This window comes from Onychostoma macrolepis, chromosome 22 (assembly GCF_012432095.1).
Source record: "Onychostoma macrolepis isolate SWU-2019 chromosome 22, ASM1243209v1, whole genome shotgun sequence".
Lineage (NCBI taxonomy): Eukaryota > Metazoa > Chordata > Actinopteri > Cypriniformes > Cyprinidae > Onychostoma > Onychostoma macrolepis.
In genome coordinates, this window is record NC_081176.1 from 7,702,239 (window position 1) to 7,763,186 (window position 60,948).

Here is a 60,948-nt window from a genome sequence, read left to right on the forward strand (position 1 = left end):
AGACTATAATGCTGTAGGAGCTCGCTCAAGTACTGAGGAGCTGAACCAATCAGGGCTTTATTAATAATCAGCAAGATTGTCAAATGTATGTGATGTTTAATAGAGAGCCGATGTAGTGCTGACAGAAGCGGGCTAATATGGTCACACTTCCTGGTTCTAGCAACACAAGCAAAAATTATAAATGTGATTCACTGTTTTTTGAGTCAGAATGGATCCTGTGATGTTTTTTTTCTCTTTTGTTTTATCAGTACAAACATCAGTGTGTCTGGTTTGATCTGTCGGTGGATAAATAGCTTCTGCTGGATGTTTGTGTGTGAAGCGTTTCTTCATTTTCTCTCCTGCTAATATGAACCTAACAATCTTCAACTCAGAACATCTTTACAGTGAAATGAAGTGAATCCATCTTCAGTCAAATAAGAATCACAGGTCAGGGGTCAAATATGATTGACAGCTCACTAGACTAAATACAACATCAGCAGATACAGATATCTAATCTAATATTTCACTCTTCTGCTGTTAGTTTTCATACAGGCCCAGAATTCATTTGAAAATGTACGATCAGCAAAGATTTGTTGATTTTCGTGATGTTAAAGAAGACGGATGTGTGAACAGAAACTAACAGGTCTGGGGGGGTGGTGGGGATTCAACCAGATAAATATCACAGTTCAGTCGTGAGTGTTTTCAGACATTTTAAGCGTCAATATTGCACGCTTTTTAGTGAAATGATGAAAATGTTTCTCAAATAAATTTTTGTAACATCTGCTTATGATCATTGATGGTCGTTGGGACTTTATGTCTTAAGAGACCCTTTTAGCCTTTTGACATTTGCTTATAATTCACAGCCTGGCCCCACATTCTACCGTTATATGGGTGCTAATTGCCAAGGGTTGTCCCCCCCACTGTCAAAAAGATGCTAAACAGATCGACTATCTTGTCTCTCCATCGGACTTCAAACACATTCCAAGAGAACTAAATGACCCTCAGTACCAGGCCTGGCTGACCAGTGGACTACCCCCACGATTACAAGATACATAACACACACATAGAGGCATTTTCTTTGTTTAGACCATAATTAATCTGTTACAAATGATCTGGTATATGCATGTGTTGTTTGTATGTTTCCTTATTATATTAGCCCAATTACCACTCGTTATTCGTATTAGTAAGCTCTAAACACTCATATTCAGGTGTATGAATGTATCTCTGGTTTAATACCTTTTAGATGTCTCTTTCTTGATATCAAAATGACCTGCTCTTTATTCCTCACACAATGATGTACACTATGTGATCGTGAAATGCATCACACTATTTTTACTGTACTGTGGGGAAAATTACACCAGTCTCCAGATCAGTCGTAAAACATGCAAATGAGGTGTCAAGTGGGACAAAGAAACACTTTCCCGCTGAAACTATGAGCCTTGTTATTGGTCAAACTAACCAAAATGGGTGTTACAGGGAAAACAGATAAAACTTCTCACACACCAAAAGGTTCGTCTCTCTTTACTTTCGGTGCCCTGCAGACACACTTATCACCTTGGAAACCTCACGACTCCCCTTCCGGGGGGAGTCCGATCTTCTGGCAGTTTTAAGTTCAGTAACTTTGTCGATTCACTTCGGACTAATCAACTCATGGCTGGAATGACGAAGCTTTCACTCCTAAAGGAATTCACCAGGGATCTACGCATTATACATGCACCAGGATGCTTTACTCAGCACCCACAAAACCCATGCAAGTAACCGCTTGTTAACTATCTAGATGCGCTTCTAGGCTTCGACCCCTTTTAATTAAGGTGATGCGATTATCTGATGGTTCTTAACAGGTTGTAGTTAGCTGATATGTAAATCCTGCCATACTGTCTTGCACGCAAGCACGCTCTCTCTCTCTCTCTCTCTCTCTCTCCATGCCTTCCTTGCGTTGGCATCCATGTTTAATGTGTGTATGTCTGTGTCTAGTTCAATGTTGCATGTTCCCCTGTAGTGTAGTTTAATAAACATCCATATGTATTCACACTTGGTTGTCTGTGTCTGCTGCTCTCAGAACGAAGTCACTTTAACGTCCGGTCTTGTTACATGCTCGGGGAGCAATGTTTCAGTAAGGAAATTATTTGTCGTGGCCAGAGAAATAATTTTCCTTAGAGTCAATAGAAGGGTCCGTACTGTGGACGAACTAATCATTTTATTGTACTATTAATACTACAGCTAATTCCTGAAGATGGATATATAACTGATAACCCGTTATGATTAATTATGTTCATCTCATAAAGCAAATATGCTACATTTTGTTCTCTTTGTGGAGTCTGGTTGGTGAGTTTGAAATGTGTTTTTATGGTTTCAGTTGTTTCTGTTCTGGTTCCATGTAATAAATTACTGATTAAATTAGTTAGAGAGGATTCACATTCACTGTTATTCTCATATAGAAATAAATAAAATGTGGTTTTACTGTGAGATCAAGTTTGAATGTACATCCAAACTCACTCTTGAGTAAACTTCACTCTTTTCTTCTTTTATTTTCTTTTTATTAAGTTATTGGTCCATATAAAACTCTATTTCTCCTTTCATTCAAGGATTTTTGTGCTGTTGCAGAATATTTTTCACTTCACATTTAAATCATTAAAAGTATTTAGTGAAGCTTCATAAAACAAACATCAAGTGATTTTAAAGCTTTAATGTGTGACAAACTTCAGGAATTATGTACAGAAAAACTACGCAATAGCTATGCTTACAAAGTCTGTAACATTTTTTTCATAATTTGAATAAAGGTTGAAGATGTACATTTTTGAAGGCCTGATATCACTTTTGGCCACTACTATAAGTTATTGTATTGTAAATTAAATTATTTTTTCTTTTCATTCAACATCTTTTGTCGTTGTGCTTCTCCAGAATATTAACTTAACATTTAAATCATTAAAAGTATTTTAGTGAAGTTTCATCAAATCAACATCAAGTGATTTTAATGCTTTAATCTGTGAAAAACTCTTGTTCTGCAGGTTTGGGGGTCAGGTCCTTCAGGTTGTTTGATAAAATGAAGTTCATGAAAATAGGAAATTCAGTCACTCTAAACTCTGGTGTCACTGAAATGAAGGATGATGATCTGATTCAGTGGAGGTTTGGAGATGAAAACACTTTAATCGCTGAAATCAATAAACGGGGCGACAGCATGACTGTATATGATGATGTTCTTGATGGAGATTCAGAGACAGACTGAAGCTGGACGATAAAACTGGATCTCTGACCATCAGAAACATCACAACTGAACATACTGGACATTATTTACTAATGATAATTGAATCAAAGCAGTCATTAACAGCTTTCATTTTTTTTCTGTCTATGGAGAGTAGAGATAATTTATCCTGTGCTTCAGATGTTCTTGATATTAGTGTTTATTGACTGAGCGGATCTCAGTTTGATGTTTTTATTCCTCAGACTCTGTCCACTGTTGTGGTTCTACTGAAGCTGTGATCCGATTGGTCCTCTCTGCTCTGGTGGGCGTGGCTACTGTCATTCTTCTTGTTTATGACATCAGGTCCATGAAGAGCTGAACAAGATCAAGCACATATTCACACATCAGGTACATGATTGTAGTAATGTACATGATGTAATTTCTCACAAAATATTGCAAGTATAAATATTTGTCATTGAGATTTATTAATTTATGACTTTATGTTTTTTTTTTTTTTCCGGGAAGTATTGAAATCTAAAGCAGAACGCTGAACTTTAAAGTTTCTTCAGGTGTTTTTTGTTCTTCTAGTCTTTTTCTTATAGTAGATACTGATAATTATTTGAGCTTGCGCCCTTTCTTTTAGTGTCGGATTTAAAAAATAAATAAATAAATAATCCAATTTGATGGGCATTATGGGCACTTATGGCCCAAACGAGGTGGAAATAGCCCACCTTGTTGTCAGAGGCTATTTAGACTAACTCCCCCCCACCGATGTCTGGTTGACATGGACAACATTACTAAAGAAATGAGTTATGTAACTGACTCAGTGACATAGGCTGTATAAAGCGCATGGCAGTATGTTTTGACGCAATCGATCAACGAGTTTGAATCCGCATTTTGCTGAACTCATTCTCTTTTTTTTCCCATCACATATCAGATCGGAAAGACATTTATTTTCAATTAAAATGAAAGAAATATATTCTTTATATATATATATATATATATATATATATATATATTAAATGGAAATATTTCACTTAGAGGGCTTAGAAGACGCTGTGTACAGGGGCCTCTGAATGCTTAATCCGCACCTGGACACACATATGTCTCTGTTCATTTTTCATCTGTATTTGCTTATATTTGTAGAAGTTGTAACATTACCAGTAAATTACAGGGAATCTGCTCTGTGCAAATAAGCATGCACAAGTTTAGAATGCGCTGATGCATTCTAAACTTGTGGATTGGCCCAGATTACAAAATTCAACAAGTCTGGGCCAATCATAACATTCTGCCGCAAATGATGCACTTACATGAAAACAGGCAGGCCCCTGGCATGGCAAGGGGATGCAATGTCTTGTTCCTTCTTGGGGAACCATGGGTACATGCCTAACCTGAGAAGTTCCCCTTCAAGGGAACTCACGCCACATCCTCTAGTGGACACTATGGGGAACAAAATGCCCACTATGCCATGCCTCGGTGCTTTGTATGTCCACCTGGTGAAAGAGCATCTAAAATAGTGGCGAACATACACCGCTTAAAAGGGAGGGGTTGGGGGGGGGGGGGGGGGTTACACCAAAGATGCCAGGACAACTAAAATAACTTGGGGGAAATGGGGAACCCAACCATCACTAATATTTTAAGAAGGAACATCCCATTCAGCCAAGTTGGGAACACAACTGTCCTCAAACAGCTATGTTCCTAAAGGCAATGAGCCATCTACTTGAAACCCTGTAGTGGAGACAGCCCAAAGCATATGGGATTGCAGGGGATCACCTACTTGAAAATACCCTGAAATCAGGGGAGGCAGCCTAACATATCAAAAGGGAACCTCAGGCGGACTACCTACTTAAAGTCCTAGAAATGGGGAGGTAGTGCAACCCTGCTACCGGAAATATTAGGTAGGGAAAGAGCTCACACTCAAGGGGGAGATCTTATCTAAGGAAATCAGCCTCGACTAGTACAAAAATACTTCCTAAATAGAGAGTCTAAAAAGAGACGGCCTATAGTCTTGGATCTTCTACTTTAAAAACTTTAAATTACAAGGGAAACAGCCCAAGGCAAAAAGCAGCTCTTCAAAAGGAAACTATCCTCAGAGAGTTACCATCTCTGAAGAGGCTGCTATAGGACCGCCTAACTGACTATCCTCTAATACAGGGGAGGCAGCCTGACCTATGCGACTATACAAGAGCTCAATCCAAGGAACCAAAGAAGGAGGACCACCCACTTTAAGACCCTAGTTAAGGGGGAGGGGGGCAGCCCAACCATTCATGTAGAGCAAACAAAGGGAGCAAGGAACAATAACCACATACTTAGTGAGGGACATCTCACTCCACTCAGCCAGTAATCACCCTTAACGGGCCCTGAACTGGGCCAAAAGATGTTTTATTATTGGTACCAATTCTCAGCCTTAAGTAAACCAGAATCTCCAAATCTGAGCCACACCTGAGCCTTGTATAGCCCAGACCCAACACAGAATATTAATATTTGATATTATTGTATTGTGTATTACTACAATCGCCATTATTCATTTTGTGAAACGTTTTGGTAATGTACACATAAACAATTAAACTGAATAGAAAATCAGCCTTAAAATCCACAGGTCATGTAACTGTTGTAATAAAAACCTATTGCATTGAAAATGTTTGATTTCTATAAAGAACAAATCAACCAATAAAGAGTGAGTGTATAATGTATACAGTCTATAAGAGAAACGTAACAGACAGACACGTGTAATCAAGAATTTATTGCAGAAATATCAAAGAGTAGTACCACAGAAGTCCAAATGACGATACATTGCAGTCGCAGTCCTCTCTGGCAGGATATAATAGTTTAGTGCGAGGAGCAGGGCATAATTAAAGTTGTTAAACGCTGAAAACACTATCGATCCACTCCGTGAGGGCGCGCGTTTCTTATTCAAAACAAAACAGCATGTTGCAATCTATGACGAAACCGGCAAGAGCCAATGAGCGTTTGATATCGCTGCCGCAAAACTTGTTGTAAAACTTCCTAACGGCAAATTTTAAAATTGTTACTATAGCTGCAGAGGAAGGAGATACATATCGCTGATGAATGGTTTGAATTTGGATCTGTTCCTCACACAAAGCATCACATGGATACCGAGGATTTTAATAAAAATAAAATACTTTTATGATCATTTTATTTAATGTTTGTGCATGACAACATATTAATAAAATGATGTGCCCCATGGTAAACCAAATAAATATTACATGATAATGGATAAATGATCTCTCGCTCTCTCTCTCTCTCTCTTTCTCTCTATGTAAGGATTCTAAGATTATTACTGAGAATAATAATATAAAATATAATCAAATTATAATTAAGTGCAGTTTAATGCAGTTGACTGACTGATTTAGTGATTTGCTTAATTTTGAAATGATAATGTTGAAATGGATTGGAGTGTTTTCACACTTGCCTCAGATAACAGTCATGCTGATGGCATTCCCCATATAGGTGATCTCGAGCTGCTGGAATTTGATTATGAAACCTGCAGAGCAAAAACCCAGTAAAGCATTACAATAATCTAGTCTTGCGTTCATGAATGAGGGAATGAATTTTTCTGTATTTGACAAAGAGAGCATGTGTCATAATTTAGAGGTGTTTTTAAGATGGAAAAATGTGGTTTTACAAATTCACGAAATGTGGCTTTCTGAAGAAAGATTGCTATCGAAGAGCATCTCTGAATCTGATAGCACGTCTACACACAGAGCTGCCAACTTGCGTAAGTGACACTGTTCTTACATTCTCATGCCATACATCCATTTTCTCAGACAGTCAAAAACACCCTCAGTTAAAACTGTAATAATAGCATATTGGCGAAACATATTTGGTAAAGGCTCCAGTCCAGTTCATAGTTGTTTTTGCACTTTTGAAAGTTTCTATGTACAATGTGTTTTTATCGCATCGATCAGTGTAGCCAATCACAAACATATCTGTTGATTTCTTGAACACCTGTGATTGGCCAGTGCATTGAAGTTATTCAGAATTCACTCACCTTAAAACGCCAGATTGTTTTCCTCATTGTAACAAAGTTTAGATGTGTGTAAATAGGAGATTGATTGTGCAGTTTAGAGAGCTTCATTGGTTATAACGGAACACTGTGAGATCGCGATAAACTGAAGTGAGTTTGACAGATTTTTGTATGGAAGTGCGATTTGCTCTCTTTTTAGGCTACATATAATCCATTCCCGATCACATGCCCCCTCTCTGTCTCCCACTTCACTTCCTGTCTAAGTACTGTCCTATCATAATAAAGGCCAAAAAAACCACCAAAAATAACCTCAAAAAAAAAAAACTAAACCTAAAACTCAAATCTGTGGTTTATTTATAAAAGCAGCGACTATTTGAAAATGTGCTTGGACGATTTCTGAGACGTGAGCCTCACTTGATCAAGCATCCTCCCGTCCCCAGGTGTTCACACTCCCGAGTCAAACTTGTGAAGCCCGAACTACCGAGGACGCAAATCCGAAATTTGCGTACCTGGCACTGAAAAACGGCCCTGGAGTGGGAGGACCAGTCACGCCGTGCGCAGTCCTACGTCACCAGGCTATTTGCCTAATATTCACGGTATTATAAATAAGCATTAAAAATGTGGTTCACTGGTTTTTATGATGTTAAAGGAGATGGACGTGTGAGGGGAAACTGACTGAGGTTTGGGGAGGATTCAACCAGATAAATTTCAGAGTTCAGTCGTGAGTGTTTTCTGACATTTTAAGCATCAATGTCATTGTGTTTTCGGTGAACTGATGAAGAAAATGTTTCTTAAATGTGGAGTCATGCAGTCATCGGCGGTGATGTCTTCGACAATGACGTCCTCCTCTGAAGCGTCGAAAGAGACCACACCGCTCGCAGCAGAGGAGGGGCGCTGGTCTTCATGTGTGAAACACTAGCGAGACGAGAGGACTCGAGGAGGGCAGGGTACGCGTGCACTGAGCTGACGTGACACAGCTTTAACCCGCTAAAAAGGACCCGCTGCTCAACTGTTTCTTTTTTTTAGGGGTTAAAGGAAACAGGGACCTTCGCTGTAGAAGGCGACAGGAAAGGCTCATACTCTCACAGTGAGAGCATGATGCTTCAGCAAATGCAGCCTCTGCATGGGCGCCTATATGTCTCGTGCAAAGGCTCCTTGCACGAGCCATACTTGCAGCACGACATTTCTAACAACGCACACTAAATTTGCTCTAGGAAATTACTCAGAGATTTGCTCTTCTGACACGCCGGATGGCCACCCAGGGTCTTCTTCGACGGCAGCAAGCAGAGCAGGAGCTTCTTCCTTGGCTTCTTCTTCTGCTTCCAGAGTCAACGAAGAGATGATCCTCGTCGCTAAAGGAGAATGATCTGATGAATGGCGCTCTGAGACGAATTATATAGTGGTCGGCTCCACCCTTTCTGGTGGGCTAAAGCGCCATTTGTTTGTGCAGCTACACAAATGTGAACAAATCAGGCTTCAGTACAGAGTAAAGCCCCGTTTACACCAAGCACGGTAACTATAAAGATAACGATAAAGAAATGGTTCTAAATCATTCTCAATATTAAAGAATAGCTGAGTCCACACCACAACTATAACGATAAAGGCACAGAGAAACAATATCGTTTGAATCACTTTCAGAACGATTTTTTCCAGCTGATGAAGGATACAAACATTGACAGACAATCAGAGTGCATCGTGCTATAACGAGCTTGAGAATTTAAAGCGGCAGACGCAAGTGCGCTTAGAATAAACAGACAATATCGTTCGCTGGTGTGGACGCTAATATCGTTATCTTTATAGTTATTGTTCTTGGTGTGAACAGGGCTTAAAACAGGAGTTTTCGCATATGCGTTTCAACGCAACGGGAGAGACCATTCGATAGGGGACAAATTAATAAAGAGCCACACAGATCTCACTTTACTACTGCTGTCCAGCTGTTACGCTAATCAGTTCATATGTGTTGAGCCAGCGGTAACCCTGTTGAAAAAAACAGCATATGCTGGTTAGGTAAGTTTTGAAGCATGGATGCTGGTTTGAGCTGGTTTAAGCTGGTTCTTAGCTGGTCATGAGCTGGTTTAAGCTGGTCCTTAGTTGTTCAACTGGTCACCAGCTTAGGACCAGCTTAAACCAGCTCACGACCAGCATCCATGCTTCAAAACCAACCTGACTGCCAGTATTAAAATGGAAAGGCAAACGTGAAAACGTTTTTTTTTTTTTTTTTTCTACAAAGCCTTTTATTAATGGTTACGCAATAATAGTTGTAGCTAACAATGGTACTGTATGAGTTATGTATGACGTATTGGTGATCTCATGGGTTATGTTTTATTATTATTATTATTATTTATTTATTTATTTTTTTGTATTTTCATGACTTTATCATTCAAATGTGTATTTCTGTGTATGTGTGTCAATTTCATATTTTTGCTGGTGGGCTATCGTTGTAGTCAGAGTTTGTCTTAATTGAATGTGTGATTTCTGGTTTATTTAACCTGCAAGTATTAGCGCAAACTGAATGGTGAGATGTGAATTCTTCGAGAGCAGTGAATGGGAGAGTACCACAAGTATATTTTTTGCATTTTGCAGGTGTATTATCTAGATATATGGGACTAGATAGATTTGCAGCTGTATTATGCATTTTTTATGTGTGTATTACGCACATGAATGTGTGGCGTGAGAGCATGAGAAAATTGTCAGTTGTGTGAGTCTCACGCTGAATGCATATTTGCGTAAGAGTTGGCAGCCCGCTCCTTGACATCAAGTTCAGTGCAGTCTGGCTGTTTGCTGTGGATATGGAGAGTGATTATTCGACTGCTGGAATGAAAAGAGATTGCCGGGAGTTGCTTTTGGTGGCCAGGACAGGATGGCCTAATTGAGGAAAAGGCTAGGACATACACGTCAAGCCAGAGTATACGCAATGTACCACAACTGACACCATTGCACCAGTAGGAGTATCCTGAGAAACCATGGCAACGGATTGATGCTGATCTTGCAGGCCCAGTTGAGGACAGAATGATGTTGATTGTGATCGACACGCACAGCAAGTGTACCATTATGTACACTTTAAAAAATTTAAAAAAAAAAGTTGAGCAAGCTTAAAATTTTAAGGCAACCAGCTTCAGCAGAATTTTGAGTTTGCTCAAAAATCTGGTGAAGCTGGTTGCCTTAAAATTTTAAGTTGGCTCAACTTTTTTTACTTACAATGTAGAGCAGTTGTTGTGATTCCTCTGGACTGACCAAAACGTGGTGATTCCGTAGGAACTGCACGAAATGTTTCAATGCTAGAAACACTGTTAACAGTTCCAGGAAGTTTATATGTGCGTTCTGTAGCGAGACGGGCCATTTCCCTTTCGCTATTCTGCCCTCGCACACTGCACCCCAACCTGTGAGCGACGCATCCGTCGTTACCACCTTTCTCAGAGAAATAGCTCCCAGCGGAGTCCCTGATTCGAGGAAAGCTCGATCTCTCCAGCAGCGGAGAGCACGCAAGCAATGTGATGACACTATCACCTTGCGGTTGAGGTGGCGCTTCGGACATAAGCGCTGTGCCGCTACCCAGCACTGAAACTCTTTCATTCGCAACAGTCCCAACGGGATGACAGACACTGCCAAGACCTAGAAGACGTAGACATAGTCTGAATGGGACTTTTTTCCCCCTCTGGAAAAGAGAGAGACAACCGCGAACTGACCTGATGCGCTCCTCTAATAGAAACGCCTGATACCGGTCTGAGTTCAGCCTGAGACCCAGGTAAATGATTTCCTGCGTGGGCACTAAGCAGCTTTTTGTCTCGTTTATTTTGAAGCCTAAGCTTTTTAAATAAGACACAAGCAGATTCGTATCTATCTCCGCCTGCCGCCGTGACGGAGCAGAGAAGAGGAGATCGTCCAAATAAGCTGACACTCTGAGACCCGCTATTCTCAGCGGTGCTAGAGCTGCCTCGACGCATTTTGTAAAAATTCGTGGGGCCACTGCCAAACCGAACGGAACTGTCAAAAATTCATAGGCTGTGCCCTGATACGCAAATCTGAGGAATTTTCTGTGCGCCGGATAAATGCTTATGTGAAAGTAAGCGTCCTTCAGATCTACTGATGTAAACCAGTCTCTGGGACGAATAACATTGTATAATGTTTTTACTGTGAGCATTTTGAACTTGTACTTTCTGAGGTGTTTGTTGAGGTTCCACAAATCCATGATGGGACGGAGACCCCCGCCTCTTTTGGGGATGACAAAGTACCGGGAGTAAAAACCGTACTGGCTGTCCTCCGGTGGTACCACCCGAATTACTCTTTTGCTCAATAGAGAGGTTATTTCTTCCTCTAAAATCCGAGCTGACTCCCCTTCTGCTGTTGACATTAACACTCTGTTGAAAAGTGGAGGTTTTACAGCAAACTGCAGACGATAAACCCGTTCTATCGTGGATAATACCCAAGGGTGTACTGCGCATGCGAGCCACCTCTCTGTGTGAGCAGAGAGCGGACCGCTGTAGCTCCCGCTCACTGATGGCGCGGCGGCGCCATCCAGCGGCGGAGCTAGGGGTTGCAGCTCTGATTTGGATGTACAGTATTTGTGTGTATTTTTGTTTTTATTTTCACACAAATCTGTGCCCTTGGCCCACTGCCTGGATGCACAGGAACCATTTTTATTTCTTTCAAATGGGAACACTTGTGTAAACTTCTGTCCTCTCTCTTGCATAACCCCGTGAGTAGAGAGGGTAGAACCAACATGTGGGGCACTGGATGAACTGGTGCCAACACTCCAACAAGAGAACTTCCCTTTGAACATTTTTCTCGAAACACCCCCTGATGCTTCTTTGCTGGAGGGGGGGAACAAGACTCCTGCGCTGTGCAGAAGGGCGCTACAGAGACTCCAATGGGGCATCAAGAAACTCTGCCTTCTCCCTCTCTGATAAGGCCGTCAGACCCAACCACAGGGCTCTTTCACCCACCACGGCCAGGCCCATGCTGCAGCCACAGCTCTGGACTGCTCCCCTTGATGAGCGCAGATTGAGATCTGCAATGACGCAGATCTCTTCCCACAAAGCTGAATCAGGTGACCCAGCATCAATCTGCCTCCCCATCTCCTCCATGAGCTCAGCTTGGTATGCTGTGAGCAGTGAGGTGGCATTTAGGGCTCTGACAGCCAGGGCAGAGGAGCGGTAAATTTTTTGAAAAAGAGAAGCAGACAGCCTCTCTGTCCGTCCTGGCAGAGAAGGAGAGGAGGAGGATAGGGCTGCCCGTCGATTGGGGTGGAGGTGACTTGCCACCGACACTTCGACTGGAGGTGGGTTGGACATCCCCAACTCCTCCATATTATGAACGTCCAGCCTAGAAAAACCTTTAACAGGAACCCTATGTGAGAAGGGTTTGTCCCAGAAGCACCGCATCTCTGTGACACATGCTGGGACGGCTGGTACCAGCTGCTTGACTGGGGAAGTACGTGATGGCAGCCTCTTCCCATCATATAAATCCCTCTCTGCACCCTGGCCCTCTTGCTGAGATGGCCAGTTGATAGAGAGTTTAGAAGCTGCTCTTCTACACATTTCAATAAGGTCCAGTTCCCCTGGCATGGGGGAGGGGGACTCACCCATCGCACTGCCAGGCCTGGAAGAAAGATTAGGAGGGAGAATAGCATCCTCTTCATCATCCTCTAAATCCTCCTCTAAGAGACGAGCAATCGCCTCATCATCTTCATCCTCCTCGTCTTTGTCCCCTGCCAAAAGGTTTGATTCAAAGAGGGGAGGAAGTTCTGGAGAAAACTCGTCCATCAACTCTCCCCAGCTGCACTCCGCGGGAGGCGCGGAAAGACTCGGGTCCCCTTTATTTGCGGCCGCGACTCTTACTCTGCGCTCCAAAACCCTTAACGGGAACTGAGAGCAGTGCAGGCAGTACTCGGGATTAGCGAGCGCAGTCTGTGCAGAAAGAGCTATAACTGCTCGATAAAGAAAATGAGAACCCGCCCTGACGCGCTGGTCCCCACCACAAAAAGCAGCAGAAAGACAAATATTCACTTTAACAGAGAGTATTTCCCAACCAAAAAGCAGCCGCGTTCGGTGACGTACCTAAAAATCGGCTCGTCCGTGAACAGTTTAGCGGCCACTCAATGAGGATCTTCTGAGGATAGCTTCCAAAAGGATCTTCACGGGGAAGAGAACGAGAATGAGGTAGGGACCGTTATGCAGTGGTATATATTGGGGAGGCGGGACTCCCTCATCACTGTCGTGATTGGTCTGTCAACCGACAGACGTGGTGTAATTGGTGCTTCCAGGATTGGTCACGCCCGAGGCGATTCCCATAGTGAGATACCGAACGAATGTTTGAAAGAGAACCCATTTCATATCAAGCTTACTGAACACAGCCATTCATACATTGAAGGAGCTCGTCTAGAGCTGGAATTGGGTACCGGCCCTGAATTATTGCTTTATTTGCCCGACTCATATCCAAGCATTTGCTCAAAACGACATCTCATAGCTGATTATCTTTGTCAACTCTGAAGTCACAGTTTTTAGCAGCTTTTCTAAGCCGTGATACAAACTACTGCACAGTCTCAAGGTTTTTTTTTGTTTTTTTTAAATATGCAGTGTTCACTATGAACAAAGCATTTATAGTAGTCATTGAATATTAATCATATTTTAATATCAAAAAAGAATTTTCTACACACATTTCAAGCAGGTGATCTGTTCCTGCTCCATAAAGCCATCAGAGAAACTCTGAAATCAGTCTGAGAAGAGAAACAATTGAGACATTTGATAAGAAATGAAGAACAAACGAGCTGAAGTTCCAAGAGAGACCAGAGCTAAACACTCTCAGGATCTCATGAGCAGATCAAACACTGCTTTAAGACACTTTTACTTCTCTAGTCACTGATCATGTTATGGATTTGTTTATTTCTGTTGAAAACAACAATTTTTCAATGTTTGACAATGTTCAGAGTGTGAAGTAATCCGCAAGAAAAGAGCTGGAGGACATGGAATAACACTTAAAGATAGGCAGTTATTTTAGCTGACAGTAGAGGGTAGCACTTTATTTTACAGTACGTGTACTTCCCTGGTACATACATGCTAAATAATACACACAGGCAAAGTGAGAGAGTGTTATTTGATGGTTTACTAAAGTAAATGGTTCTAAGTTTAAATTTGAAATGAATGATATCATAAAAGAACAGAAATGGTGTTTGGATTAATAACTGTATGTTTGTGCTGATTCTGTAAGGATCAATCATTGACCCAAAAACAGAATCTAACAGTATTTAGTTTCTGCAATGTTCACTTAATTTGTGATAATTTAGTTTCAATTTCACTATAGCTCCATATTTAATCTGACGCCAATGTCAAATGGCTATAAAATGTAAAATAGACTGATACTTTTATTAATTTTAGGGTTGTTATTAATTAGGGTATTTGATAATTCTAGTATTTCCTTACTCTTTGGTTATTCGCTCATTGTATTATGTAATTGTAACTTTATTATTATAAAAACGTCATTGATTGTAATTTAATGTTTACACATCGGTGTTCAGATAATCTTTTCTCCTGAAAAAAAAAAATCTATGTAATGGCAATATTTCCATCTGCTGAATGTAAGCTTTTCCATATTCCAAGCTTGCCTGATGCACTGGTGACTTCATGTGCTTGTGAGAGTCGTGAAAATTATTTACAAAAATAAACAAACCTAGGATTTATTGAATTGTTGGATTTTAAATCAGCAGGGTTGAGGCATCAAAAGTAAGTAATGAGCTGTTGTATGGATGGCAACTGTAATATTATTACTGAAATCTTATTAGTAATCAGTTACACTACTAGTTACTGCAAAAAGTAATATTATTACAGTAGGCTAACTAAGTTACTAGTAACTAGTTACTGCCCAACACTGTTTATTAATAATGAAGAAAAAAACAATCCTTTCACGTCTTAAGAGAATTAAAACTTAATAAAGCAAAACATACTTTTTGCGTTACAGCAAGATTAAGATTCAAAACCCATATTAAAGAGAGCAGTGGTTTAAATCTTAATTTCTTTACCATCAACTATTGCCTTGATATCCAGGTCTTCGATTCAATATCGATTATTTTGGATATATATCAGTTACAGTACATGCCAAATGTTCTCAAGGAAAGAAAAATAATGCTGTAAAATATACACAAGAGTCAGTTGGTACTACTACATTACTGCAATATTTAAGGTTAAAATTGACTGATTTATATACAAACATCTAAATTTCTGGTAATTCCTGTCCTATTTAAAAACCAATGTGGCTAGTGGTTTTCCAAAATTAGACAGTGAGAAAACCGCAAACCACAGTATTTATTATCTGTAGTATCTGTAGATTCTTAGAATCTCAATAACAATCTCAATGTATGACTTATTTCATACATCAACATTTGCAAGATATACCCGAAGTTATTTTAAGTGCCAGAACATGTGCGTCTAATCAAGCCGCCATCTTGGTCGACCTTTATAACAGAAAGAAGCTATTGGGTGCTTTAAGGATAAACTTGCGCATACTTCATGTCATTACGTGATTACGTAAACAAACTGGTGAATCGGTTATTTGAACCAGAATCGAACTGTCCAAAAGAACCGCGGGAAAGAATCAGACTTTCCGGTTTGCCTGAGGCTCTGGATTACAGGTAATAAAGTTGTAAATAATGTTCAGTGTTTTGTCCAGACCAATCGTTTCACTTCATTAGACCCCAATATACTGTATCATCAGGAGTCACGTAATTCAGATCTATTGGGAATTTATTAAATTAATATAAATATGAATCTTAAATACTCAACCAACCCACTATCACGCCAAAGTGTGTAATAGACACGCTGGTCCACTCGAGGATGCGTGTGAGTGTCAAGCTTTGCCTCCTCTAGGCATGAAAAAGGGAAAGGGATCATTTAAAAAGTCCACACATTTACCATATTTTTTACAGTAACTCTGCCTCGGCCCGTCGACCCGTTGGCTCCACCATGGCTCCTAGCTCCCTCCTCTCCGCCGTGGCCCATCTGTCCACTGACTCCGCTGGGCTCCCTCGTCCTTCTGGCTTCGCCTTGGTCTGTCGTCAACCATCTTGCGCCTCGGGACTCCACTCCTCCGGCTGCACCTCGTCCCTCCGTCCCTCCGACGCCATCAGGCTCCTCCATCACTTCGGCTCCTCCTCAGTCCTCTGTTGCTCCGACTCCACCGCGGTCGGCGGCCCCATCTGCTCCGCCTTGGTCCCCCGGATAGTGAACGTCTTCCCTCAGGGTTTATTTTTCTTCTTTATTATGCAATTATGTACATATTAATACAAACATATACATCTCACAACAGTAATAGAAAAAAACTGAAAAAGGGTATACAGAGAAAAAAAAACAAGTGCATGTAAAAAACATATCTACGCCAGGGATATAAAAAAATAAAATAAAATAAAACATTTAATTAACCAAATTAAAGTGACAAAGTGCTTCATAGGTCTTTTTTAGCTTTTCTTCTAATAGTAGGCTATTGTGCAAAGTAGTATCATATTGTTTAATTTCTTTTATAAAATGTTCACAATTTGGCTTATTCTTAGCCCATTTCTTTACATGAATATGATATTTTCCAAGTAAAACAATTAGTTAAGAAAAGAAAAAACTGTGTTATAGCTTTCATATGAGATGCTTCTGTGATGCCTTAAATACGGGCATCCATATTTCAACCCCAGTGGCATGACAGTACCAGCCCTCGCAGCCAAAAAAACAGACCAGCCCACACCGTAACACCTGATAAGTTAAGAATCAAAACATTTTAGGAAACTTATTGCCTCAAAACATTTGAGTAAGCAAACTATTTTTTTAAGTTAGTAGAGCTTAAAGTTGTTATGACAAGTGGGGCGGGGCTAAGAGCAATGGGAGCCAAGCCAAGCCTCATTTCCATAATCCCACCCCACTCATCACAATGATAATTATATACAACTTGCTTCCATAAACAACACATTCATTCAGATCTTTATAGTTAAGTGCTAATTAGCAACAGCACACTGGCACATGCTAATGTAGTTATCTAAGACTCACAACAATTGCATGTTAAAAGTCAAACAACACACAGTATATATAATCTTTAAACTTTGCTGTCCATCCTCAACCTAACCACAGGCTCTACTCTTCAACTACAAAACCAACATAACAGAAACTATGTAAATCCTAATATAACACAACATTTAAGTAGCCTACTAACTTATGTCTCTCTATGTTAATCTTGTGCAAAAACTCACAAAATAACACTTGATTCCTACATTTATTTTCCTTGTTGTCTGATGCAAAGCATGCTGGGAACTAGAAAGCACAAGTTCGCCTTACAACAACAAATTTTCAGTCAACTTATTTTAATTAAGTGCAATGAACTTTCATTATTATTTGAGTGAAAGTAACTCATTTCATTTCATTTATTTCACTGTTTAGTTTTACAGTGCAATGGGAAAAAGTAAAAGTTACTGGTGCAACTATTTGTCATTTTGTTCACCATTAGTGCTGCAGAATTATTTACTTCACATTTAAATAATTAAAAGTATTTTAGTGAAGGTCTCATCAAACCAACATCAAGTGATTTTAAAGCTTTTATGTATAAGTGTATTTAAAGCTTTAATCTTGATTAACTCTGTTTGTCAGGTGTATTTGGTGGTACTGCAGTGGGGTCAGAGGCAGTGAAGAAGGGAGATTCATTCACTCTACACTCTGGTCTTTAAACTGATCATCACATTGTTCAGTGATGAATGTGGGTCATGTGACTCTCTCCTGGTACAAAGGAAACAGTTTATTGTCCAGCATCAGTGTGTCTGATCTCAGCATCAGTCTCTCTCTACCTCTGGAGGTGGAATATCAGGATAAAAACACCTACAGCTGTGTGCTCAACAATCCCATCAGCAACCAGACCACACATCTGGACATCAGCAAACTCTGTCACACATGTTCAGGTACAGCAGTGCTGATATTAGTTGATGTCGGCGCTGATATTAACACTTATGTAATAGGTCAGTTTACTTCTGTTGAAAACAACACAGCTGATCTACAGGAAGTTGAGGCTGACTGGAGCTTGAAGTGACAACGAGGGTGTGACTAAATTAGCAAGAAAAGAGCTGGATGTTCACACGCATTAACACTTAATATTTATTTAAGGTTATTTTAGCTGACAGTAGTGTTTCACATGACTTTACTACAGATCAGCTTCACATCAGCTCATCAGTCATTTCATTACTGAACCGGTTTTGAGGAGTTTGTGTTTTCATGTTTGTGGACTGAATCCGTTGAAGATGTTTGACAGATTTTGGTTCTGTTTGTGTTTGTGGCATCTGGTCGGTGAGTCTGAAATGTGTTTTATGATTTCAGTTCTTTCTTCAGATTCAGTGTTTGTTTTTCTAAATGTCCTTTACATTAAACACTGAAGCTCAAACAGCAGCAGCTTTAGTTTCAGCCGTGACGTGATTCTCATCTGAAGTAAAAGTGTTTTCTCTGTATGATGTTATGATGTGTTATTTAAAAATCTTTTTTTCTTTATGTACTTCAGGTGTGTTTGGTGTTGATGCGGTGAAGTCAGTGTCAGTGATGGAGGGAGATTCAGTCACTCTAAACTCTGATCTTACTGAAATACAGACAGATGATCTGATAACATGGATGTTTGGACGTCCAGAGACTCTTATAGCTCAAATCAATAAAGAGGAGGGAATCTTCTCTACATCTGATGGTCCTGATGAGAGATTCAGAGACAAACTGAAGCTGGATCATCAGACTGGATCTCTGACCATCACAAACACCAGAACCACAGACTCCGGACGTTATCAAATAATAATCAGCGGCTGGAAAAAGAAAACATACAGATTCAGAGTTACTGTCTATGGTGAGTCACAATTACAGTGTCATTTGTGCTTTCAGATTCATAAAAATAATTGTAACTATTGTTTTAATCAAAGTCAAAACTGCACAAAAGCTCACAATGTAATTTGTTTGAAAAATATCTTTAAAAACATTTATTAAGAAGCCATAAAAATGTCAAATGGGTCGGTGTCAGATTATTAACTCATTAACACAACAGTTAACACATTATTTTCCCAGTCTTAATAAAATCACTGAAGCTCAAACAGAATCAGCTTTAGTTTCAGTTGTGACATGATTCTCATCTGAAGTCAAAGTGTTTCCATTTCTATGAAATTATTTTCCTCTCCGCCAGTGTAATCTGTCTTGTCATAAAAATTACGAAAGTGGTCAGTGCAAAGACAAAAGTCTCTGATATCACGTCATTATCAGTGACAAATGTGAAAAATGTGAAACATTTTTTACACATCCTTCATGCTCGCTCTATATGTCACTTGTGAAGTCTCGGTGAACAATGTGCGAACAGCTTTAACACGTGACAGTGTGTTATAAAAAAAAAAAGGGGGAGCGTTAGTCGAGTTAAAGCTACAGTAACTTTTTCTGATAATAATAACGAAATAACAAATGGGAGAAATCAACCATGCTTCATTCAAACCAGCAAACCCCGAGAGTCACCAGATGTGAAAACAGAGAAAGCTAATTCTTTCTGCGTCCATCTGTTCTGATAAGATGTCCTGCATCTGTGCCGGCGCCTCGAATCACATTCATCTGCGCAGAGAAGCAGAGCCGAAGCGCAACCAAAACAGAGGGTCTGTCCAAATACCCACACTTACGGTCTTTGTACTTGAGCACTTATACTTTCATGATGTGTTTCCTGTGTTTGGCATAAGTGAGTGTGAAGATGACAAATGTGTGTAAAACTTTCCATTGCTTGATGGGAGACTTGTAAAAATGCAAGTCTTTACAGACCTTTATTTTGATTTTCAATACACTGCATTTTAAAATAAACTTCTAAATGTCTGTTCAATAGTCCTTATAACAGATTTTAACAATTTAGTAATTGTAGTGCTTTTAAAAAAAGTTCTTCTGCAAGACACATACAGGTTTATTTCTAACTGCTACAGGGCCAAAAGTTATACATAATTCAGCTTTATTAATCATTTTGAACATTTTCAGCAACGAATGTTAATAATTACAGAAATTAACACGTTATTTTCCCCAATCCTAATAACAAACACTGAAGCACAAACTGTTTTCATTTTTATGAAATTATTTCCCTCTTTGACATTGTAATCTTGTTAAATATGAATCTATTATAAATCTTACTGTTCATTTATTCTCTCATGTTTTCAGCTCGTCTGCCTGTTCCTGTCATCAGCAGTAACTCTTCACAATGTTCTTCACCATCATCATCATCATCATATTGTTCATTGTTGTGTTCAGTGGTGAATGTGAGTCATGTGACTCTCTCCTGGTACAAAGGAAACAGTTTATTGTCCAGCATCAGTGTGTCTGATCTCAGCATCAGTCTCTCTCTACCTCTGGAGGTGGAATATCAGGATAAAAACACCTACAGCTGTGTACTCAACAATCCCATCAGCAACCAGACGAGACATCTGGACATCAGTCAACTCTGTCACACATGTTCAGGTATGCCAACAGCAGAGGTGTAAAGTATTGGAGTAAATGTAACTAATTACTGTACTTTAAGTATATATACACTGAACAAAATTATAAACGCAACACTTTTGTTTTTGCCCCCATTTTTCATGAGCTCAACTCAAAGATTTTTTCTATGTACACAAAAGGCCTATTTCTCTCAAATATTGTTCACAAATCTGTCTAAATCTGTGTTAGTGAGCACTTCTCCTTTGCCGAGATACTCCATCCACCTCACAGGTGTGGCATATCAGGATGCTGATTAGACGGCATGATTATTGCACAGGTGTGCCTTAGGCTGGCCACAATAAAAGGCCACTCTAAAATGTGCAGTTTTATCACACGGCACAATGCCACAGATGTCGCAAGTTTTGAGGGAGTGTGCAATTGGCATGCTGACTGCAGGAATGTCCACCAGAGCTGTTGCCCGTGAATTGAATGTTCATTTCTATACCATAAGCCGTCTCCAAAGGAGTTTCAGAGAATTTGGCAGTACATCCAACCGGCCTCACAACCGCAGACCACGTGTAACCACACCAGCCCAGGACCTCCACATCCAGCATCTTCACCTCCAAGATCGTCAGCCACCCGGACAGCTGCTGAAACAATCGGTTTTCATAACCAAAGAATTTCTGCACAAACTGTCAGAAAGCATCTCAGGGAAGCTCATCAGCATGCTCGTCATCCTCATTGGGCTCATCAATCAAACTGGATCTCTGACCATCACAAACACCACAACTGAACATGCTAATCATTATAAACTAGAGATAATGGGTGCAAAACAGTCATTAAAGTCGGCATGAAACGGAAGTTGAGATTGTCCTTTTTTCCTTACGTTTCCAACGTTGTTGACTCCTTTATGGTACCCAACGATGTGTCGTTGATCTCATTTCTGCTATTTTCCATCCGTGGCCTTTTGATGGGTGTAGTCGTAATAAAAAGAGGATAAAAGTGGGTGCTAAGATCCTCAGTAGAGCAGGCCACAGAGGGGCACAAAGGTTTTACCTGGACCGCTGAAATTTCAACACAAAGAAAAAATAAATGAAATACACATGGACAACTACATAGCCTACTCCCCATATCAAAAATACACAAGTACAATATAACTTCTTTGCCTTTACTCCATCGTTTCAGCAGACAATGCTGGTCACAGTTTTGTCAGGACACTGGATTCCAACATCTTGTGTAAGTGGCTATTAGACGAATGAAACGCACAAACTGACATTTCAGAACATCCATCTAAAAACTATTTTTTTTCTAGTTAGCAAGTGAATTCATTTTACTAACCTTCACAATCATTGATTGTACACAGATGGGACAGCCGTTTCTGTCAAATGTAGGACTTGGACGAAACCCATTTCATACCGTCTCAAATTCTTGAAACATTTTTCTATAAAATGCTTCACACACAGATGCGAATTTGCTGTTATTCCTCCTTCTTCGAAATGCAAGAATTCGAGCCAGCGGGCACGCAGACTGGGTTGTATAGGGATAGGGAAGAGGACTTGAGGAGGAGCGCGCCTAACCACCATATTGCCAATTGCTAATTGCTAATTGCTGCAATCTTCTCAGTATGTTATGTTGAAAAGAGTATGCCAAAGTCCCCGGATGGTCTACTATTTCAGGTCGATTTTTGAAGTGTGGATCCGTGCACACTCTAATGGCTAAAATTGCCCACAATCCATTGCACTTTTTCGAAGGATTCGGTCCAGAACTACAAACACGTATAAAACGCGTTCGAAAAACTACAAATGTGGCGGATGCGCGCAATCACGGTCACACTAGACTTTGAGCATCTGAAATTCCCTCGGACGCTGCATCCAAAGCCACTAGAAGACAAACCTGCAACCATTAGCCGAAAAAGCGTAACGGCTAAAGCTAACGCTTCCAGTCTGGCAGTACGCGAGAAAGGAGACCAGAGGCTGTTTTTTTTAAATGGATGTCAATGGAGGAGAGGCTTCACTACGCAGAATAAACAGCTTTTTAGAGGAAACGGCTTATCATTTAATGAATCGACAGCCTATCTGCTAATCTTCAGCGTGTTTTACACTAAACAATACTTATGGATTGAACTATTTTTAGAGTTTACCACGAAAAAAAGGCCGTTTTATAAGAAAAGTCACTGACTTTTTGCAACAGGTTGGATTCAGCTTACGACACTTCCCATTCATTCCTATGGCATCTGTAAACGGCGATTGAGTGTCGCACAAGGCTGTAATGTGATTGGTTATTAAGGCGCACGTGATCCAAGATAGCATTATGCTTTCTCCAGTAGTAAGTAATACAGACCCTCTTATCTCCCTATAGGAAGAAAGTACTATGCAGTTTTAATTTTATGTTCTTTTAATTCAGCTAAGAGGTCATGCTGTGACTTATCGATCTGCCGTTGGTCACATGTCGTCACGTGATGCGAATTCGCACGGCAGAGTTCACCGAGCTTGAACTTTGGAACGCAGCAAAATGCGAAAACTTTTCACACGGGCTTGCGTTTCCAGTCTGATGCATTCGCATGCCTATGAATGGAAGTCAATGGAACGAAAAGTGCAGTGTGACCGCCCTTTACTAATAATCAACATTTAACCTGGTAAAAAATATTTATTTATTGTTATCCGTGTTATATTTAATCTGCAACAGCAATGTGAACTTTTATAAACATCCATTTGGTCGTTAACTTTTAAATTCATCATTATGCAGAGAATATGAGCAGAGTTCTCCGCATGAAAGACCCGCGACTAGCAGATCAACACGCTACTTCTTTTTCTCCAGTACAGTAGGAAGTTAAATTAAATTAAATGTGGAGGATGTTAACTGTGACAAGATGATTGACAGGCCAATTTACAGTGACAGGGAGCGTGTAACAGGTGCGACGGAGCGGTCCGTTAAAGACGCAGTTGTGTGACGTGATAGTATGTCCCAAAGCTTGCCTACTCTTCTACTACACACTCAAAAGTGTGTACTTTTTCTTCACCAAAAGAGTACATACTTTAAGAGAGTAGTATAAGTAGGCACATTGGGATGCAGCAATTGGCCCTGTTTACACTTGTGCGTTTTCGTTTTAAAACGGCGTTTTAAATTGAAAACAATCCTCGCCTACACTGGCGTTTTCACTGCATTTCAGAAACAATCTCCGTCCACACTACACAACCCGAAAACGCATGTCACATGACCATTCATGCAAGTACAACCATAGATGCAGTGGCGGTTTTAGGCATGGGCGAACCGGCAGCCGCCCGGGGCGGCATTTTTCAAGTATAGGTCTCTGCAGCAAAGTAATGGGAGTTACCAGATCGGGGCGTTTTTTGACCATGTTACTTGATTGGCTGACGTCATAGTGACGGTAGGTTTAGGGGTGGGGTTAGGTCAGGGGGATCATTTTGATTGCATGATTTAGAAACACCCAGCAGCTTGAAAATGCCTAGCAATTCAGAAACACCCACTTTTGCTCTGCAGAGACCTCAGCATCTCAGGTCTGATCTCAGCATCAGTCTCTCTCTACCTCTGGAGGTGGAATATCAGGATAAAAACACCTACAGCTGTGTGCTCAACAATCCCATCAGCAACCAGACGAGACATCTGGACATCAGTCAACTCTGTCAACCATGTTCAGGTACAGCAGCGCTGATATTAGCGTTTATTGACTGAGCTGATCTCAGTTTGATGTTTTTATTCCTCAGACTCTACTGAACTACTGACTACTGAAGCTGTGATCCGATTGGTCCTCTCTGCTCTGGTGGGCGTGGCTACTGTCGCTATTCTGGTTTATGACATCAGATCCAGAAGAGCTGAACAAGATCAAACAGATATTCACACATCAGACGACTAATGTCATTTATCTTTTTTTTTTTTTATCATTTATTAATCATAATTTATTTTTCAAGGCTTTATATAGTCATCTGCTGGTCTTGATGCTGCTAAAAATTGCTAGTTTTTGCATCTGTCTATTATCAATAAAGTTTTCTCATACTGAAGTTGGAGTCTCAGTCTGTTTTATTACATTTGTTATGTAGAGCTTGAATTTTGAGTTCAGCAATGCACACATAGCTTTACATTATTAAAACATTATTGTAGGTCCATCCTTATTTTTTTTATACAAATAAAACATTATTTTATTTTTGTACTTCTACAATTTTTTGGAAAACCACATGTACACCTTCTAAAACATTATTTATATATTTTTTAAATCATTGAATTATAATTAATAATATAATTGGTAGCTAAACACACACATTAACATTATCACATTATAACATAATCACATTAACGTCCTGAACAATGTAATTTTTCTAGTTTACTGTCGCGTCAACAATCTCACTATACTTGTTTTTATTTCTACACACTTCCTTCGCGTTCACCTCACGTACTCCGCGGAAGCCCCGCCCACGGCGCTGACTCCTCACTCGTGGTCTCCTCTGATTGGCTGCGCGTCCGGCCAATAGTTCTCAGCCATCTGTGCAGGAACACAACCGAGCCATATTTCACTGACCATTAGCTCCAGCGCCATTCATTATTATATCGGGATCTTCATCTAATACAGATCCTTTAACAGTGCAGAGATGCGGATCACTGCTGCAGTGTGCTTTATATCTGCACTGGCATGTGCTGCATATGCAGAGGTGTATTTTAAAGAACAATTTCTGGACGGAGGTAATTTCACTTCTTTGATCGTGTATGACATCAGATACATTGTCACTTTTTCATTGAGATGAAAGTGTTTCTTGAAAATGTCAAAATAATGTGTCTTTAATGTCTTTTTGTGATGTATTGAGCAAGTTTACTTTCATGCATTTCTGCGATCAAAACCTGTTTTATTGTTTCGCCAGTGTCACTTTCATTTACTGTATTTGCATACTAAACCGTGTTATACAATTTACAAGTCATGCTAAGAATCCAGGATTTGTGCAAATGATTCAGATTTTTGTCAAAATGCGTACTTAATTATGGATTTTGACAATCGGGAAATACCTTTCATGAATCAAAGTGTTAGGTTTTGGTTTCAGTTCACTTTTTATACTATTAAACTTGTCGTATATATATATATATATAAAAAAAATATGTTTCATATCTGTTGTTTTTAACTTACAATTATTTGCATAATTTAAATTATTTTATAATTGACATTACATTTGACGTTGTTATATACACACACACATACATGTAGGCCTGTGTGTGTGTATTATACTATTATATTAAAAAAGTGTCATAAAAAAAAAGTACAGTACGAAATATTAACGACTTCATTTTGTGACTTGCTATAGACAAAAAATGAGTGAAAAAGTCTTACAACAGAGGTAGACATATCTCAAAAAATAGTGCTCTCATTACTGTAACAAAATTATTACTGGATGACGGCAACAAAAAAATCATTTAAAAATAGTCAGAAATAAGCTGCACAAAGTAAATTCAATATCAATTGATATGATATGGGGAAAAAAAATGTAATATTGATTGCATTCTTATATTTTTGCTTTGTCTCTCCAGATGGTTGGAAAAGCCGATGGGTGGAATCCAAACACAAATCTGACTATGGCCAGTGGAAACTGACCTCAGGGAAATTCTACGGCGATGCCGAGCTTGATAAAGGTCAGGGGTCACGCCTTCTTTCACCGGCACTTGATTGCTTATGCAAATGTCTTCATCTGAAAAGAAAATGCAAATAAGTACAAGTCGATGTGAGATGACTTAAAATAATGCAATGGTTTTTTTCCCCTTCAAGGTTTGCAGACAAGTCAAGAAGCTCGGTTTTACGCTCTATCCAGTCGCTTTGACTCATTTAGTAACGAGGGTAAACCGCTTGTCATCCAGTTCACTGTGAAACATGAGCAGAAGATCGACTGTGGTGGCGGGTACGTGAAAATCTTCCCCGCTGACCTGGAACAGACCGATATGCACGGCGAATCGCAGTACTACATCATGTTTGGTAAGTCATGATTGGTGCCTTAAAATGTTGCGTCTTCCACCAAGAAAACTAGCAAAACGTGAACAACATCGACGAAGTGCAATGTGAAATCCAAACTGATGGCATTTACTTTCACTATTTTTGTGTCATTTTTCACTTTGATCTTCCTTGTAGGACCCGACATCTGTGGCTACAGCACCAAGAAAGTTCACGTCATTTTCAACTACAAAGGGCAGAACCGCCTAATCAAGAAGGACATCAAATGCAAAGTATGTTTTATTAATGTAATTAAAATATCTCGATTTAATCACAGCTGTTGCAATTTAGTTCTTCCGCTTGCACCCGTCAGGATGATGAACTCACGCACCTGTATACGCTGATCCTGCGGCCAGACCAGACATACGAAGTCAAAATCGACAACGAGAAAGTAGAATCGGGTTCTCTGGAGGAAGACTGGGATTTCCTTCCTCCAAAAAAGATCAAGGATCCCGAGGCCAAGAAGCCAGAGGATTGGGACGACCGGGCGAAAATCGACGATCCTGAAGACACTAAATCTGAGGTGCGTTTTCAATTGACAAAGCTGTAGTGTGCAGAAATCTTTGCAATATTTTAAAAAAGTTGTTCTTTGACTTGAATCCAGTGGTGCTTTAACTTTATATTTAGGATTGGGACAAACCTGAGAACATTCCCGACCCTGACGCCAAGAAACCAGACGATTGGGATGAAGACATGGATGGAGAATGGGAACCTGCCATGATCCCGAACCCAGAGTACAAGGTACAAAATGACAGTCCTAACATAGAAGATCCTGATATTTCAATATCTACCAAACATGAAGCTATAAGGTGCTTCAAAGTGGTCAGATTGGTCTAGTTTGACGGTTTTGGACATTAGACCACTTTAGAGTAGTCTTTTCTGCAGGGTAAGCTTCTACAAGAAGGTTTTGGGTTCAAGACCAAGTAGATTTGGATTTTCTAGTAGTTTTTAAGAGCGAGTAATGGTTGGTTTGGTCTAGTTTTAGACCCTGGGAGACCAGCTAAAACCACTTTAGATTGGTTTCAGTCCCAAATAGGTTTGGACTTTTTAGGAGTTTTTGATAGAAATTAATACTCAAGGTTGTTTCACATGGACCATTTCTACTGTATTTTCAAAACTAACTTCTCAATCAGAGTGATTGTTCATTATGCAGGAACCAGTTTTACCAACTGGCTAACAAAGCTGTGTTTACGTAGGGCGAGTGGAAACCAAAACAGATCGACAACCCCAACTACAAAGGCACCTGGATTCACCCTGAAATTGACAACCCTGAATACACTCCAGATGACTCCATTTACAAATTTGACAACATTGGCATTCTGGGATTGGATCTTTGGCAGGTATGGTTTAGATTGGCGTACCGTTAAACCAACATCGTAATTAAAGTTCATTTGTAGTTTTTAAACAAATTTGGTTTGGTTATCTCTGGTGACATTAACCAGTCCACCAGGATTAAAATATTTTTCCAGAATTTCGAGGAATAACATATTTACAATTTTAGGTATGACATTAGATATACAATAGTTGTACATTTGCATAAAAAAAGAAACAAAATGCAGAAAGCATGTTTATTTTTGTGTTTTACAAAATTCTGACACAAAACAGTTATTTTTAACAAAGTAAATTGTAATGGAGCACACAGGTATAGCATTGGTTTCTTTTTCGAACGTACTTTTTAATGGCACATTGTGCAGAATTGCACATTTTTTTTGTTTTTATGTTTTGTTCCGCAAAAAAATTAAGAACTGCAAAGGAATTTAAGAGTTGCGCAAGTACCGCACTGAATTCTTTGTTTGTGACTTTTTCTCATTCATGCATTGCCACACCAACATATCAATAACTTTTTTATGTAATACTGCAGGTTTTTTTTTTTTTTTATTGCAGTCATTTTGTGGTTAAATGGCAATTTATGCAGGATTGCAAAATTTTGTTGATTATCTTGTTTAGTGATCTTTTGACCTTTCTTACAGGTGAAAACTGGAACGATCTTTGATAACTTCCTGATCACTGATGATGTTGAGGAGGCCGAAAAATTTGGTACAGAAACGTGGGGCGCAACAAAGGTAATTATGTCTTTTGACAACATATTAGAATTAATTACTTGCAGTTATTTGATTTCAGTGATCAGTTCTTACATTTGTTTACTCAACATTGTTAATTAACCATAAAAACTAATGGCATGATGTTATTTTTATGTATCAGGGACCAGAAAAGAAAATGAAGGACCAGCAGGAAGAGGAAGAACGGAAGAAGAGTGAAGATGAGGAAAAGAGCAAGAAGGATGGGGATAATGAGGAAGACATGGAGGATGTAGATGATGGACCAGAGGAGCACACAGAAGAACTTCCTGAGGATGAAGAGGAGGGTGAGGACGATACGGTCCCTAAAGACGAGTTGTGAAGTGGAGTTTCCTTCTGAATGAGCAGATCTGATGTGTTTCTGATGTCTTTTTCTTTATATATGTGGTGTGAATTTTTGGCCCAGCCCCTTTCTAGAAACAAGTTGCATCCCATAACTCAAATTTATTTTGGTTTTGCTGCTAGAAGCCCCAAAAAAAAACACATTTAGAGTATGACCTGATAAACTTTAGATTAATTAATGTTTGGGTTTCTGTTCTGTCTTGAGTTGCGCAAGGGGAAAATTCTAATGTCTCATTTGTTGGATTTGCACTTTTTTAAAATAAATGATTTATTTTTAAATGCTTGTCTGGCTCATATTTTGCGGATGTTAAATTGTCCTAATTTTTGGTTGAAAGTAAATGTTTACTTAATAAATGTAAGTACTTGAAATAATCCAATATTTACATTTAAATAATGTCATAAATGAGTTATAAAGAATATTCAGGGAGCCATTTTGTTGTCAAGTGACAAGAAAACCATAAACGGGACCCTTGTAGACTGAAAAAGTCTCTTAACAATATCAGAAAACGGGACTTTTTTTTCATGACAAGACAAGGTTATCTGAAAGTATTGAATGGTAAAACATCAAGAAAAACTCATGATTTATGTTCAAAAACACATTCTGTCTCGATTTACAATGTGTCTTCACTACTAATCAAGACTTTTGTTGAAAAATGCTGTACATGCTTTTCAAAACCAACAACATGTATATATAAATTATATTTCTGCTAACTAAGAACGAGTGTTTTAAAATTAGTCTATTTTGTGACATGCTTGTCACTGACGAGCCCAGTGAAGCTAGTTCACTGGGAAAGCTCTAGAAACGTGTTGCTTTGGCATTTTATCTCAAATAATGCCAGTCAGACATTCATACGACTCTTAGGGGTCACTGTACGTCCGTGTGTCCATGTGTCTTGTCCAATTCAGCAAGTAGATGGCGTCTTCGCATAACACAGGCGCCCCATCCCTCCTGAAGATAGCTGAGTCACATCTCCACGCGCGCTCAGACACTTCCCAGGCTGTATTTCGCGGGGTCTCGCGCTCAAACACAATGCTGACGATCACTCTGAAGACCCTCCAGCAGCAGACGTTCAAAGTACAGATAGACGAAGAGCTGACGGTGAGTGTGCCCGTCTGTGCCCGTGTAAACATGCCAGCGAGCGGGCATGACGCGCTGGGAAACGCCGCGGCCTCTCGGCGGCTGGTGCGCGTGAAGCAGTCGCTGTCATTGTACAATATTACATTATAACAGGTGACGTCACAGAGCCGCACATTCTAACGGCTGTTAATTTGAAAATAACGGTCGCGTTGTTCACTTTAACGGTCTGTTTACACTCTCTTCTTGTGGCAAGCCGTTTCAACACCTATTCGATTAAACTAACTAGTCTTGTGAATGTTACTTATTACTTATCTTAATTGCCAGCAAGTAGACCAATAGTGATAAGTACAAACTGTCTATTTCACTAACTAATCATTATTTGTTCTAGAACGCTAGTTATCCCAGTAGTTAGTCACTAATGCTTATTCATTAGACGCTAGGACTTCACTATTCTACTAATTATTGCGTTGCCACTAGTTAAAAATGCTAATTTTTGCCCCTAAACTCTTTTGGGGTCGGTTAACTATACACTACTAACTTGTTATTGCTTGTACCTCTTCTAGTTTTACTATTAGAGGCAGATATGTATGTAACTTTTATTTATACCAGTAGTTACTAGTATGTATTCCAGCTTTACTAATCTGTATTCAATAGATGCTAGTATTTATAAATTAAATATTTGTATGTATGCCAACTGTGACTAGTAGAATTTATTCTTTTTTTTTTTAATAAGTTATGAATGGGTACTTTATAGTTCGATAAATCTTACTAGAACGGTCAAAAATGCTACTAATAACTGGAATACACAGTAGTGTATGCTAGTTTGTTTTATGAATGAATATTAAAACAGCTTGCCATGCTTCTTGTTTTCCTAGAATGACAATGCATTACTGATATGGATTTTATAAATGTTATGATCTGTTATTTTTTAAAGCTTATTTTTATGCTGCCAGATGAATATCTTGGTCATTTAAATGGCTAATTTTTCTAAATGTGTTATTTTTGTAATGAGTATTTGAATTCATTTAGGGTGAAAATTTAGTTTTTTAATCATGAATCATTTAATTATTCTGACTGTGATTGAGCAAAGCAACGAGCTGAAATGACTTCATAATTCAGCATATGCCCATATGAATCCTTTGCTTTGGTTATTTAAGATAGTTTGGGAAGCACATGACCATTAGTTGCCTGCTTTCATAATCATACAGTTCTTGAGTCTTATTCTGTCCTTGAAAGCACATTCTTGAATTGTGAAGATGTTTCTAATAAAATTCTGTACTTGTATATTGTAAATACAGGTAAAGGCTCTTAAAGAGAAGATAGAGGAAGAAAAGGGGCAAGATGCTTTTCCAGCTGTCGGTCAAAAACTAATCTATGCAGGTCTGTTTCTTTGGCCATTTGTTATTTCTGCCATCACAAAGCTGATATTATAATTACTGCCAAATTTAACTTTTTGCTATATCCTTCCTCTGTTTTAATGAGACGCTCTTAGATTTATGAAATTGCATTTGTGTTTTTTTTTCCATAAAATGCAGGCAAAATTTTGAATGACGATATAGCTCTAAAAGAATATAAGATAGATGAGAAGAACTTTGTCGTGGTGATGGTTACAAAGGTAAAGCTGTTTTATCTCTCACAATTCTTTCATTGTCTTCTTCATAAGCTCATTGCATTTTTTACATGTATATATGCAAGTTTCAGTCCCATTATAGCCTTTAAAAATTATTTTCCTTCCATACGTTCTTTCAAATTTTTGGATGTTGCATAAAAAAGCGCTGGATGGAAATGCCAAGATGTGCATAAAATCTTAAAAATGCACATAAATTAACCAATGGACATAAAACAATTAAAAACACTTTTGAGGCGAGTATTTATTTATTTTTTATCCGATAAGAAAATCTTTCTATAAACTATGTTGGAATCACATTTAGGGGTGTATTCATGACACAGTTTTCAACTAAAAACAAAAACAACTTGTTATGCCTTTTGGCCGTTCATTCGCACCACTATCATCTCTGTGTAAACTCTGCGCTATCTCACGGGCAATGCGTACATATTTTATGAAGTGGCTAATTCTGTGACAGGAAATCCTTTGTATGAATTTGCCACCTCGTAAAATACGTAGGAATTGCCATGAGATTGGGTTGGTAAACTACGAAAATGCAAATTTGTGAAAAGGTGCGATTTCTGTGACGGTAGGTTTAGGGGCGAGGTTAGGGGTGGTCCTTCGTAGGAATTACTACGAATTTATGGCCTGGTATGCATAATACTATGTATTAACTCATTTTCATGGATCCGTGTTGGCGAGGATCATTTTAACAACATTGTCATCTATACGCAAAACTTGTCAAAAACATTTTTGTGTAAATGTACCCTTACTGAATAAATTCCCAGAACAATCATCACAAGATTGCATTCACAAATATCAGACATACAAACGCTAGATAGCATGACTGCGATTGTTATTGCGTTTCATCTGCGCACAAGTTTATTTTGTAGGAAAAAGCTCCAAAGTGCTTTCACCGTTTGCTGCAACTTGCCAGTTTCCCAGGAAGTGACGTTTTTGTTGTCTTGAGCACGTTTCTTTATCCGCATGTGTTTTATGCAAAATTTCATTTCAAGTCATTTGCAACTTTGGATAGAAACAGTGTTAAAGTTCATTAGCAGGTTTCTATAGTTCTCTGTGCAGTTGTGTTTCTTTTTCTACAGCCCAAACCTGCAGCATCTCCACAAGCTCCTGCTCCTACGCCGGCAGCTGCCGCTACCGTTAGCGCAACTGTCGACGAAACCCCTGCACATCCGCCTTCAACTCCTGCTGCGCCTCCTGCTGTCTCCACAGTGCCTGTATCGACCCCCACTCCCGCTCCCATAGAACCAGCGGCATCGGCGGAGCCGCCCGCGCCGCCCATCACAGCGCCCCCTGCTGCCTCGGAGGCTGCTGCGGAAAAGCCTGAGCCTGTTAGCACGACTCACGCTCCGATCTCAGAAGAGGAGAACCAGGAAGCCCAAGAGGAGCAGGCCATCGCCCAATCAGAGGCCAGGTACGGCCACACCCATAAAAAAAACAAACACTTTTTATTGCTCAAAGAATGAAAATTCCTCAATTTGTTGTCTGTTTTGTTCAGCATTACAGATGATTTGGGTATTTTAGAAGCAGCTGCGTCCATACTAGGTATGTTAGGGTTTTCGCTTTTGTTATAAACCAGGTAAAGAGAAATGAAATTGACTTTAACATCTGTCGCCTTTCATTTCTTTAGTTACAGGTCAAGCGTATGAAAATTTGGTGACAGAAATCATGTCAATGGGTTATGAGAGAGAACAGGTGATTGCCGCCTTACGAGCAAGTTTTAACAATCCGGACAGAGCCGTGGAGTATCTGCTTATGGTGAGAGTTACTAATGTACTTACTATAGTAAAGCTGCTGATGTTTTATCCCCCCTGCCCCCTCCCCCCAAAAAAGAGATTAAAATGCTAATAGAACTAGTTTTGTTCAAAGTCAACATGAAATTACATTTGCAATCTATTTTACTTTATAATGTGACAAATTTCTGAGTGAAACAGGGACTTTTATTGATATTTGCACTTTGCAGCTCTTTAATATTGTCCATTTGCTTGGTAAAGTAATCTTACTTAATATAATGTTTGGATAATTTCTCAACTTTTAAAATCGCTTTTTAAATCTTAAGACATATCCTAAAAAAAAGGTAAGAAAAAATAAAAACAAAATGACTGCAACCATTTAGATCATCAAACCAACTTTGTCCAAGTATATACATAATGAACACTAATACTAAAATGTATTTTAATATTAAATTAAGTATTTAAATGACATACAATTATTTAAATACATATTAAATTATTAATACATATTTAAATGCATATAAAATTGAATTATTTTATATCAGTTATCAATAATAAATAAATTATTTATATAAATTATTTCAAATGATTTAAATACATTTTAAATTATTAATATTAACACATGAAAAGATAATCAAATATTGAAATCCATTGTGATCACCAAACAAAGTTAGTATAAATAAACTAGTATAAATAACAATAGTAATAATAATGATAACATTAATACTACAATTAATTTTAATCATAGATTAATTATTTAAATACATATTAAGTTAATAATATTAATGCTGTAATGCACATATTTCATTTTTTATTGATGCTGTCTAATGATCATGTACAAAATAATACAAAAATATTAAATATTATAAATGTTTATTAATTGTATTATAATTCATGATTAATTACCGATGATTAATGAAAAATAACACTGTCAAGTTTATTTTAATTCTTTAACTTAATTTTATTTGTCTTTTTAGTTAGAATATCACCAATGAATTGTGCACATAATTAATGAATATTAATAAAGACAATGTGGTCAAACTTGCTTTCATGTTGACTTGGAATAGTGCCTTGTTTAAACCGCACAGATTCACAAATGAACGAGCTGTTACTGTCCGTTCCTCAGGGTATTCCCACAGAATCCGAGCAGCCGCCGCAGGAAGTAGTGCGGCCCACGCCGGTGTCTAACCCCACCCCTCCAGCACCACAGCGACCTCAGCCGCCGCCCGCTGCAGCCGGTGAGTGGCCATTTGTTCATGACGTGTGGAAATAGACGCCCATTTGCCCTGCAGCTGCCGCCTTCTTGCTAATTCGCTGAATCGTTATTTCGGTAACACAGCTGATGGCGGAGTCTTTATTTACACTCATGGGCATCGCTGAGTTCTGTTCATTAGACAAATGAGGAAGCATAAAGGTCAATATCTCAATAAAATCTGCCCCCAAATTAGCATTAATGAGTTGTGAATGTGAACTTTGGACTTAAAGGTGATGTGCGTAAATTTTACAGTGTTTTTTTAAACGTAACTTTCTAAATGTTGTTGAGGGTCAGTTTGACCCACGTTTGATTTCTAAACATTGGTTTAACTGTTTTACTTGTTGTAATTTGGTGGCTTTTTCTCCTTTTGGGTTATGAATGTGTGTGCAAAGTTTCGACACATAGATGTGTTTTGGAAAGGCTGAACAAATTTTGGTGGTGTTGGGGTCAAATTGACCGTCATTTGTTTCCATGCAGTTTTCCAAAAAAACAAAAAAAACCTTTATTGTAGCTTGTCAAAGACTAAAATATGATGTACATGAAAATGTTTACTCAAAATTGAAGACTTTCTTCATTATGAGTTTCAAAGTCAAATGTTCTGTGAAATTATGTTTTTGGATCTCAATTATTAGTCGGTTGCTGCACTAAAACAGAAAGGAAGTGTTAGAAACCCATTTTACCCTTAAAAAAATGACAATGACAAATAAAAAATAACAAAAACACACAACAAAATTACTAAAACTTTGACTAAAATTTTAATGAAAACAAAAAAATATAAAAATAAAAACATTCAAAATATTAATAAAAACTTTAATAGTATTTCACTAATTTACACTACAGTACAAACAATTTAGGTAATAATTATGCTTAGTGTATTGTCACTTGCATCATTATAGAACTAGTCAAAAGATTAAAATATAAAAAATAAATTCACTGAAATTTTGAAAATAACACTTTTTTTTTTTTTTTGGGGTCCCTGCCAAGCTACAATTAGTGTTTTTTTTTTTTTTTGTATGATTAATATATTATTATAGTTTTTCTTAATATTTTGAATTAGGTTTTTCTTTATATTTTCCAATTTTATTTTAAACTACTTTTAAAATTAAAAAAAGACAGCAAAATTACTTAATAAAGGTTTTATCAAGTTTTAGTTGATTTAGTTTGAGTCCAGTTTAACTTCAGTACTTAAAAATAAGAAATAAAATGGTTTTACTTTCATAAAAATTTTTTTTTTTACATATTTAAATTAAAAAATAAACAAATACAAAATTGCTAAAACTTAAAAGTGAAAATAGACAATATAAAAATAAAATTCAAATATGAAAAGAATACATAATAGTATATCAATAATGATAAAATAAAACTGCCATAAAGAAATTCTATGTTTATTATATATATATATATTTAAAATATTTTATTCATATTGTTAAAAAAAATATATATTAATTCAAATGATTTAAATAAATATTAAATTATTTACATTAATACTGTTTGCATAATTAATATATTTATAATGTTGATTTCTGGCAAATTTTGTGAGGGTCAACAGATGCGTCATAAAAAGTAGACACTTTGTAGACACGTTGTCTTTATGTTTACTTTCTCATTTGGAGGCACAGAAAAGACACAGTGTTGCATAATACACTGCAGTAGGAAACAAAGGAAATGGTTTTCTTTTTGCTTTTCCTCGATGGCGGTCCACCGGCGTACCGGGCCGGACTCCTCTACAGCCCTTTCTGTCCTGTGAACAGGTGCGGAGTCGGGAGCGGCGCAGGCCTCGGCGAACCCGCTGGAGTTCCTGAGGAACCAGCCACAGTTTCAGCAGATGCGTCAGATCATCCAGCAGAACCCGGCGCTGCTGCCAGCGCTCCTGCAGCAGCTCGGTCGAGATAACCCGCAGCTCCTGCAGGTGGGTGGAGCTTAGCACAGAGCTGCTGAGATTGGACGCACAACGCTGAATCTATGCTTATTTTTCCGTGCAGCAAATCACGCAGCATCAGGAGCGATTCGTGCAAATGTTGAACGAGCCGCACGTAGGCGAGGCCGGAGCCGCTGAAGCTCCCAGCGCACCACAGACCAACTACATCCAGGTCACGCCACAGGAGAAGGAGGCCATTGAGAGGGTACGCTAACAATGCTACGAACGTTTGGCTTGAAGACGAAGTATAATTTCTGTGATACTAGGGACAACGAACAGACCAATGTGAAATTTAGTTTTACTAGCCATTTGGTCATGCTAGTGTCACGGAAATTACACAAAAATAAGAAAAAATTAGAATTTTTAATTTAGTTTTTAAAGCTGAAAATGTGTTTTAAATTAAAATAAAATACTAATAAAACTATCCACTTTTACTTAAAGTCAGCATGGAATGACATTTGCTATTCATTTTCATCAAAGTAAAACAAATATATGCATATACATTCTTTTTTTTTTGGTTTATGCTGAAATGGCAAAGTAATTAAAAATAAATAAATTAAAACAAATAAATAAAAAGTAATAAAATTATATAGATGTATTTTTAAAAGAAAAACTTAATTACTAAAGGTTTACCTAAAAGTGAAAATATAAAAAAAAACATTTAAGAAACTACAAGGTAAAATATGTTATATAAACTAAATATTAACAAACTATTATAATATATCAATAATATATATTTATATATATACTAACTATGATATTTTAATTGAATGTTTATATTTATAATTACTCAACTTTTTAAGTCATTTATGAATTAAATAATATATACATATACACATACACATACACACACACACACACACACACACACACAATGTAATTTGATGTCAGGGTTAACAAAAATAAATAAAATAAACTTTAAATAAAATAAAATAATAAAAAGATTTTAATTAATTAAAAATTATTGAACAGTCTTTTCACACAACATGTTTTAACATTTTATAAAATTGCGTTATGTTTTCTAGTTAAAAGCTCTGGGGTTTCCAGAGGGACTCGTCATCCAAGCCTACTTCGCCTGCGAGAAGAACGAAAACCTCGCCGCAAACTTCCTGCTCCAGCAGAACTTTGACGATGAGTGAACGTTAACCATTTAGACGCGACGACACTCGGAGGACGGCAACGGAGAGAATGCAAGCGCTAGGCCGCATGTTGCGCGCGTGTGTGTGTGAATGTGTGCGTTAAAGCGAATAGAACGTCGACTGGTCTTCCATGAGGATTTTCATGGAGTTTAAACTGAAGCCATGATGTGACGTTATTATCAGCACAGCTAATTTTTTTTTCGATAGATATAGCCGATCCTTTACGACGAGGTGTACGTTGTCTGTCTGGTTTCTGCTGCTATCTCTGCTGTGTGCGTCGAGTGAGGTTTTATTTATCAGTTAAAACCCTGCCAAAAAAAACCTCTCAAGGTCATCGCTCATTTCTCGCAATTGTTTTTCAGTATTAATAATGAGACGTTTCAGTCGAAGTAGATGCCAAATTTAATTTGTAGCCAATGAAAACAAGCCTTTGATGGATAGACATGTGTCTTTTCAACACGTTGTACCATTTTTTGTTGCGTTTTCTCCACTGGAACATTTTTGGAAATATTTCAAATTAAATATGGTGTCTACTTGTGCCATGTTATGTCATTTTTAGTGTTTACTTTTCTTTCATTATGAGCCTCTACTGTGTAAATTACAATGATTATGCAGTGGACGTCACCAAACTACTTTTCAACTCATCTGTTCTCCTACATTAAACCATTAATGTTAAAAATGAACCAAATTTTCTGCACTGCATGGGTATTTTAGTATCTTTAAACCCATGTTTAAAATAAGAACCGTCGATAACAGGATAGTTTTTGGTAAAAAAAACAGCATTAATTAACTAGATTTTATTTTCTGTTATTTGATAAGGCAAGTTTAACAAAAATTTTAATTCGGTCATCATTTACTCACCCTCAATTTCTTTCTTCTGATGAACACAAAATAAGACATTTGAAGAATGTTGGTAACCAAAAAGGTAACGGTAACCATTGCTTTCCATAGTATAGGAAAAAAAATACTATGAAAGTCAATGGCTACCGTCAACAGGTGACGGTAGCCATTGACTTCCATAGTGGGGTTTTTTCCCCATGCTATGGAAGGCAATGCCTACCGTCAACTGTAACCAAACAGGTGATGGTTATGGAAGCATATGTGTAGCAAAATTCAATTTGAAATGTAATATGCAAAATGGAAAAGCAATATGTAAAAAGGCAATGTATTTCTGTATTTAAATTTACATTTTCCCATACATATGTGCAACATTTAGTGCAAAATGAAATTGAAAATTCAGTTATATAATTTAAATTTGCCGTTTTCTACACTAGTTTTAATATGCAAATTAAAATATATTTTAAAGCTTTATAAGTTGCAAAATTAAAATGAAAATCTATTACCCAAATTGATTAGATATGTTTAACATGTCCAAGAAAAAACTATAGCAAAATTATAATTTAAACGCTGTTTTTCCTAAATGCATTTAGACTTAGGGGTAGGACACTTGGGATTGCATTTTCATCGTGATACCGAGTGATAATTGTAGCAAAATGCAATGAGAATTTCAAAATGCATTCTGAGCCAAAGGTGCAGCAAAAGGGTAGCAAAATGGTGATTTAAATGTCTTTATTTTTCTTAAATGCATTGACACTTACATATATGACATTTCAATTGCATTTTCATTAAATACCCCATGATGAATACAGTTTAAGTCATTTGAAAATGCATTCCGAGCCGAGCAATGCAATATGTATTGCTGTCAATCATTACATCAAGGCGGGGCTCGTCAAGAGGACGCACGATTGGTCAATATTCACCGTTAACCAAACGCTTTTCACCTGCCTGAACATCTCTCACTGTTTACACTCGCATTGATGCACATAAGCAAACTGACAGTGCTATTCTACACTTATTTACTTCCTTACCTTATATTTTATTACTCTATTTTTAATCCGTAAAATAGAACGTGTTCCGTGGCAGTGTTTCCAACATTGATAATAAATCAGCATATTAGAATGATTTCTGAAGGACCATGCATTGAAGACTGGAGTAATGATGCTGAAAATTCAGCTTTGAATCACAGAAATAAATGATATTTTAAAGTATATTAAAATAGAAAAACATTCTTTTAAATTGTAATAATAATTCACAATATTAGTTTTTTTTTCTGTATCTTTGATCAAATAAATGCAGGCTTAATGAGCACAAGACACTTTCATAATGCTGCATAATTATCAAAAATGGTAATATAATAAAGTCCTTTCATGTCACCATTTTCGCCAGCCTACACTTCACACAATAGTCCTGTAGGTGGCACTTGGGCTTCATCAACTATGAGAGTTTCATGAAATAGTAAACGGTGTAGGATATCATACATAAATATAAGTGAATTGAATAGCCTACAGATTACCATTATTACCTTTTGTTTTGTGCAGTGCTTTTGTAGTCATTCAGCATCTATTTTCTCGGCGATGTAATTTGATTTATAAAATGAGACAAGTTTGTTTGGTATTTTTTCCTTCCGTCGACCCACTCACTGATAGAACCATATATGGCTTGAGAGCCTATGTTTTCTGAACAGACTGTGGAATATCAGTCAGTCGAACAAAATGCACGCAACCCATAGCAATGCCTCAGATTGACAGATATGTAAAAATAAACTTTTTTTTTCCGACTTTTGAGCGATTAGTTACCGTTTTGTACACAGTATCATGTTAATTAAAATACAAATGCATTTTGTTTTATTGACCACAATCATTGATATTTGTCTGAGAGGGGCACTTTTGAATAATAAGGGCAGGGGCTCGAGCCCCCAATGTAGACCGATGTTGTGTCCAATGTAGACACTGTATAAGGTGGCAAATTGGTAAATAAGTGTAGAATAGCACTGTCTGTTTGCTTATGTGCATCAATCCGAGTGTAAACGGTGAGAGATGTTCAGGCAGGTGAAAAGCATTTGGTTAACGGTGAATATTGACCTAATACTCGTCCTCTTGCCAAGCCCTGCCTTGATGTAATGATTGACAGCTAGGGGGGCGTGATCGGCTCAGAATGCATTTTCAAATCCACAATGACTTAAACTATATTCATTGCGGTGTTTTTAATGAAAATGCAATTGAAACGTCATATATGTAAGTGTCAATGCATTTACACTTTAAATGATAATTTTGCTACAGTTTTTGCTTGGACATGTTAAACATATCTAATCAATTTGAGTAATTGATTTTCATTTTCATTTTGCAACTTATAAAGCTTTAAAATCTGTTTTTAATTTGCATATTAAAACTAGTGTAGAAAATGGCAAATTTAAATTATATAATTGAATTTTAATTTTGCACTAAATGTTGCACATACATATGGGAAAATGTAAATTTAAATACAGAAATACATTGCCGTTTTTGCAAATTGAATTTTGCTACACATATGCTTCCACAGATGGTATCCATTGACTTCCACAATGTTTTTTCCATACTATGGAGGGTAATGGATACCGTCGACTGTAACCAGAAAAAAAACACTATGGAAGTCAATGGCTATCAATTATTTGGTTACAGTTGACAGTAGTATATTATAGTTTCCATAGTATAGTATGGAACAAAATACTATGGAAGTCAATGGCTACCGTCAACTGTTTCGTTACCAACATTCTTTCTTATTTCATTCTTAATTTTCATTTTTTGGTGAACTATCCCTTTATTAACTCTAATTCCCACTAGAACCAGTTCAGTATGCAGTAGAAACTGAATGAGCAGTAGTTTTGAATGGAGCCCGAAATGCTGCAACAATTGTAGGTATTTTATGTGGTGAAGCTACTGAATGTGGTCGAGTGTCTCAGCGGGTCTCATAAATATATGCATTGTAATTTGAATATTTGTATATATTCGAGTGAAGGAAAAAACTGTGTTGTCTTGGTCTCTGTTGCACACTTAAGACAGTGCCAAACATAATTAGAAACTGGAAATGAATGAAATTACAGAACTAGCTGCATTGCTTGAAGTGGATGCAGAATGCATATATTTTTATATAAATTATGTGTCCTGCTCCTATAGCCTAGTTTTGAGTTAAAAATGCTGGAAGGCTCTTTTTATTGAGTATGTTAAAAAATCTATAGGTGTTCTGACAGGTACAGGAAGACTAAGCGTCCTGTTTACACTAGGTGATGCAGTTTTGGTATTTCATTTCAGCATTTTATATTCTTTTCTCGTCTTGGGGGATTTGATGTGTGGAGAATGTGAACATGGAGGAGTTTGGTCTTAAATGCAACAGCACATAAGGGTTTGCTGAGTGATTTATGAATGTATTGTTTCAGTGGTGTGTGAAATAAATTGCTTATAAAAAGCTTCAATGAAGTCTCCAAATGGATATAGTTTCATTCATTAGTAATGGATCCATAATCAGAGTGCATATACAGTGGGTACGGAAAGTATTCAGACCCCCTTAAATTTTTCACTCTTTGTTATATTGCAGCCATTTGCTAAAATCATTTAAGTTCATTTTTTTTCCTCATTAATGTACACACAGCACCCCATATTGACAGAAAAACACAGAATTGTTGACATTTTTGCAGATTTATTAAAAAAGAAAAACTGAAATATCACATGGTCCTAAGTATTCAGACCCTTTGCTGTGTCACTCATATTTAACTCAGGTGCTGTCCATTTCTTCTGATCATCCTTGAGATGGTTCTACACCTTCATTTGAGTCCAGCTGTGTTTGATTATACTGATTGGACTTGATTAGGAAAGCCACACACCTGTCTATATAAGACCTTACAGCTCACAGTGCATGTCAGAGCAAATGAGAATCATGAGGTCAAAGGAACTGCCTGAAGAGCTCAGAGACAGAATTGTGGCAAGGCACAGATCTGGCCAAGGTTACAAAAAAATACAAAAAATTTTCAAAAGACGTTTGGGACGACCAGAACCCTTCCTCGAGCTGGCCGTCTGGCCAAACTGAGCTATCGGGGGAGAAGAGCCTTGGTGAGAGAGGTAAAGAAGAACCCAAAGATCACTGTGGCTGAGCTCCAGAGATGCAGTCGGGAGATGGGAGAAAGTTGTAGAAAGTCAACCATCACTGCAGCCCTCCACCAGTCGGGGCTTTATGGCAGAGTGGCCCGACGGAAGCCTCTCCTCAGTGCAAGACGCATGAAAGCCCGCATGGAGTTTGCTAAAAAACACCTGAATAAGATTCTCTGGTCTGATGAGACCAAGATAGAACTTTGGCCTTAATTCTAAGCGGTATGTGTGGAGAAAACCAGGCACTGCTCATCACCTGTCCAATACAGTCCCAACAGTGAAGCATGGTGGTGGCAGCATCATGCTGTGGGGTGTTTTCAGCTGCAGGGACAGGACGACTGGTTGCAATCGAGGGAAAGATGAATGCGGCCAAGTACAGGGATATCCTGGACGAAAACCTTCTCCAGAGTGCTCAGGACCTCAGACTGGGCGAAGGTTTACCTTCCAACAAGACAATGACCCTAAGCACACAGCTAAAATAACGAAGGAGTGGCTTCACAACAACTCCGTGACTGTTCTTGAATGGCCCAGCCAGAGCCCTGACTTAAACCCAATTGAGCATCTCTGGAGAGACCTAAAATGGCTGTCCACCAACGTTTACCATCCAACCTGACAGAACTGGAGAGGATCTGCAAGGAGGAATGGCAGAGGATCCCCAAATCCAGGTGTGAAAAACTTGTTGCATCTTTCCCAAAAAGACTCATGGCTGTATTAGATCAAAAGGGTGCTTCTACTAAATACTGAGCAAAGGGTCTGAATACTTAGGACCATGTGATATTTCAGTTTTTCTTTTTTAATAAATCTGCAAAAATGTCAACAATTCTGTGTTTTTCTGTCAATAAGGGGTGCTGTGTGTACATTAATGAGGGAAAAAAATGAACTTAAATAATTTTAGCAAATGGCTGCAATATAACAAAGAGTGAAAAATTTAAGGGGGTCTGAATACTTTCCGTACCCACTGTATGCTTCTAAAAAATACAATGGTATTAAGAGATTGTCATACACAAACTGTAGTTTTTACATTGTACTTCAATGACCTCTATATTACTATAAAAACCATGATAACCAGATTTGTAAAAAAAAGGTTAAGTCAGTCCAGTCACTGTTGTGAGCAATCAAGTATAAGTTTATGATGCCATCTACTGGTTGCAAGCCCGGCTCACTCCTCGTTAGTATAGTGGTAAGTATCCCCGCCTGTCACGCGGGAGACCGGGGTTCGATTCCCCGACGGGGAGAATAGCTTTCTTTTGAAAACCCATTTCATTTTCAATGGGTTTGAGACTTTTTTTTAATCAAGCAAGAAGTAGGTACATCAGGACCATTAAAGTCAAAGATGACTGACAATTAGCATAGAGTTTTGGATTGACGGTACGGCTCTGCTCTGGGCAAGAATTCCCTGCACATACATGCAGCCAAGCATTGATAAGAGCAGGGAGAGCAGCAATAACCCCCCAGGGTAAACAAAACAGAACCAACATAAATGTACTGCAATACATTTATTGCAGATACGTTTATACATTTAGGGCAGTAGTGGCCTAATGGATAGAGAATTGGACTTATAACCCGAAAGTTACGGGTTTGAGGTCACGGGTCTGGTGGGAATTGTCGGTGGGGAGTGAGTAACCAGCACTCTCTTCACCCTCAATACCATGACTGAGGTGAGATCCTTGAGCAAGGCACCAAAATCCCCAACTGTTCCCCGGGTGGCGCAGCATTGGCTGCCCACTGCTCTGGGTGTGTGTTCACTACTGTGTGTGTGTGCACTTGGATGGGTTAAATGCAGAACAAGAATTCCAAGTATGGGTCATCATACTTGGCCACACGTCATTTCACTCACTCACTTACTTAAATACGTAACTGAGACATTTTATATCATAAAAGAAGGCTGAATCCTGACTGACAAGAGGAGTTGGGGATGGAGAAGGGTAATTTAACCATAATCCTTTGCAATATGAACAGCCAACCATAACTTTTTACACAGTTATACTGAAAGTCAAACATTTGATCTTCAAATTTCAATATATGACAAGATCATACCACACAATTCTCAAAAGCAATAAAACTCCCAAAGTAATATACCCTACATATAGGTTAGACATGTTCAGTTGTCCAACATCTACCCCTTGTGGTTTGTTGTGGTATTGACTTGGACAAAACAAGAAGTTGGACCAGAGCTTAGGAACTGAAAAAGATTTAGTTGAGGAGGATCAGGTTTCTGTCGTTATTGCTCCTGATATAGTGCTCCAGATGGAGGGAGAGTTGTTTTTATGAACCGTGAGCATTTGGCCCAGCTGAGTCCCTACTTCTGAGCCTTTTTTTTTGGTGGTGGTCAGCAGAACACCAGGAAGCATGTTGAGATTAAAGGCCTTGGACCACAGCAGTTCCACACACTAATTGAGTTACAAAAAACTTTTTAAAAAAAATTCTAATGTTATGTAAACTCAAGTGTAATAGTATATGATGCCATCTACTGGCCATATGTTCAGCTCACTCCTCGTTAGTATAGTGGTAAGTATCCCCGCCTGTCACGCGGGAGACCGGGGTTCGATTCCCCGACGGGGAGGAATGCAGTCTTTTGAAAACCCATTTCATTTTCAATGGGTTTGAGACAACAAATGATTTTTATTCAGCAGGAAGTAGGTACTTATGACCTCAGCTTAGGCACAGAGAAAGATTTTGTCAAGAAAGATCAGGATGGTGTCTACGTCACACCTGACATAGTGCTCCAGGTGGAGAGAGAGTTGTTGTTTGTGAACCATGGGCATTTGGCCCAGCTGAGTCCCTACTTCCAAGCCTTGGTTTTTGGCAGTGGTCAGGCCAGCACCAAGACGCGTATCAGGATTAAGGAAGTTGGACCACAAACACAAAACCAAAGCCAAGATTTTGCAATGCTCTGGATGTATAGGAGTGACAAGTCAAGTTCTGAGATGTACACAGAACTTAAACTTAGATGCTTCACCAACAGAACGTAAACTTAGATGCCCCCTACTTCTGCAAGAGGGAGAGAACAGAACAACATTAAACCATAATCCTTTGCAATATTTACTTTTTTTTAACTATTTACTTTGCTTGTGCATATATACTGCAAGTCAAACATTTGAATTTCAAATTTCCTTATTCTTGTATTCAAACATTGCAAATTGCAATTAAATAAATGAATGCAAGGATACACCCAGACTGTAGTCTACCCTTGTGCAATTGTTTGAATGACTTGTCTGGCTTTAAGAGCCAGTTGACAATACAGAGGTTGCAAATCTTAAAAAAAAAATTAAAAAAGTGTGACAAGATCATATGACAAAATGGCAGTTGTTTGTATTTTGTAACAAGAAACTCTACACAGTGGTTTCTCAAGTGAAGTCATTAATCTCTTGAGCTATTATATAGATAATTACCACAAAAAAAGTTCATCAGAATATCCCAAATTACAATACACTACATATGGGTTAAAGATGTTTAGCTGTCCAATATCTACCCCTGGTGGTTTGTTGTGGTATTGACTTAACAAAATTTGCATACATACACATTACAAGCCCTGATGTTTAGAATAATGCCAGCCATATAGAACTCAACAATCCTTCAAAGATACTGCCCTAAATATTCACAAAAGCTTTTATGTGTGCTTTTTGAAATTGGGTCTCTCTAGCACTTTAACTGTGGTATATTTAGCCCTTGTTTTTATTTGCTTGCTGACCCCATTCCCATGGAGAGTGAGTGACAGGCTAGAGCAAGGATATATTTGTCACATGACACACTTCAGCAGAGAAGTGAGTGTTGGGAGGGGGAGCGCACAGTCATGGCTTGTGCAAAGCAAGATATAGGTACTTTTGACCAGAGCTTAGGAATCGAGAAAGATTTAGTTGAGGAAGATCAGGATGCCGTCAATGTCACTCTTGACACAGTGCTCCAAGTGGAGGGGGAGTTGTTCTTTGTGAACCGTGAGCAACTGGCCCATCTGAGTCCCTACTTCCGAGCCTTGTTTTTTGGCGGTGGTCGGGAGAGCACCAGGAAGCACATTGAGATTAAGGGAGTTGGACTGCAGCAGTTCCACACACTAATGGAGTTTACAAAGAACTTGAAGCTGAACATAGACTGCAAGAATGTCCTTGACATTCTGGAGGCTGCAGACTTCCTCCAGTTGGACAGGGCTCGGTTACTCTGCTGCAAGTTCTTGGAAAGACAATTGCATCTTAGTAACTGCTTGGGAATGATGGCCTATGCTTGGCAGCTTGGCTGTCTGGACCTCTACGCAGCAGCAAGGGATGTAGTCTTGACACACCTACCTGCCTTAGCCTCTGAGCAGGACTTTATGTTCCTTCCGAAGGAAAGCATTGCTGACCTCCTTGCTAGTGACAACTTAAGCATTCCCAAGGAAGACTTGGCTCTTGATGTGGCCCTTCGCTGGGCAACATTTGACCCAAGTCGGGAACAGGACTTCATGGAACTGGTGGGTCTGGTTAGGCCCGAGTGCTTAAGTCTACCCTACATTACTGATCTTCTGACCAAGATAAACAGTTCAGACCCACGTGCTAAGCTCATTTGTAGATTGAACGATAACTTGCCCAGCAGTTGGACTATGGGCAGGTCCATGCCTAGAACTCGCTCAGGAGAAACCCTGTTTGTTCTCGGTGGACCACATGAGCAAGAAACGCAGCTGCTGTATCAGTTTCACCCCTACAGTGGAAGGTGGCAATCCCACCCACCCCTGCAAAAGAAGTGTCTCACACAGTACTCCGTGGCTGCAGTAGGTAACAACCTCATCTGATCCTATACATTTTAACCTTCCACAACATGTTAGCATAAGGCGCTTTTGCACCAGAGGAACCTCTTCATAGTTCCTAGAACTATTGGCAGAAGTACCATCTTTTTGGTATGTTTGCACCGCAGAAACTAGTAATGTATTTGGGTCTAGGAACTAAAATTGGAACTAAATTGGTTCCTACTTCAGAGTAGGGTCTACAACAGTTCTATAGGAACTACCAGTGATGTAAGTGTATGCTGATTAGCCAAACGCATACGAAACACCGGCTACTCGGCATTTTTAAAAAGCCATGCAAAAATATTTACTCCATGAACATGGAAAAAAGCGATAATGGCATTTACCTGTTGTCTTCGACGTTGTGTTCTTTTCTCAGCCTCAATGATAACACTGCAAGATGTCATGAGATTTTGTATGATTTTCATGCTCTTTCTATCGCGTAAATTGTGCGTTTATATCAAATCTCTGTTATCACGATACCACTACACACAACAAAAACAGCTTAGATCATGTTCACATTCAATCCAGTCACATCACATTCACCGGTTGTTGATGTTTGTAAATGCCATGAATAAAGACGTCGCTGACGGTCGCTTCCGAGTTCCTGCTGCCATTGCGAATGCAACCAGGAAAATGGCCTGAGGGGAAAATTGGTTCTCTAGGAACGACCCTGCTGGCTAGTTCGTAGAACTACGCAGTTCCCTACCTGGAACATGCTCGATCAGATGGTACATGCCTTTTACAAAACAAAACTTTTAAGTCCGGACTGCCAAATCCTGTTTCAGGAGATCTACATTCAGTGCTCCAATATATTCCTTGAACTGAGTTCTTAGAACACCATAGTGTGTAAGCCCCTTTAATGAGCTTGTTCAGGTGTATCTGATTAGGATAGGAGTTGACCTTTGCATGAAAGTAGATCTCCATTTTGCCTTTGTTGTCTAACTGTCCACACCATCTAAAATATTATTTCTTGCTCTAAGGGGACAACATAGTAGTGACTGGAGGCTACTTCCGGGATGTGTTATGGTATAGTGTGGACTGGGTGAGCATTTACGAGCATGGCAACAAGCGATGGGTGGATGGCCCGACAATGCAGAAGTCCAGACACAGCCACTGCTCAGCGGCTCTGGAGTTCCAGCTGTTTGTGTTTGGCGGTAGCATGGATGAGGGGCCTGTGGCCGACGTCGAGAGGCTAGTTTTGGGAGCCGAGGAATGGGACCCCGTCAGCCCCATGGTGCAGGCTGTGGAAAGAGCAGCCATTGTCACTTTGGGGACTAGTATTTACGTGGCCTGTGGTCTAGATGAGAATGGGGATGTTTACAGTGGGATTCAGAGGTACAGGCCAGAGGTTGATCAATGGGATGTGGTGTCCTATTCTCCATTCCCACGGTGAGTAGACACAGTTGTGTCTAACTTGTTCTAAGCAAGGCTTGGGCAAGTCTTGCCCTCAAGGTCAACTGGCATCCAGATTTTACCTCCAACCCTAAACACATCTAAAACACCTAACAGAATTATTTGAAAATTGCACAGGTGTGATTGATTAGGGTTGGAGCTATACTCAAGAGCCAATGTTGTCCACCCTTTTTAAGGCAATACTTTTCAAAGATGCCACCACAAATTGTTTTGTATCAGTTCTGTACACTTTGATAAACCAAAGTGAATTCTTATTGGATATACATGTGTACTTCTTTTCCAGTTACGATCTTCTTGCAACTGAGCTCAATGGTGCCCTCTATCTACTGGGAGGACAGGCTCTGCGCTTAGACATTGACACGGACGAGTGGACCGTTCTTCAAGAGGACTGTCTGGACAACAAATTCTTCACAGGCTGTGCCACAGTTAACGGGCAGATTTACATACTAAGCGAGAGGAAGATAAACAAAACATATCCAAACATGATTCTACTGGACCCATACATTGACACTTGCTTGGAAGTTGATGATAAAATACCCTGTCCTGTCCCCATAAGAGGTTGTATCACAATGCATGTCAATCCTTTCTAAAGCTATAATGTCAACACTATTCCTTTTTTAAGTCAGAGGACAAGTATTCTACCAATCCAGGAACATTTTGTTCAGCAATAGGATAATCATATTCTAAAACATTTTTATTGTTATTCAGAAGGTCACAGAGAAAAATGTCGAATCAAGTATGCAACATTAACAGTATTTAAGATTATAAGAATATATCCCTCTTCTGTCATTGTTACAAGTAATATAACAGCTACAAAATGTTGCGTTAATAAACTCAGTACATGGTAAATCCCAATAAAAATAAAAAAAAAAGAGGAAAATTCATACAAAAACAATCACAGGTTTTTTTTTAAAACATAAGTTAAACAGTGAATGACATGCACAGCTTTAGAACGAAAAGGTCAGTTATGGCTACTGTGCAAATAAACTTTCTAGAACCATCTAGAACAACAAAAACACTTTGCCCTTGGAGCAGATTCAATACATCAAGGGGCCTACATAGGCATCCTTAAATTCAACAACCCCCTTTGACTTTTAAGATTTCGAGGCACATGCTCCAGTGAGAAATTATCTGATTAATTTCCGACTTTTGAACTGCGGGTTTCGTCTGGTCAGAGGAGAACTGGCCCCCCGACTGAGCCTGGTTTCTCCCAAGGTTTTGTTCTTCATTCTGTCACAGAGGGAGTTTTGGTTCCTTGCCGCTGTCGCTTCTGGCTTGCTCAGTTGGGGACACTTCATTTCTAGCTATTATCGCCAATCTGATAGCACAGATACTATTTAAACTAAACTGAGCTAGACAATGACATCTCTGAATTCAATAATGAAATGCCTTTAACTGAAAATTGAAAATTGAGTGTTTAATCTTATCATTATACATTACTGACACTCTATCCTCTAATTTGATACTGTTAAGTGCTTTGACACAATCTGTATTGTAAAAGCGCTATATAAATAAAGGTGACTTGACTTGACTTGACTTGATTTCTCATTTGGTAAGGCAATGCACAACCAAAGTGCCATCTAACGAAACCACAACAAACTCCAGTAGTTTCTTGCAACAAAATCTTTCAGTAGCAGAATCACTAAGACAAGCGGACATTTCACCACTAGATGACGCCGTAAGTCTTTCCCAGTGGTCCACCAATGCCCATTTTGAAAACAAAAGCCACTGCAGAAAATTCACACATTTCCACACAACTTAGAAGAATACCTATACAAATACAAAAGTATTTAAAAAGAACGCATCTCAATGTTGTGGGTCTCTCTGGTCAGGAGAGCTGACTCTTTTTTTTTTATCTCACTGTTCCATAATGAACAGTTGCAGAATTAGTAAACTAATCAACAATTCAACAATTAAATACTAAGATGTCTGTTTATGAACCATTTTTATGTATGCAAACTTTTTAATCTGAGTTTAAGTGCTACTCAGCCAATGTACTATAATTAATTAGACTAACTTTAAACAAGTTAATTCAAGTTGAACCTATTTCCAATATACTCAAATGGTAATGTAATAATACAAACTAGTAGTATTTGTTGTTTTACGCAATATACTGACTACGCATTATGTTTTCACTAAAACAAAACATCAGCGGTCTGAAATTACAGTAGGAACTTGACAAACAAGATAAGCCAAGAAAGTTGGAGATGATTTAAATTTAAATACATTAAGTAGCATTACTATCTGGCTTTCGGCATTCTGCTATTCATTTTTCGCCTCTGATTCGTTAAATTGTTCAGAACACAGTTATTGGCCAACGATGCCAATTTAGAGTTAAGGGCACCCTTTTTCTGCTCCCAGCTGTGTTCTTCTTCTCCACCTTCGTCTTCTTCTTCCTCAGCCTCACTCTCTTCATCGCTCCGTTCATCACGTTCCACCTTAACAACACGTTTGTTAGAAAATTGAGGGATAGCCTCATTTATAAACTTACAATTTAAGATACTCACTTTGCCTAAAAAGACAAATTTGTGAACCATCCGAAGAATCAGCCAAGCCCAGAAGATGTGAAGAGCTTGAAGAACCAGCAACAGGCCGTTCAAGAAATAATAACCAGAGTACGGAGGAAAGACGTCCAACGAATCCACCACAGCTGTGTAGACGATTCTGGAAATTAATTAAAATATGGTTAATAAATCGTAGAAAGATATTAGCCGTCTGAAAGTCTTAGATTTAAGAAGAACCCATTCAAAATGATTTGAAATCAGCATGAAATGAAAAATGAAGTTCTTACCTGCATGGGAAAACCACAAGGCGAGTTACCAGGAACACGGCAGCGAAAACGACAAACAAGGCATCACAGGTCTTTCTCCATCCAGCATAATTGAACATTTTAGCAGACTGCAAATCAAGCAAAAACAAAACATTAGTTATTTCTTTATATATCTTTATTATTCCTTTATATATTGACTTTTGTAAGTCGAAGTCATTTATGTGCTTTATTCAGTTTCAATAAGATGTGCTTGCTATGTATACTATCATACACTACATAAATAATGTGTTTTCTGGTATTTATTAACCCCTTAAGCAAAAAGAACATGAAACAATTTATAAAATAAATACTCTCAGAATCCTGTTTTTCAGTATTGATGTGTTAAAAACTTCTGCAATGAACTCGATTATGTGGACTAGATAGTTAACAGGACCATAAAATTGTTGTTTTATTCATATTAAAACTTATTTAAGGAATAAATCACAATTTGTCTTCCATGTTTTAATTTGAACAATAATCCTCTGTTGTGCAGCACTTTGCCAAAAAAAGAAAAGTTTTACATTTCATTTGATTAAAGAATAAATGAAATTAATGTGTTATGCCTTCATTTGTTTACCAGAAAAATTTAAATACACAACACATAATTTCATCGAGCCCTATTATTATTAATTCTTTATATAAAAATGTATTCAATTGTTTTTATGAATTCACTTAATTAGACATCCTTTTTGATTATTAAAATTTTATTAAACCATTAAAATGGAATGAAAAAAAAAAAAGGAAAATAAACTGGTAAAAATAAACATAATTTGAGAAAAAAATAACATATTTCATAGGGCTCTAAAAATGTAAATTTTGTTAAATTGTTAAGTTGTTCTTAAATTCTGTAAGTTTCATGATTTCAATTAATCATACATGGTTTTTCATTACAAAAATGTAAATTAACTGTTAAAACAGAGTCCAGAAAGATTGAGACCAAAAAAACAGAATCCAGACAAATTACGGAATTTGGGGGGAGGGGGGACAATTTGGGAAAATTCAAACAGAATTTTACTTATTTCATAAGGCCCTACATCAGTGTAAATCCTGAGGTCCTGAGGTCATAATGGAAGCTGACAGAGCGGCCAATCAGATTCTGAGATTTACCTCCAACAGGAAGTCAGAAGAGTCGTGGACGAGCATCACCAGGGTTCCCACGCGCACGTAGTTCGCACAGTAAGAGAACGCGATGAGGAAAATGGTGGCGATGTGGTGAATGATCTGCTCTTTGAAGTCCTACACAAGCCAAAACAAACACATTCGCACAATTCATCGATTTTAAGATCTTTCGAAGGAAATTTCACAAAATTTCAGGAAACTTACTTTGCGCTTTATGTCCACCGATACGCAGAGCAGAAGCGAGAGGTAGAAGGACAACTCCACGATGTAATACCAGTACTGAGCTTCTGCTACGGCCTGCAGACCAAATCACAAATAATATCATCTGGAGAAGCACAACTATGGATTTTATGTCTCTTATTTCAGAATTAAAACACCAATATTCAAGTGAAAGGTAAAAAGGTACAAATATCTAGTTAACAGAAACATTTCATCCCTAAAATTCACTAGTTTCTGAACAGTTTTTATTGTAATATTTCGCAGATGATTCTGGCTCTCGTGAGATAAGTCTTGACTGTTTTGATCAGATCGTGGGGTGCGGCGCTCACTAGTTCCTCCGATTTCTGCCTAATCTCAAGTTCCTGGGATTGTTCAGCAGGAAGCGAATGTGTGTGGAGAGTCGTTTGGGTTTGTTACGGACCTGTCTTGGGTATCCGCGCCAGCATTCCCGATGATCCCAAAACCACGGAGTCTGAAAAACACCATTTGACAAAACATGTGAATGTATATGTTTGAGCGCACAAGTTTTGATGCAGAAAATATTCTGTTTTTGTTTTTTACTTTGGAGTAACATGCACCCATTTTTCATTCATTATATGACCACTAACTTTTGTGTATGAAGTGTATTAGATATCTAAATCAAAAATATTATCAAATACTTTATTTTTATTTTAGTGTAACATGCACCAAATGTTTTGTTTTATATAGGACTGTTCATTTTAGTGTATTACTGAAAAGTGTATTAGATATTATTACTATTTTTTATTTATTTTCTTATTTACTTAGAAATATTTTATTTTAAATAAATTTTATAGGTAACACTTTACAATAAGGTTCATTAGTTAAACATTAGTTAATGTATTAACTAACATGAACTAACCATGAGCAATACATTTGTTACTGTATTTACTAATCTTCACTAACATTAGTTAATAAAAATACAGATGTTCATGTTAGTTCATGTTAGTTCACAGTGCATTAACTAATGTTAACAAGATTTTAATAATGTATTAGTAAATGTTGAAATTAATATTAACAAAGATCAATAAACGCTGTATAAGTGCAGTTTATTATTAGTTAATGTTAACTAATGTAGTTAACTAATGAACCTTATTGTAAAGTGTTACCATTTTATATATATATATATATATATATATATATATATATATATATATATATATATATATATATATATATATCTTTTTGTAATTTTGTGTTAAACATAGACTGCAAATATTTGTGTATTAAGTGTATTAGATATTAAGAATGAATATAAATCTACTTTTATTAAATTAATTTATTATATATAAATAATAAATATTTTATTAAAAACATTTAAGCAAAAATTACATAAAACAAATAATAATAATTATTATTATTATTATCTTTTATACTTTGGAGTAAAATGCAATAATTTGTTATTTATTATAGGACCACTAATTGTGTATTAAATATATTAGACATTATTAAGAAATAATGTAAATCTATTATTAAAACATTATATAAACATTGTCTAATATTTACAAATTACTTACTTTGGAATAACAAGTACCAATTATTTATTCATAATAGAACTAAGTTTGTGTGTATTAAAATATAATAGATAATATTAATCTTTAAAGTCTATTTTTATTACATTTATATTTACTTTTATTTTATTTCTATAAATGTTTTATTTTATTTTAAATAAAATACATATTTAAGCCAAATATTATAATCACACAAATATATTATTATTATTATTATTATTAAAATAATATTAAATGAAATGGTAAAAATAAAAACATTTTCTAAAATTGTCAGGCACAAATGGCAACTCTTTTCCTGAGAACGTCTCAATATTTGATTACATTTATTTCCAAACGTGAGCACGATGCTGAGGAGAGAACTGAGAAACCCCAGCATTATGGAGATACTCACGCTAATGAGCGAGACGAGACCAGCTGAGAACACAATGAGATAAAACACAAACCTCCACCTGAGAAAGCACACAGGAAAGCTCGTGTTAATCAAATGCAAACACAATCAATCACAGACGTCTGCTGTGGGTTATTTTTAGCAGACTTTAGCGGCTTACGAGGCTTCACAGAACTTCCTGGTGTTTCCGGGTCGGTCCTGGTTTCGGCGGTGACGCAGCCAGGTCTGGATCTGACGCTGAGAGAGTCCGCAGTGCTTCTCCAGAACCAGCAAATCACTCTGAACAAACAAACACAGACACGGGAAAACACAAATGAGGATTTCTTTGTATTATATCTTGAAACTAATTTCTTGATGTGTCAAAATTGGCTGGTATGTCAAAAAAAAATTATATTATGTTTTTTAGGCACATTTTCTAACTATTATATTGTATTTTATAGTATAAATAAACTGCAATATAATAACCCTAAAAATGAAAAATTAACCCTGAAAATGAAATGTCACAATATTTTGCTTTAAATGAAAAATGGAATACAAAAAGGAAATTTATTAATTTTTTGGGTGATTTAATAATTACTGATATGTTTTTTAATGTTTTGTAACTATTTAGTAATGTAGTAAATGGTTATTTTAATGGCATTTAATAATAATTTGGCCCTCTATATAGTTTTATAAAACTAATATATATTGGTTTTACATTATAAAATGTAATTTTTTGTGTATGAAATATATATATATATATATATATATATATATATTTAAACATATATTTTTAAATATAATAGATTCATTTATTTTTCCAAATTTATAAAATATATTATGGATATTTATATTTATAACATATATACATACATGTGTGTGTGTGTTTTATATAATATAATATCATATATAAATATAAATTAATTTTACAAAAATACTTAAAATATGAATGCACCATGGAAGTATTTGATTTCATAAAATGTAATATTATATATTTCATAATCATTAATCATTCAAAAAAAATATAAAGAATACTATAAACTATTGTCGTTATATTAAAGATGTTGAATATTATATTAGAATATATTATGCTGCTTTTGAAAATTAACCTAATTTTGGCCAAAAATCTAAGTATGCAATGAATGTATCACCAGGAGAGAAAGCAATCCCAGAATCCATTGCAAATCAAATTAAATAAACAAATAAATCAATAGTATTTGAATTTTTATTAATATTGTAATAAAATAGTGTAAAAAATGTGATACAATTTTAAATAATATTGTAATAAGATGATTAATAAGTAAACAGTCCCGTTTAATTAAAAAGGGTGTTTCTGTGCTCAGCAGCTGTACTACACATATTGCTGGTGTTGATGAGCAGTATTAAATCACACGTCACAGACGGCCAGCGCTCATGTGACTCTCATGTGACTAACCTGTGACGGCTGCTGCTTCTTCTGCAGGTAAAAGGCCTCCAGCTTCGGGACGGGCGTGAGGCGCACCCGAACCCTGTCCCGGACGCCCAACCGCTGGCTGAGCGGCAGAGCAACAACCCTGTAACACACAGACAGCGACAAACGTGACTCAACGCGCCGGCACTCGAGGGCGAGACACTCAACACACACGTGCTTCTGACCGAAACCAACACCATCTGTAACTCAAGATCTTTAATCAAGCGCGAGAACTGGGCGGCTTGTGATGAGTTAACATCAAGAAAGGGAGTGACGTGTGAAACAGCTGGCGTTGTAAGCTGGAGGCAATTGCGCCCTTTCTGCGATACATATATATACGGCAGGTCTGCACTTGACTCGCTTTTCCAGACCAGCAGAGTAACTTCATGACTCTGTAATATAAGTGTGAATAAACGGCCAAGAGGTCAGATTTCATCTCACAACCAGCTGAAATAAGACAGAAATTAATATGATATGTGACAGGAGGTTTGGGTGATACGCATAATGCTATGTAGCCCCGCCCACCAAAGAATTTGACTGGTCCATAATAGTGCTTCTCTGAACTGTGCATTAAATATTAATATTAATAATAATAATAACAATAATGCATTTTAAATTATTATATTAAGTATAAATAAATAATATACCATAAAAATAAGTGACACTATATTTTTTAATTATAATATACTGAAGTATGATATAATAAACATAACCCTGCAAATATATAATCTCCATAAGGAAAAAGGGGTTGAAAACTTTTGAACAAAATTAAGAGGTTTACATTTTCCTTATTTTGCCTAAATATCATATTTTTTTCATTTAGTACTGCTCTACAGAAGATACTTACATGTTTCCCAGAAGACAAAATAAGTTCAATTTACCCTGATCTTCAAATTCAAAACGTTTTCACCCCCCGGTTCTTAATGCATGGTTTTTCCTTCTGGAGCATCACTGAGCGTTTGAACCTTCTGTAATAGTTGCATATGAGTCCCTCAATTGTCCTCAGTGTGAAAAGATGGATCTCAAAATCATACAGTCATTGTTGCAAAGGGTTAAAATACTCAAAAATGCTGGAAAATCAAAGAATTTGTGGGACCTGAAGGATTTTCAGCAGACAGTTTAACTGTTCGGGAGTCAGAACAAACAAGGGACTCGTGAACAACTATCACTAAACAAAAAAACACAGCTGTGGATCATTCAGGTAACAACACAGTATTAAAAATCAAGGGAATGAAAACTTTTGAACGGGTCATTTTTATGAATTCAACTATTATTCTTGTGGACTATATGTAAACATCTTTTATGTGAAATATCTCATTTAGGTCAGTATTAAATAAACAATAACATGCATTTTGTATGATCCCTCTTATTTTGGTAAAATAGTTAACATTTTGCAGATTCTGTAAAAATTCTATAAAACACACACACACACACACATACATACATACATACATACATACATACATACATACATACATATATATATCCAGTTGCTGCAAAAACACAATGGCGACAGTGTAAAAATAGCAGCCTGCACCAGTGGTTTTTATTACAAGGAAATATTGTCAACAAAACCATGGGAAAACAATGCTCCACTTTCATTCTGTCAGAACTGACACTAAACTACAGCCTGATATCCTCATTTCAATCATTCAGAGGCAAACTGTTGAATAATACATCCTGGTTAAACTTAGAAAGCGTCCTAAGCGCAGTGGAGAGAAAACCCTTAGGAGAAACCAAACCGTGTATTAGTAACCCAATCCACTAGTGTTTACAGTAATAATACGCTAACATCCATTCTTGAAGGACCAATCAGAGTTTGTGCCTGTTACTGTTAAAACTCACTTATAAGGTGAACATAGATGTAATACTGATATTCACCTTTCAAAAACAAACCGCAGTGCGATGAAACCCAGGGCCAAGGGCAGGGAGATGAGCAGGTCGTGGGGTACGGGATGCCGACCTCCATCCACCGTCCCCTCAGCGATGTCTTTCCATGTGACGCCAGGAGGAAGCCAGAAATCCTGCCGCCAAATCCACTGGTTTACAAGTTCCTCTAATCTACAGATGCCAAAGGAAAATGTTAGAGAGGGCTGCTAGCTTATTACAGCATTATTACAGCAGATAAACCATCTACAGATAAAATTCGGTCTGCAGTAGATGAAACAACCAGCTCTCATAATAATAATGACAGAATTGGCCATATTGGCTGAACTCCTACTTTAAAATGTCGATTTTGAGCACTTGCTATGTTAGAAATACAGCACTCAGATGGATGAATTTATTTAAAGGTGCAGCATGTAATATTTCGGACGATATCTGTTGACAGAAATGCAATATAATATACATAACTATGTTTTCAGAGGTGTATAAAGAACTTACATAATGAACCGTTATGATAAACAAGTAGCCTAGACAATTACCAGAAATGTGTTTTCTTGGGCCTGTGAGAGGGTTAAACAGTCTCCATGACGTCATGACTCAGAGATTATCGATCGCAGTTTCCAGTCCGAGTTTTTAGACAAATCAAGCGAAATTGCAATAAAACTATGCATAGACGCCATAATATTAGTCATAAAACAAAAAAATGAAAACAAACCAACTCGCTCAATCTAGAAAATACGTCAAAATTGTAAATTATATATAAAATACAAAATATAAACATTACAACATCTATTAACAGTCATCCCTGCTAAAAAAACAAACAAAAAAAACAATAGAAGCCCAATAGAAACCATCACAGAAATTCCAATGGTTTCCATTAAAATATCATTATAAACCATTAGCTTTTTCCAGTAAAACCATTACAGAATTCCTTTTTGTAGTGTGTTTTGGGCATTTTTCCAATAGGATTTAACATCCCACCAATAGAATCCATCACATACCAGTAGACACCATTATAGTTTCCATTAAAACCAATACAATTCCCATTATAACCATTTAAACCATTACATTTTCTATTGTGTTTTGGGCAGGGTTCTATTGTTTTTTCAGCAGGTATATCTAAAGTCAAGACATAGCTTATTGTCAACTGACACAACAAAACATACATTTTGAGCACTTTGTGAAATACAGTGCTCACTCTGACAGGTGAGTGTAAATAAAATAGATAATATTTCCAGAAATGTGTTTTCTAAACTTTAATTTAGGCCCGCGAAAGGGTTAACGGGCCTCCGTGACACAACAGCGAGACGATTGAAGTTTTCAGGCTGAACATTTACATTAAAAAAAATAAAAAAAAATAAAATAAAAAATTCGCAATTAATTGGATAGATGCCACAAATTGATCTTAAAAAAAATGTAAACAAGCTCACTCATAAATCTATAAAAGACGTCAGAAATTGACAAAATCACTATTTATGATTTATTACCATAATTTAGTAAGAACCATAATAAGAACTTTCATTACATTTTGTTATAGGTGAAAAAAATAACGAGAAAAATACCGTCCGTACACGCCCACCTAAATAACCGAATTGTTATGTTAGCGATGAAAGACTACCGTAATTTGTACATACGCGATTATAATTATAATTTAAAACGTCGTTATTACCTGTCCATGCTTCAGTGATGGAGAAGCGACGACGGATGTCGATTAAAGCAGGACACAGGCCTCTTCTACGCGTCTGTCCGTTTTTTATTTCCGCTCTTCACTATGAACAGCATCCAGCAACATGATCGCTCAAAATCTAAATGAAAACAAACGCTCGCGCTGATTCTTCCAGCGAATACTCGAAGGAATGCGCGCGACCCGCTTCTGATGTCGACATCAACTCACATCCAGCGCATCAGCCTCAGTTTCCAAGTCTTTTGACGGCTTCCAAGAGTAAAATAGGTCTTGCATTTGTTAAATTATCCCAGAGCCGAGAGAATCCATGAAAACACCGAAGAAACGGACGCTTTCAGCAGCAGCATCTCCTCCGTCTTTCTCTCCATCAGGGAAACATGTAAGGTGCTTTGCTTTCCACAAATCCTGGTATAGTAGTCGCCCCCTATTGACCATTAGATGAACATATAACTCTATCTATCTATCTATCTATCTATCTATCTATCTATCTATCTGTCTGTCTGTCTATCTGTCTATCTATCTGTCTGTCTCTATCTAAAGTTTTATGTATTTTAATTGCATATAACATTTTCCTTCATTTGGATTACACAGTTTTACCATAAATAATAAACTTGAAAATCTGTCAGTCAAATATAAATGAAACAAGATTTATATGTATACACAACCAGGTTATACCTTTATTATTTTGAAAATCAAAAGTCTCAATGGCACATATTACTTTCCTCTTTTCCTGTTATATGCTTTTGCCAAGAAAAATAGGTGTTTAGAAGGTCTGCCAACTTCCAGCACCATTTAAGAAAGGTATGTACGTCAGTCCTGTCCGTCTGGATCAGCTGGGATTTCAAATGGAAGAAAACAACCCTTATGTTTATTAATTGTTCTTGACTGTCTCTTGACGATCTCATCTCTTGGCTATTTCAGGATTTTGTGCACCGCACACGAAAAACACAATTTGCACGGGTCATTTCTTCTCGTCTATGTTCCATCTAATGACAGTCCTGTAAAATGCATTGCATGTGTTTTATTTGGCATTTAGCA

The 60,948-nt window shown here is 37.7% G+C and overlaps 5 protein-coding genes and 2 non-coding genes across 9 annotated transcripts; 6 read left to right on the top strand and 1 right to left on the bottom strand.

The window, feature by feature from the left end:
- The first annotated feature begins 18,193 nt into the window (after positions 1 to 18,193).
- LOC131530470 (SLAM family member 5-like) lies at positions 18,194 to 24,513 on the top strand. Of its 3 annotated transcripts, XR_009268397.1 has the most exons (5): positions 18,194 to 18,448; positions 18,657 to 18,986; positions 20,315 to 20,611; positions 24,071 to 24,227; positions 24,295 to 24,357. XR_009268397.1 is itself a non-coding variant. In XM_058760745.1 (4 exons), exons 1-4 carry the CDS (start codon positions 18,403 to 18,405, stop codon positions 24,441 to 24,443), a joined length of 822 nt encoding a protein of 273 aa, XP_058616728.1. In that variant the 5' UTR covers positions 18,194 to 18,402; the 3' UTR covers positions 24,444 to 24,513. The 3 variants fall into 3 exon arrangements, 2 of the variants coding, with proteins under 2 accessions (XP_058616728.1, XP_058616729.1); XM_058760745.1 differs by lacking the exon at positions 24,071 to 24,227 and having other exon boundaries at positions 24,295 to 24,513; XM_058760746.1 differs by having other exon boundaries at positions 24,071 to 24,434.
- A 548-nt stretch (positions 24,514 to 25,061) lies between these two features.
- On the top strand, positions 25,062 to 29,255 carry calr3a (calreticulin 3a). The gene is made up of 9 exons (XM_058760744.1): positions 25,062 to 25,264; positions 26,099 to 26,200; positions 26,334 to 26,537; positions 26,691 to 26,785; positions 26,866 to 27,075; positions 27,180 to 27,293; positions 27,749 to 27,892; positions 28,523 to 28,615; positions 28,755 to 29,255. Exons 1-9 carry the CDS (start codon positions 25,174 to 25,176, stop codon positions 28,950 to 28,952), a joined length of 1,251 nt encoding a protein of 416 aa, XP_058616727.1. The 5' UTR covers positions 25,062 to 25,173; the 3' UTR covers positions 28,953 to 29,255.
- Positions 29,256 to 29,662: 407 nt separating this feature from the next.
- rad23ab (RAD23 homolog A, nucleotide excision repair protein b) lies at positions 29,663 to 38,259 on the top strand. The gene is made up of 10 exons (XM_058760743.1): positions 29,663 to 30,071; positions 31,349 to 31,430; positions 31,586 to 31,665; positions 32,760 to 33,091; positions 33,176 to 33,222; positions 33,308 to 33,435; positions 34,537 to 34,648; positions 36,417 to 36,574; positions 36,648 to 36,788; positions 37,609 to 38,259. The coding sequence occupies exons 1-10, from the start codon at positions 29,886 to 29,888 to the stop codon at positions 37,720 to 37,722; spliced, it is 1,380 nt and encodes a 459-aa protein (XP_058616726.1). The 5' UTR covers positions 29,663 to 29,885; the 3' UTR covers positions 37,723 to 38,259.
- Positions 38,260 to 43,843: 5,584 nt separating this feature from the next.
- Positions 43,844 to 43,915, top strand: trnad-guc (transfer RNA aspartic acid (anticodon GUC)). Its single transcript has one exon. It is a non-coding gene; the product is annotated as a tRNA-Asp (tRNA).
- Positions 43,916 to 45,171: 1,256 nt separating this feature from the next.
- On the top strand, positions 45,172 to 45,243 carry trnad-guc (transfer RNA aspartic acid (anticodon GUC)). The gene has a single exon. It is a non-coding gene; the product is annotated as a tRNA-Asp (tRNA).
- Positions 45,244 to 45,844: 601 nt separating this feature from the next.
- LOC131531428 (kelch-like protein 23) lies at positions 45,845 to 49,439 on the top strand. The gene is made up of 3 exons (XM_058762169.1): positions 45,845 to 47,425; positions 48,417 to 48,825; positions 49,133 to 49,439. The coding sequence occupies exons 1-3, from the start codon at positions 46,474 to 46,476 to the stop codon at positions 49,437 to 49,439; spliced, it is 1,668 nt and encodes a 555-aa protein (XP_058618152.1). The 5' UTR covers positions 45,845 to 46,473.
- An 86-nt stretch (positions 49,440 to 49,525) lies between these two features.
- cers4a (ceramide synthase 4a) lies at positions 49,526 to 60,319 on the bottom strand. Its single transcript, XM_058762170.1, has 11 exons — positions 59,896 to 60,319; positions 58,224 to 58,403; positions 56,328 to 56,445; positions 55,074 to 55,192; positions 54,917 to 54,974; positions 53,418 to 53,468; positions 52,982 to 53,074; positions 52,766 to 52,894; positions 51,641 to 51,747; positions 51,357 to 51,513; positions 49,526 to 51,287 (listed from the first exon to the last, which is right to left on the bottom strand). Exons 1-11 carry the CDS (start codon positions 59,901 to 59,903, stop codon positions 51,090 to 51,092), a joined length of 1,218 nt encoding a protein of 405 aa, XP_058618153.1. The 5' UTR covers positions 59,904 to 60,319; the 3' UTR covers positions 49,526 to 51,089.
- Positions 60,320 to 60,948: the final 629 nt, after the last annotated feature.

Bases quoted from the DNA above. Each gene is read 5' to 3' on its own strand.
- calr3a (XM_058760744.1), top strand. From the start codon at position 25,174: ATGCGGATCACTGCTGCAGTGTGCTTTATATCTGCACTGGCATGTGCT. The intron at 25,265-26,098 runs GTAATTTCACTT...TTGTCTCTCCAG, and splicing joins AGAACAATTTCTGGACGGAG to ATGGTTGGAAAAGCCGATGG. The intron at 27,893-28,522 runs GTATGGTTTAGA...CCTTTCTTACAG, and splicing joins TGGGATTGGATCTTTGGCAG to GTGAAAACTGGAACGATCTT.
- LOC131530470 (XM_058760745.1), top strand. From the start codon at position 18,403: ATGTTTGACAGATTTTGGTTCTGTTTGTGTTTGTGGCATCTGGTCG. The intron at 18,449-18,656 runs GTGAGTCTGAAA...TATGTACTTCAG, and splicing joins GTGTTTGTGGCATCTGGTCG to GTGTGTTTGGTGTTGATGCG. The intron at 20,612-24,294 runs GTATGCCAACAG...TTTATTCCTCAG, and splicing joins ACTCTGTCACACATGTTCAG to ACTCTACTGAACTACTGACT.
- cers4a (XM_058762170.1), bottom strand. The intron at 53,075-53,417 runs GTCCGTAACAAA...TTTGGTCTGCAG, and splicing joins GGCGCGGATACCCAAGACAG to GCCGTAGCAGAAGCTCAGTA. The intron at 51,288-51,356 runs GTGAGTATCTTA...CGTGTTGTTAAG, and splicing joins AATTTGTCTTTTTAGGCAAA to GTGGAACGTGATGAACGGAG.
- LOC131531428 (XM_058762169.1), top strand. From the start codon at position 46,474: ATGGCTTGTGCAAAGCAAGATATAGGTACTTTTGACCAGAGCTTAGGA. The intron at 47,426-48,416 runs GTAACAACCTCA...TCTTGCTCTAAG, and splicing joins GTACTCCGTGGCTGCAGTAG to GGGACAACATAGTAGTGACT. The intron at 48,826-49,132 runs GTGAGTAGACAC...CTTCTTTTCCAG, and splicing joins TCCTATTCTCCATTCCCACG to TTACGATCTTCTTGCAACTG.
- rad23ab (XM_058760743.1), top strand. From the start codon at position 29,886: ATGGCGTCTTCGCATAACACAGGCGCCCCATCCCTCCTGAAGATAGCT. The intron at 33,092-33,175 runs GTACGGCCACAC...TGTTTTGTTCAG, and splicing joins ATCGCCCAATCAGAGGCCAG to CATTACAGATGATTTGGGTA. The intron at 36,575-36,647 runs GTGGGTGGAGCT...TTTTCCGTGCAG, and splicing joins ATAACCCGCAGCTCCTGCAG to CAAATCACGCAGCATCAGGA.